This window comes from Corylus avellana, chromosome 10, assembly GCF_965113065.1.
Source record: "Corylus avellana chromosome 10, dhCorAvel1.hap1.2, whole genome shotgun sequence".
NCBI classification, from domain to species: domain Eukaryota; kingdom Viridiplantae; phylum Streptophyta; class Magnoliopsida; order Fagales; family Betulaceae; genus Corylus; species Corylus avellana.
Window position 1 is genome coordinate 8,445,242 of NC_142499.1, and position 72,089 is coordinate 8,517,330.

General features: G+C 37.0%; 3 protein-coding genes and 1 pseudogene across 4 annotated transcripts; all 4 read right to left on the bottom strand.

Annotated features, from left to right (window-relative positions):
- Window positions 1-19,696: 19,696 nt before the first annotated feature.
- On the bottom strand, window positions 19,697-22,646 carry LOC132191812 (serine carboxypeptidase-like 45). The gene is given in 10 exon segments (XM_059606916.2): window positions 19,697-20,011; window positions 20,165-20,282; window positions 20,387-20,479; window positions 20,789-20,913; window positions 21,042-21,311; window positions 21,532-21,602; window positions 21,688-21,780; window positions 21,866-21,961; window positions 22,063-22,164; window positions 22,255-22,646. Coding segments are annotated over 10 exon segments (1,389 nt in total). The 5' UTR covers window positions 22,505-22,646; the 3' UTR covers window positions 19,697-19,840.
- Window positions 22,647-24,643: 1,997 nt separating this feature from the next.
- Window positions 24,644-28,063, bottom strand: LOC132192017 (serine carboxypeptidase-like 45). Its single transcript, XM_059607194.2, has 10 exons — window positions 27,734-28,063; window positions 27,542-27,643; window positions 27,357-27,452; window positions 27,161-27,253; window positions 27,010-27,080; window positions 26,489-26,773; window positions 26,233-26,357; window positions 25,473-25,565; window positions 25,138-25,255; window positions 24,644-25,043 (listed from the first exon to the last, which is right to left on the bottom strand). Exons 1-10 carry the CDS (start codon window positions 27,981-27,983, stop codon window positions 24,891-24,893), a joined length of 1,386 nt encoding a protein of 461 aa, XP_059463177.2. The 5' UTR covers window positions 27,984-28,063; the 3' UTR covers window positions 24,644-24,890.
- Window positions 28,064-40,708: 12,645 nt separating this feature from the next.
- LOC132192018 (serine carboxypeptidase-like 45) lies at window positions 40,709-45,249 on the bottom strand. Of its 2 annotated transcripts, XM_059607195.2 has the most exons (10): window positions 44,957-45,247; window positions 44,733-44,837; window positions 44,500-44,595; window positions 44,318-44,410; window positions 43,956-44,026; window positions 43,491-43,838; window positions 43,078-43,202; window positions 42,753-42,845; window positions 42,226-42,343; window positions 40,709-41,163 (listed from the first exon to the last, which is right to left on the bottom strand). In XM_059607195.2, exons 1-10 carry the CDS (start codon window positions 45,204-45,206, stop codon window positions 41,011-41,013), a joined length of 1,452 nt encoding a protein of 483 aa, XP_059463178.2. In that variant the 5' UTR covers window positions 45,207-45,247; the 3' UTR covers window positions 40,709-41,010. The 2 variants fall into 2 exon arrangements, with proteins under 2 accessions (XP_059463178.2, XP_088367071.1); XM_088510945.1 differs by lacking the exon at window positions 42,226-42,343 and having other exon boundaries at window positions 41,033-41,163; window positions 44,957-45,249.
- A 13,811-nt stretch (window positions 45,250-59,060) lies between these two features.
- The window catches only part of LOC132162264 (serine carboxypeptidase-like 45), a 14,443-nt pseudogene continuing 1,414 nt past the window's right edge, over window positions 59,061-72,089 (bottom strand).

Genomic DNA, 72,089 nt, shown 5'->3' on the forward strand with positions numbered 1-72,089 from the left:
TATTCATATTTTCAGCGCTAATCTTGCATGTTTTAATCCTTTGGTTTCGGTTAATTAGGCCATTTCACTTCCTTTTTGTGTTTTTCATGATTTTACAGGCTTTTGGAAGAAAATGAAGAAAAACTAGGAGATTTGGGTTCAAAAAGGAGAAGATGGAAATTTGGAACTCCCTGGTACTGCGATCAATCGCAGAGTACCTGCGATCAAGCGCAACATCAGAGAAGACACTGCACGAGCCGGGCCAGGAGCTATCGAGCGCAGGCCAAAAGAGGCATCACTCGCAGACGTGCGATCAAGCGCACCCATGCGCAGGAGACATCCCAAGTGGCGGCTACAATGTCCCTATTTCCATATTAGGGTTTTTCCAACTCCAAATTGTAATAGGAAAGAAATCCTACGAAATCCCTAGGGTTTACTACTTTTCCAAGGACTTCTAAAGCCTATAAATAGACTCTTAAGCCTTTAGAATAAGGAGTCTTGGAGGAAGAGAAGGATATGAGTTCTCAAGTTCAAGTCTCGGGTTTGTTCTTTTCCTTGTTTTTATTTTATGAAGATGTTTAACATCAATTATATGTGTAGCTAATTTACTTAGTAGGGCTAGATTGAAGCCCTAGTTATGTTAAATTAATATTTCAATATTGGCGCCTTGTGATGATCATGTTGTTCTATTTAACTTGATTAATACCTGTTTACATGAATTCCTCATATGTGTATGCCTGATCAACATGTGTATGTGGTATGAACTTATTAGTTAGATCAATTTAGATGACCGAGTCCTAGGTTTAACATAAGTAACAAGAGATATCCACACCGGATTCTTGGGTTAATCAACATAGGGAACCGGGAGTATGTATCCATGCCCTAGGCCTTGTGTGTTTGTCGATTTCCATAGAACATATGCTTTTCTAAAGAACAACTTAGTATAGACCATGCTAAATCCTTTAGGAAAGAAAAGAGTTAGAGTATGGACCAAGTGCCTAATTTGTTGTTTAGCGAAATCAATAGCTTAAGGAGTTAGGGTTTAACCCTTAGGTTGGCAAACATTAAATATGCATAACTTGATCAAAGCATTAGCATATTGATATACTAGTTTAACATAACTAGTGGTGGATATCAAAGCCCTACCCTTTATTATCATCTCATCAACAATCAATTTTAGTTTGCTCTTGCTTAAGGAATTTATTTTTAAACATAAATTCAGCAATCCTCATGGGAATGATCCTGTACCTGCACCTTATACTACCATGTTGACCTTGTGCACTTGCAGGTAAAACGTACAATTATTTACCTATTAATTTAGGTATATTATTACCATTGTAACTTAGTGACTATACGATTTTCCTTCATATGAATGAGTCTACTCAATATGTTAACGAAAATTTCAGCTGTTTCGGAGACAAACTTCAATTATCAAGACAAAATTGGTGCTTTGGATTATGTGCACAATCTTGCGTCAAATACTAACGTAATTTAGGCATCTTTTATTTATTTATCTACTTTTTTATTTTTCCTTCATACATGTAGTTATCTTTTATGGTTTATTGTCTCTAGCGATCTTGTAAACATTGTCTATTGAGCTATTATAACTATTTTGACATTGGAATGATAAAAAAGGCAATGTTTTGAGTATTTTGCAGATATTCTTTTGAAATGGATGATTTACATTTAACATACATTGTTTGAACGATATTATTGCTGTTATCTATGTTTAAAGTTAGAATTTATAGGAGCAGTGATATCCCTGATTACCATTGTATGCCTTACGTATTAGAAAAGCGCAACAGATTCAGTTGCACCTCACCCGAAAGCCCAAAAAAAAGAAAAAAAAAAATCTCAAAATTTTAGGATGGGCCACATCTTTATTGGTAGATCAATCGGAATGGAGTTTGTAGATTTCCTTTTGCCAAGTAGTAATTGGTCCTACTAATGCTCGTCATGGTTAGTAGTTTTAAAATATTTTTAACCCGACAAACACTCCTTCCCTTCATCTTTTATCTTATTTTGTAATAGGCATTTGACTTAATTTATATTGGTAGCAGTTTCATAATTTTATTAGTATTGATCGAAATGAAGCGAACATGCAAGATATTATTGGATTGCTATTCAAATATATTAACCTTTTACAGCAGTCTCACATTAGCAAATGGATATTTGATGAGTAATATATCCGCGCGTGCACACGATTTTGTCGCTTAGTGACTATACGATTTTCCTTCATATGAATGAGTCTACTCAATATGTTAACGAAAATTTCAGCTATTTCGGAGACAAACTTCCATTATTAAGACAAAATAGGTGCTATGGATTATGTGCACAATCTTGCATCAAATGCTAACGTAATTTAGGCATCTTTTATTTATTTTTCTTTCATACATGTAGTTATCTTTTATGGTTTACGGTCTCTAGAGATCTTGTAAACATTGTCTATTGAGCTATTATAATTATTTTGACATCGGAATGATAAATCGGCAATATTTTGAGTATTTTGCATATATTCTTTTGAAATGGATGATTTACATTTAACATACATTCTTTGGACGATATTATTGATGTTATCTATGTTTAAAGTTAAAATTTATGGGAGCAGTGATATCCTTGATTACCATTGTATGTCTTACGTATTAGAAAAGCCCAACGGATTTAGTTGCTCCCCACCCCAAAGCCCAAAAAAAAAAAAGAAAAAAAAAAAAAAAAAAAAAAAAAAAACATCACAAAATTATAGGATGAGCCATATCTTTATTGGTAGATCAATCGGAATGGAGTTTGTTGATTCCCTTTTTCCAAGTAGTAATTGGTCTTACTAATGCTGATCACAGTTAGTAGACTTAAAATTTTATTAACCCGACAAACACTCCTTCCCTTTATCTTTTATCTTATTTTGCAAGAGGTATTTGACGTAATTTATATTGGCAGCAATTTCATAATTTTATTAGTATTGATCGAACAACAGCGAACATGCAAGATATTATTGGATTGCTATTCAAATATATTAACCTTTTACAGCAGTCTCACATTAGCAAATAGATATTTGATGAGTTATATATGCGCGTGTGCACATGATTTTGTCGCTTAGTGACCATAGGATTTTCCTTAATAGGAATGAGTCTACTTAATATGTTAATTAAAATTTCAGTTGTTTCTGAGACAAACTTCCATTATCAAGACAAAATTGGTGCTATGGAATATGTGCACAATCTTGCATCAAATACTAACGTAATTTAGGCATCTTTTCTTTATGTATCTACTTTTTTTTTTTCCATCATACATGTAGTTATCTTTTATGGTTCATTGTCTCTAGAGATCTTGTAAACATTGTCTATTGAGCTATTATAACTATTTTGACATTGGAATGATAAATCGGCAATATTTTGAGTATTTTGCAGATATTCATTTGAAATGGATGATTTGCATTTAACATACTTTCTTTGGAGGATATTATTGTTGTTATCCATGTTTAAAGTTAGAATTTATTGGAGCAGTGATATCCTTGATTACCATTGTAAGTCTTATGTATTAGAAAAGCCAAACGGATTTAGTTGCTCCCCACCCCAAAGCCCAAAAAAAAAGAAAAAGAAATCACAAAATTACAGGATGGGCCACATCTTTATTGGTAGATCAATCGGAATGGAGTTTGTAGATTTCCTTTTTCGAAGTAGTAATTGGTCTTACTAATGCTCGTCATGGTTAGTAGTTTTAAAATTTTATTAACCAGACAAACACTCCTTCCCTTTATCTTTTATCTTATTTGGTAATAGGCATTTGACTAAATTTATATTGGCAGAAGTTTCATAATTTTATTGGTATTGATCGAACTGCAGTGAACATGCAAGATATTAATGGATTGCTATTCAAATATATTAACCTTTTACAACAATCTCACATTAACAAATGGATATTTGATGAGTTATATATGCGCGCGTGCACACGATTTTGTCGCTTAGTGACTATACGATTTTCCGTCATATGAATGAGTGTACTCAATATGTTAACGAAAATTTCAGCTGTTTCGGAGACAAACTTCCATTATCAACACAAAATTTGTGCAATGGATTATGTGCACAATCTTCCATCAAATACTAACGTAATTTTGGCATCTTTTATTTATTTATCTACTTTTTTATTTTTCCTTCATACATTTAGTTATCTTTTATGGTTTATTGTCTCTAGAGATCTTGTAAACATTGTCTATTGAGGTATTATAACTATTTTGATATTGGAATGATAAATCGGCAATATTTTGAGTATTTTGCAGATATTCTTTTGAAAGGGATGATTTACATTTAACATACTTTCTTTGGACGATATTATTTCCGTTATCTACGTTTAAAGTTAGAATTTATAGGAGCAGTGATATCCTTGATTACCATTGTATGTCTTACGTATTAGAAAAGCCCAACGGAATCAGTTGCTCCCCACGCCACAGCCCCAAAAAAAGAAAAAAAAAAAACATCACAAAATTACAGGGCGGGCCACATCTTTATTGGTAGATCATTCGGAACGGAGTTTGTAGATGTCCTTTTTCCAAGTAGTAATTGGTCTTACTAATGCTCGCCAAGGTTAGTAGTTTTTAAATTTTTTTAGCCCGACAAACACTCCATCCCTTTATCTTTTATCTTATTTGGTAATAGGCATTTGACTTAATTTATATTGGTAGCAGTTTCAAAATTTTATTAGTACTGATCGAAATGAGGCGAACATGCAAGATATTATTGGATTGCTATTCAAATATATTAACCTTTTACAGCAGTCTCACATTAGCAAATGGATATTTGATGAGTTATATATGCGTGCGCACACCCGATTTTGTCGCTTAGTGACTATATGATTTTCTTTCATTGGAATGAGTCTACTCAATATGTTAACGAAAATTTCAGCTGTTTCGGAGACAAACTTCCATTATCAAGACAAAATTGGTGCTATGGATTATGTGCACAATCTTGCATCAAATACTAACGTAATTTAGGCATCTTTTATTTATTTATCTACTTTTTTATTTTTCCTTTATACATGTAGTTATCTTTTAGGGTTTATTGTCTCTAGAGATCTTGTAAACATTGTCTATTGAGCTATTATAACTATTTTGACATTGGAATGATAAATCGGCAATGTTTTGAGTATTTTGCAGATATTCTTTTGAAATGGATGATTTACATTTAACATACTTTCTTTGGAAGATATTATTGCTGTTATCTATGTTTAAAGTTAGAATTTATAGGAGCAGTGATAACCTTGATTACCATTGTATGTCTTACGTATTAGAAAAGCCCAACGGATTCAGTTGCTCCCCGCCCCAAAGCCCCAAAAAAAGAAAAAAAGAAAAAGAAAAACATCACAAAATTATAGGATGGGCCACATCTTTATTGGTAGATCAATCGGAATGGAGTTTGTAGATTTCATTTTTCCAAGTAGTAATTGGTCTTACTAATGCTCGTCATGGTAAGTAGTTTTAAAATTTTATTAACCCGACAAACACTCCTTCCCTTTATCTTTTATCTTATTTGGTAAGAGGCATTTGACTTAATTTATATTGGCAGTAGTTTCATAATTTTATCGGTATTGATCGAACTGCAACGAACATGCAAGATATTATTGCATTGCTATTCAAATATATTAACCTTTTACAGCAGTCTCACATTAGCAAATGGATATTTGATGAGTTATATATGCGCGCGTGCACACGATTTTGTCGCTTAGTGACTATATGATTTTCCTTCGTAGGAATGAGTCTACTTAATATGTTAACGAAAATTTCAGCAGTTTTGGAGACAAAGTTCCATTATCAAGACAAAATTGGTGCTATGGATTATGTGCATCAAATATGAATGTAATTTAGGCATCTTTTATTTATTTATCTACTTTTTCTATTTCCTTCATAAATGTAGTTATCTTCTACAGTTTATTGTCTATTGAGATCTTATAACCATTGTCTATTGAACTATTATAACTATTTTGATAGTGGAATGATAAATCGGTAATATTTTGAGTATTTTGCAGATATTCTTTTGGAAGGGATAATGTCCATTTAACGTACCTGGTTTGGAGTATATTATTGCTGTTATCTATGTTGAAAGTTAAAATTTATACAAGCAGTGATATCCGTGTTTATCATTGTATGGCTTACTTATTTGAAAAGCCCAACGGATTCAGTTGTTCCCCCACCCTAAACGCCCCCACCCCCCCCCCCCCCCCCCCCTCCCCCAAAAAAAAAAAAAAAAAAAAATTAGAGGGTGGTCCACATCTTTATTGTCCGATCAATCAGAATGCAATTTGGAGATTTCCTTTTTCCAAGTAGTAATTGGTCTTACTTATGTTGGTCATGGTTAGGAGTTTTAAAATTTTACTAGCCCGACAAACAATCCTTCCCTTTATCTTTTATCTTATTCGGTAATTGGCAAATTGACTTAATTTATACTGACTGCAGTTTCATAATTTTTTTTGTATTGATCGAACTGCAGCGAACATGCAAGATATTATTGGATTGCTATTCAAATATATATTGACCTTTTACAGCTATCTTGAATTAGCAAATGGATATTTGATGAGTTATACTTGCGCGCGTGCACACGATTTTGTTGCTTGGTGTCTATTTGATTTTCCTTCATAGGAATGAGTCTACTTAACATGTTAATGAAGATTTCAGTTGTTTCGGAGACAAACTTCCATTATCAACACAAAATTCGTGCTATGGATTATGTGCACAATCTTGCATCAATTACTAACGTAATTTAGGCATCTTTTATTTATTTATCTACTTTTTTATTTTTCCTTCATACATGTAGTTATCTTTTATGGTTTATTGTCTCTAGAGATTTTGTAAACATTGTCTTTTGAGCTATTATAACTATTTTGACACTCGAATGATAAATCGGCAATATTTTGAGTATTTTGCAGATATTCTTTTGAAATGGATGATTTACATTTAACATACCTGCTTTGGAGGATATTATTGCTGTTATCTATGTTTAAAGTTAGAATTTATAGGAGCAGTGATATCCTTGATTATCAATGTATGTCTTACGTATTAGAAAAGCCCAACGAATTCAGTTGCTCCCCACCCGAAAGCCAAAAAAAAAAAAAAAAAAAATAACAAAATAACAAAATTACAGGATGGGCCACATCGTTATTGGCAGATCAATCAGAATGGAGTTTGAAAATTCTAAATATGACTCCGAACGACAGCTATTCAATAGTCTAGGTGATTCCCAAATATTATGCGGAATAAGATCTAACCTAACAGTTAATAATCAACCAAATACAGATATGTAATGAAAATCAAGAACACAGATATTTGGTTACGAAGAGGAAACCATTTAGAGAACTCTCTAAATGTAAAACTTCTCCGGGGCAGCCAAACCCAGGAAATCAATCCACTAAAAGAAGAATAAGGAATACAAGAAGAATTACAAAACCTTTGCAATTGACTCTTCCTTGTACACGACAAGCTACCCACTTGACTTCTACCGCAGTAGCCTTTTCCAAAACATCTGGCACAATTCTTCTAAAAGATTTCCTTTCACCGGAACTCCAATTGGTTTCACGTATTTAATCTTTACTCAAATAAACTAGAACAATATCTCTCTCTCTAAGCTCTCTAATTTTGCTCTCCAAAATACGTACATATCATAAGCAAAATAGTTTGTTTAAATAGAGAATAAAATAACAATTCAGTAGCCATGTCCGAACAGGGATAATTAGGTGTCCGGACATGGTTAGGGTTACATAAGCGTAACCATGTGGGGTCCGGACACCCAAGTCATGTGTCTGGACATGCCATGCAAAACGGGCTTGCTAGAAATTGGGTCCGGACCCAGCTTCTGAAGGTCCGAACCTGACTCACAATTGCAGCTTTCTGGAACTTGGGTCCGAACCCAGCTTCTGGTGGTCCGAACCTATCTCTCAAAAGACAGCTTGCTGGTTTTTGTGTCCGAACCCGGTTTCTGACGGCCCGGACAAGCCCTTCAGATTGAGTTTTCTGGATCATAGGTCCGGACCTGGCTTCTGGCGGTCCGGACAGGGCCTTCTAGAATCAATTTTCTGGAAGTGCTGGAATGCTTCATTTTCAACAACTTACATGTAAATCGAATGTGCCAAAACACAACCTAACAGAGTTTGTAGATTTCCCTTTTCAATTAGTAATTAGTCCTACTAATGCTCGTCATGGTTAGTAGTTTTAAAATTTTATTAACCCGACAAACACTCCTTCGCTTTATCTTTTTATCTTATTTGGTAATAGGCATTTGATTTAATTTATATTGGCAGCAGTTTCATAATTTTATTAGTATTGATCGAAATGAAGCGAACATGCAAGATATTATTGGATTGCTATTCAAATATATTAACCTTTTGCAGTAGTCTCACATTCGCAAATGGATATTTGATGAGTTATATATGCACGCGTGCACACGATTTTGTCGCTTAGTGACTATATGATTTTCCTTCATAGGAATGAGTCTACTGAATATGTTAACAAAAATTTCAGCTGTTTCAGAGACAAACTTCCATTATCAACACAAAATTGATGCAATGGATTATGTGCACAATCTTGCATCAAATACTAACGTAATTTGGGCATCCTTTATTTGTTTATCTACTTTTTTATTTTTCCTTCATACATGTAGTTATCTTTTAAGGTTTATTGTCTCTAGAGATCTTGTAAACATTGTTTATTGAGCTATTATAACTATTTTGACACTGGAATGATAAATCGGCAATATTTTGAGTATTTTGCTGATATTCTTTTGAAATGGATGATTTACCTTTAACATACCTGCTTTGGAGGATATTATTGCTATTATCTATGTTTAAAGTTAGAATTTATAGGAGCAGTGATATCCTTGATTATCATTGTATGTCTTACGTATTAGAAAAGCCCAACGAATTCAGTTGCTCCCCACCCGAACACCAAAAAAAATTTTTTTAAAAAAAAACATCACAAAATTACAGGATGGGCCACATCTTTATTGGCAGATCAATCGGAATGGAGTTTGTAGAACTCCGTTTTCAAGTAGTAATTGGTCTTACTAATGCTCGTCATGGTTAGTAGTTTTAAAAATTTTATTAACCCGACAAACACTCCTTCCCTTTATCTTTTATCTTATTTGGTAATAGGCATTTGACTTAATTTATATTTGCAGCAATTTCATAATTTTATTAGTATTGATCGAAATGAAGCAAACATGCAAGATATTATTGGATTGATGTTCAAATATATTAACCTTTTACTGCAGTCTCACATTAGCAAATGGGTATTTGATGAGTTATATATGCGCGCGTGCACACGATTTTGTCGCTTAGTGACTATATGATTTTCCTTCATCGGAATGAGTCTACTTAATATGTTAACGAAAATTTCAGCTGTTTCGGAGACAAAGTTCCATTAGCAAGACAAAATTGGTGCTATGGATTATGTCCATCAAATATGAACGTAATTTAGGCATCTTTTATTTATTTATCTACTTTTTCTATTTCTTTCATAAATGTAGTTATTTTCTACAGTTTATTGTCTATTGAGATCTTGTAACCATTGTCTATTGAACTATTATAACAATTTTGATAGTGGAATGATAAATCGGTAATATTTTGAGTATTTTGTAGATATTCTTTTGGAAGGGATAATGTACATTTAACGTACTTGCTTTGGAGTATATTATTGCTGTTATCTATGTTGAAAGTTAGAATTGATACAAGCAGCGATATCCTTGTTTATCATTGTATGGCTTACTTATTTGAAAAGCCCAACGGATTCAGTTGTTCCCCCACCCTAAACCCAAAAAAATATTAAAAAAATAAAAAAATTAGAGGATGGTCCACATCTTTATTGTCCGATCAATCGGAATGCAGTTTGGAGATTTCCTTTTTCCAAGTAGTAATTGGTCATACTAATGTTGGTCACGGTTAGGAGTTTTAAAATTTTACTAGCCCGACAAACAATCCTTCCCTTTATCTTTTATCTTATTTGGTAATTGGCAAATTGACTTAATTTATATTGACTGCAGTTTCATAATTTTATTTGTATTGATCGAACTGCAGCGAACATGCAAGATATTATTAGATTGCTATTCAAATATATATTGACCTTTTACAGCTGTCTCGAATTAGCAAATGGATATTTGATGAGTTATATTTGCGCGCGTGCACACGATTTTGTCACTTGGTGTCTATTTGATTTTCCTTCATAGGAATGAGTCTACTTAACATGTTAACGAAGATTTCAGCTGTTTTGGAGACAAACTTCCATTATAAAGACAAAATTGGAAATACGAATTATGTGCACAATGCTGCATCAAATATGAAGGTAATTTACGCATCTTTTATTTATTTTTGTAGTTTTTCTTTTTCTTTCATATATGTAGTTATCTCTTACTGTTTTAATTATAGGGTAGTCAATGTTCTTGTAATTCGACAAATATTAATTCAGGAGGATTGTAGGGAAAAGGAAACAACTTCAATCTCCCAAACATTTGTTTCTTGGTTAGAAATAACATGAAAATTATGGGTAACAGGAATACAAGTGGATGAGAATGGAGAGAATTGTTAGTTGTCATTCATAATGGATAATCTTTACAATGAGCACATCTCTGAATTGACTAAGATAACTGTAAAACTAAATAACAGATTTAGTTTAATAAGGGGTTTGTGAATTACATTTTTATGATATGCTTGATGACATGAGAAGTTGGGGTGCATTCAGGTCATGTTTTCGTCGGGTTACAAGGAAATAGTCAACTGACCCAATTCACGTTGGGTTGAGAAAATCTGAAATTGAGGCCAAGTGAGAGCCTGTTAAAGCCAACCATTAAGCTTGATCTATTGGGTTGTCGCCTTGCCTGATTGGGCCAGTTAGATTGGACAGGTTGATGATGCAAATCAGCAAGCTTGTCTGCAACCCGTCTGGACGGTTGCAAACCCGAGAGCCTCATCTGTAGTCCTCATCCGAAGACCTTCTAGATAGGATGTTTATTTACAGTTTTTATGCATTATGTCATATCCAGATTTTTAGACCTCTGATTGGCGCAAGCTTTGCGGCATTGGAAAGCTAACTCAAAGATCTACAAAGTCTTGTTTCACGAGATTTAGCTAATTCAGATATTTAGGTCAAAACGGGCTGCAAAGAGAAGACTAGTAAGTTAGGCAGAAATGTTCGTGTGCAATCTCATCCCGACAAGATTGCAGCCGGGGAGCAACCAGAGAGGCTCGTCCAGAACAACCCCTTTGAAGGAGGGATTGAGATCCCCTCATACTTTCTAAAATATGAGATTCTCATATTCTAAAATTTGAGCCATCCATTTCATCTAATAGTCTAAATAAATGCAGAAGTTTATGTGTTATCGAGGTAATTAATTTTAGTTTTTAATATGTCAAATCCACTTGCCTTAGTAACACAAATTTATGCATTTTTTTAAACTGTTAGATGAAATGGATGGCTCAAATTTTAGAATATGAGAATCTCATATTTTATAAAATATTAGGGGATCCAAATCCTCAAAGGAGATGTATTTACGACGTTACCATTAATCATTCAATGGGGTGCGGAGGGTATTGTAGTCGTTGGCATAGTAATTAGTAATTACAAGTATTTTGATAGTTGTTATTCTCTCAGAGCATCTCCAACAATGGCTGTTAGTTTAGCTATTGAAAAAGTACAACTCACTACTTTAGCTACTGCTTTTTCACTACACTGTCTAACAGTTCTATTTTTTAGTTTACTTCCTTTTAAATATTATTTCTCATTTTTTTTATTATATTTTTTTACTAACACTCAGTCAAATGAAAAATAAAGATATATATGAAATCATTCATGTTAGAACAGTTTTCAACACGGTGGATGCGCTTTCTTTGGGGTCTTCAATACGTCGTCGTCGTGCATTCCAAATCACTACAAAAAAGCAATATTGTCAAAGGGGGTCCCTAGGGAACCGGGGACATTCCGATGCCAAAGTCAGACAGTTTCTAAGAGAAATATTATGCTTCGGCGCACAATAATTCAATACGCTTAAAGTGACTAATTGAGCTCTAAGAGAGAATATGAGAAGATAGTAGATTATTCAAGATATTAGATGATCTTTCATCCTGTCTTAGTACCTTATGTAGGGGCCTATTTATAGGCTTAGGCCGTAGAAGTAGGCTTGAACTAGCTCTTCTTATTTGAGTTGTATTGGGAGTCCATAGTTGAGATAGAACTCAACAGCTATCATGTAGAGATAAACCTTCAACAGATATCATGTAGAGATAATCTTGAGTAGTCATCTTGTAGAGATAAGTAGGACGTCTTTTTTCCAATATTATCCTCATTGGAATATAAGACTATTAATTAATTAAATAGCCCTTTCTATTTAATTAATATCTTCATGGGCCTATCCTTGGCCATTGGACCCAGAATTTGGTGGGTTGTAACTTGAATTTATTCTCCTTGTCCTGTCTACCAAAGAGTAATTGTCAAAGGGGGGTTCAAAGAAGAACCAGGTATATCACCCCCCGGATATTTCAAAAAAGAACTAGGTATATCATCTCTGGATATTTCAAAGAAGAACCGGGCATGTCACCCCTGGATATTTCAAAGAAGAATCGGGTATGTCACCCCCAGATATTTCAAAGAAGAACAGGGTATGTCACCCCCGGATATGTCACCACCTGAGACAAGGAGAAAACCTTGGATAAAAACAATGGATAGGAAGACAACCCTCTAAAACAAGGACAAGGAGAAAACCTGATGTGAACCTCAATCGACTCGCTTTTGAGACCCAACAACAATATTGGAATACTGACCCAAGAAAGCTAAAATTCAGATTTTTTTTTATAGAAAACCCCGACCCAACGTTTATAAATGAAATGCGAACCAAAGGTATAAAGTAACAACCATCGACCCTATGATTATAATTGAATCACGAACTGAAGGCATAAAGTTTGAACGCCACAAGGAAGAATCCTTGATAAGTTCACAAGTTCTTTGAAGAACCAAAAGAAGACGCAAACCTCACATTTTTTTTTTAATTTTCATTTATGATATCCATTACAATGACTGCATGCTATTTATAAAGCATGGCTTAAAATATGACTACCTGCTTGCTATGGAAATGAAATTAAATTGGTTCTAACATTGGAAAGTAGATAAAGTAAAAAAAGACTAAATAATTAAAGCCTAAAATTAAGTTTGATTTGGTCTGAAATTAGCAGCTCCTCCATGCCAAAAATAGACTGAAATTGGCAAGTAAATCACGCCTAAGGAAGGTCTTGAAATAGGTAAGTCAATCAACCAATTAATTGGCATGTAATTTGGAAAGTCAATCATCCAATTAATTGGTATGTAATTGGAAAGTCAATCAGCCATAATCAACCATTAATCCATGCCATTGCTAAGGAAATTATGCGCAATTAAGCAAGATCAGCCCCATCAATAGCTTTGACCAAATTTATTACGCCTTCATCTTCCTTTGGGCCAAGCTTGGAATGCCCCATTTTAGAATCAGCCCAAATCTCTTGAATCAGCCCATTAAGTGATTCCTTGATCTTCTTGGATCTTGCTCTAGTAATAGGCCTAACTGGAACATGCAATGGATCCTTTAATGGTGCTTGTTGATTCTCATCCAAACCTTGGGTAAAAACAATTAATGGGAGACAACCCAGTAAAAAACAAGAAGATTTACCCCTGAGACAAGGTGAAAACCTTGGGCAAAAACAAGAATAGGGAGACAACCCTCTAAAACAAGGACATGGAGAAAACCTTGGGCAAAAACAAGAATAGGGAGACAACACTCTAAAACAAGGACAAGGAGACAACCTTGGGCAACAAACAATTAATAGGAGACAACCCGGGCAACAAACAAGAAGACTCATCCCCGGCAACAAGGAGACAGCCTTGGGAAAAAACAAGTAACGGGAAACAACCCGGTAAAAAATAAGACGACAAGAAGACAACCTTGGGCAAAAACAATTAACGAGAGACAACCCGATAAAAAACAAGAAACATCCCCGGAGACAGGGAGAAAACCCTAGGCAAAAACAATGAGCTACCCTAAGACGAACGGGGAGCAAAAGGTTAGTCTGTTGAAATACTTATAAATCATTATTAGCAGATTATTGTACAGGTTTATTCCTGGAGACAAGGAGAAAACCTTGGACAAAAACTAGAAGATTCTCGGAGACAAGAAGAAAACCTTGGACATACACAAGGAATCACCCCAAGGCGAATGGAGAACAAAGGTTAGTTTGTTGAAAGACTTGTGAATTATTGTTTGAAGATTATGTCTCAGGTTCGGAGCCTAGTTTGTCAAAACGGGCATTTGAGAGAGAATTGGGCATGATCCCCGGGTGTCTCAAGGATATGACAGGCTTAATCCCCGGGCAAAGAAAAGAGTTGGGGGGTACTCTCGGCAACCAGGAGACAAGGAGACAGCTCAATCACAAAACAAGGAATCACCCCAAGGCAAACGGGGAACAAAGGTTAGTTTGTTGAAAGACTTATAAATTACTGCTTAAAGGTTATTGTGTAGATTTGGATTATCTTGACGACTTGGAGAGAGACTCAGGCATGATCCCTGTGTATCTCAGAACTAAGACGGGTTTAACCCTCAGGCAAAGGATAGGGCTGGGGGTGCTCCCGGGAACTCAGGGGATTCCAAAAAAAGAGCTGAAGAGCTCCAACTAACGAGCTCAAAGCACACTCACTAGGGAGACACGAGTCTCAGACAAGGTCAAACAACAAGCCACCAGAAGGCTTTGACTAAATTCCCATTACCCAAGTACCTTAGCTAAGGAAATTGGGAGTAACCGTTGGGAATAAATTCACACAACAAGCCCATCAAATTCTGTGCCCAATGGCCAAGGATAGGCCCATGAAGATATTAATTAATTAATAGTCTTATATTCCAATTAGGATAATATTGGAATAAAGACGTCATACTTATCTCTACAAGATGACTACTCAAGATTATCTTTACATGATATCTGTTGAAGGTTTTATCTTTACATGATAGCTTTTGAGTTCTATCTCAACTATGGACTCCCAATACAACTCAAATATGAAAGCTAGTTCAAGCTTACTTCTACAGCCCAAGCCTATAAATAGGCACCTACACAAGGTACTAAGACAAGATGAAAGATCATCTAACATCTTAAATAATCTACTATCTTCTCATATTCTCTCTCAGAGCTCAATTAGTCCCTTTGAGAGCACAATATTTCTCTTAGAAACTGTCTGACTTTGGCATCGGAGTGTTCCCGTTTCCCCGGGGACCCCCTTGACGATATTGCTTTTTTGCAGTGATTTGGAATGCATGAGGAAAACGTATTGAAAACCTCGAAGAAAGCGCATCCACCGTGTTGAAAACTGTTATAACAATTCATAAAAACAAAAAAGTTCACCAAAGCAATAAAAAGGTCAAACGAAATAAAAATTTCCAAATTTCCAAATAAATAAATAAAACATACAATTAGACTAGTTAATTTCGAAGAGAGTGCTTCCTAGAGTTTCAGAGACAAAGGTTTCGAGAAAAAAAAGAAAAAAAAAGGGTGCTGAGAATGAAAGAGAAGAGAGAAGAAGAGAAAGTGGGAGAGAAAGAGAAGAAGAGAAAAGAATATTTTGGATGCTTGAGAATGGTGTTTTGGTGGAGTCTTGGAGTCTTTGAGATGAACCAGAGAGAAAGAAGAATAAAATAAGAAAATAAAACCCTTGGAAATGATATTATATTATTTAGAGTTGCTATAGTAAACTTTCATATTTAAAAATTTACTCTAACAATTGTAGGAAAAAATGTTATTTTACAATGATAGGTGGAGCAAGAAAATATGACATAATAGCTAAATTTAACTAAAAAGCTAACTTAATAATGACTACTGGAGATGCTCTAAGTACACCAACAGCTACTTTGAAGGGCATTTGAATTTACACCAGATTTTTCTTTTTGTTGAGCGATAAATGGAGAAGTTTTGAACGCACTTTCTTCTTTTTATTTGGTTCAAATATGAATTTATCGTCTTGACCCCTCTAAAGGCATTAAAAAGGTGTTATATCACTAAAATGTGTCATTTGTAAATATTTACATATTATATTACAAAAAGAGTAAGATACCAAATTTGCAACAAAACAAATGTATTCCAAGCGACTCTAAGGAGTAATACTAAAAGTTTATTTTTTGTTTTTTAAGAATCATGTGACATTTAAAAATATTATTGAGCTTGTAATTGATTACTATTGAATTACTTAGCTCGAATCTAGTACTTGTTAGTTTGATCTATTTAATGGTGCAAATGTTGATGATTTGTGCTTTTGACTTGTATTATTACAATATATATACTCTTCAAAAGCAAGTTAGAGCATTCTTAGCCGCCTCATCAAATTTTACTCACCAAAATAACTAAAAGTACACCTTTTTTTTTTTTTTTTTTTTAACAACTCACTTTTTTAGAGCACCATAACAGCCTCACTTTTAATAATCTACTTTCACTATTCCATTTAAATATTATTTTTCAAAGATTTGTTTATTTTTTTTTTTAACTATTAAAGGAGGAGAGAGAAACATAAAAGAGAAAGAGAGAGAGATAAACTATTTTTTATTCAATTGTTGAGTGAATAGTACTCACTATTAATAGTGAGCACTGTTCACTCACAATTTTATTTTGTTAAAATTGTGAGTCTGAAAAGTGAAGATTTAAACTACTTTTATTAAATTGCCTCACCAATATATATATATATATATATATATATATATATATATATATATATATATATATAATTTTGGTGAGGCTGCTAGGAGTGCTTATGAATTATCCAATGAAATCAAGAAAAGAAGATTTTTTTTTTTTTTTTTTTTCTTGAGTCTAAAACGCCTAGCATAAATAGTAGGGTGTACATTTAAGTGGATATTAACCTCCCACATTCCCTCTTCACAATTTTAGATGTGGATATCTAAAAGTGATATTGGCATATACAAGACTGGAGTAGAGGCTTCGTAGTTGTAGGCTTTGCAGCGGCCACGCTCATAAATTTATAAGAAGCCTGGGCCAGTGCAGTGACAAACTATTAAATTTTGATTAAATATTAATTTTCAAAAAAAAAAAAAAAAAAAAGCCCAAAATAGAGGTCCAATTAAGGTCCACCACCCAAAATAGACTCAAAATGCTCAATTTAGAAGCAGTTATGCGGTGCTATTGTAGCTTTAAATAAACTATTAAGAACATTCTCAATGGATAAGCCATATTTTTATATAAAATGGCTTTTCAAAATTTACTTTTATTTAGTTTAACTAAGCCATTTTTAAATGTCTCTACATCTGATTAGCTATATTTCTATCTATTCTATTAAAATATTATTAAAAGCAATAAAAGTTTTGGAAAAAAAAAGAACATATGAGAGGAAAAATGGGAAAAGTTTTGGGAAAAAGAGAACATGCAGAGAAAAAATTGAAAAGGATTTTGGAAAAAGAGAAAATTGGTGAGAGAAACAATGAAAAGTAAAATAGCTCCCTTGAAAAGTGCTACTACATTTAGCTTTTTTTTTAGCTCTTCCAATCAAATATCTATTTTACATTTTCTTTTGGTTAATCCAATGTAGGTGGTTTTTTAAATATTTGAAAAGTCATTTTAGATAAAAATAACATTTAGCTCTTCCATTAGGAATGCTCTAACCCGTTATTATTTTATAACGCCTAACTAACTTGGGTGGAGCCGATTATAAAAATAGAATATCTGCCTAAGGTGGTTACAATTACGCAATAATCGTAAAAGCCTTTCCAGCATCCTCATGCCTTAGGGCATTCTCATCTACCTCCTAAATATACTTTTTATTTAAGCTAAAAACTTCCATTTTCTTATTCTTTCTCCAACATTTATATATTGGAAAATTTATATTTTTTTAATTGGTATATTTTTTTGAAAGTCTTCTTTTCCTAACGATTATACTTTTGAAAATTTATCTTTTCTTAAATGACAAGGAATTCGAAGACCCAACTTAGTTGCTCAAAATCAACTATACAATTACGATCACCACACAAAGACAACGATTATGTTTATAATTGATTATCAAAATGGGTGATGTTAGGAAGACAAAGCATCATAACTGGGTCCAATATTAGTTGGACCAATTATGTCCGAAATGCCCAATAGCAACATTAGCACCCCAGATTTTTTTATTCCGGATTAAAAGTCTTTATTTTGACATTAAGACTAAATAATAATGGTTTATGAGAGAACTACAGATCGGGTTCCAGTGTCAAATCAACCACACAATAGCAATAATTATTATAAGATAAACTAATTGAAACGTAAAACACATAAACATCACAACTATAAAATCAACACAAATATTTTCGTTTTGAAGTGGAAACTCTTTGAGCACTTCAAAGGAAAATCACTTGAGGGCAGCCAAACCCAGAAGATCAACATATTGAAGTAAATTAAAATATCGGCAAAATAAACTTACAACCCATGTAAAATACTTAGGACCACTGTATGAATAACGAGCTCCCCGCTCGCTTCTTCTCCAGCTTCTTGCTGGCCAATTTTCTCCAAGCGCCTCTCCTTACTAACCTATCGGTAGACTTTTTGGCGGTTAAAGGATGTGTAAAGTGTAATTTGAAAGAACAAACTCCGAGAGAGAAACCTACAAGCTTTATACAAATACTCTCTTGGCACTAGGGTGAATGAAGCAAGATCACCTCTAGAGGAGTTGTTTAGGATATTATTAACCATTTATGGTGAGGTAAAAAAGAACACGAAAAATGCCTTTAGCATTGTGCAATTCAGGATATGGCGTCATGGCGACAACTAGGGTTTCATCGCTAACTTTTTTTACCTTCACCGGCAACGTCATGACTTCTATCTGGGGCTATTTGGTGTTGTCAAACAGAAGCTCTTAAATCTCTTAAGACAAGTAGTTTCTTATCAGATTCCTACTTTGATGGAAAGTGGAGTCATAGTTGAAGAAGGAAAACTGATGTAGCCTAACTTAGTGGGATGCAAAGAAAGCATTAACAAGAAGAATGGATAACTAATTCTAGACTTTGAGTCTATCAAAGATCTAAGAATTCTTCTTAAAACACTAGAGTCTATCTAGTGTTTAAGGGAAAACACAAAGAAACTCAACTCTGAGTATTCTTATTGATAAAAACTCAAATATAATCAAAAGCTCTGTTCTTAGGATTACAAACATGTATTTATAGCCCTAAGACTCCTAACCCTACTTGGAAACATAATTAAAGGCGGTTTTAAAAAGTTACAGAGGCAACAGACGAGAACTCCCTGCCAGCGCTCCGTTCGGACGTGCGTCAGACGAGCAGCGAACGAGAACTCCCTGCCAGTGCTCCATTCGGACGAGCATCAGACAGACAACAGACAAGGGCTCTCATGGTCACCCTCGTCCCGACGAATGCCCTCCCCGTCCAGGCGGGCTTCAGCTTCCGCGTGCGTTTGTGATCTTGTCTTGACTCTTCGGGGTGCTTCCACGCTTCTATCTCCTTGGGTCTTCCTCATGTAATTCCAAGCATTTCGATCTACATCAAAACCGGTCTTCTCCCAAGTAAGAGAGATCGATTTCTGATGTCTACACACAAATTCTTTCTGATAGAGATTCGTAAATAAGGTTTGGCTATTATGGATTCTGGTATGTTCTTTTACTCATGAATTATTAATTTATTGTAAAAATCATGAGATATAATAAATTGTATGTAGATGTAATTTATAGTGATTGCTTGTTTTGGGAATTTTGGTTTCGGATAATTATTGGGTAAAGACATAATCCATTGAATAACTTGGTATTCAATGAGAAGTTAATGAAAGAAGGTTCAAAACTGAGAGAATAGTCCCTTAAGTAGTCAACTGTAATAATAGGATTACTTTTTAACATTTATTAATGAACTTGCTCTATCTATGAGAGTGCTTCTGGCAGTGGCTTTCCTGCCAAAAATGAAGTCAATAGCAGGAGTGATCTCTTTGGCTGTGAAAATGGAGCTTTATGAGATGCTCCTCTAATGGTGGCGAAAGATAACATATCACCATATACTTGAGTCCATCCAGCAACCTGGAAAGGCAAAAGTAAGAAAGACAAAGTAAACTCAATCCAGGCTCATTACATAATGAAGTTATTCTATAAATGAAATAGAGTGAGGGAAACAATTCTACAAACACTTGAAGTGCATTACTCTATAAAACTCATTCTCAGAAACTGACTAACCTGCCTTCCTTCAAACCAGGCTCTGTAGGGCACAACTGTATCTAGTCCCAACTCCTTGGCCAATCCATTTACTAGTTTCCGTGTCCCAGTTAGTGGGATAACCGCATCTTGGTCTCCGCTACAGAAAATCGGATCATTATTTCTAATCCATATCTTGATGATGATGAGTTCATGGATGATAAACTAAAGCAAGTATATGCGTATAAGGTTTGCTTAATCTACCTGTATACCAACACCCGGATGCCAGACTTGACAAGTGCACCAAGAACATGGATGGTGGGGACTTCTAGATTTTGCATTTCATATTTGACGATGCTGTTATTAAGGCGAAAATGAGAAAAAGCAAAGAAGAGGAAGAAACCAATTAGAATGTCTCTTACTATATGCTGCCATGCATTTATGTATTGGGGAAAACATTCAGGAAAGCTCATTTCCACAAGGGATAATCCACGATTTAACGAGCAATAATTCTTATACATGTGGGGGCTTGTAAGGGAGGCATAGTAGATGAAATATTTAATCGAAATGGGAGGTGAATGACGGAGACAAAATTTGAACTCATGATATTTGCTCTGATACCATATTAAACCATAACTTATTTATCAATTAGAGTTAGATCCTTACTCGCTGCAAGCTGTCCATCGGGTGAGTCCAACAAGCCGAGCATGAAGATCCTGCTGCACATCTTTACGGTTCAAGTACTTCATTGTTTCATCTTCCACGCAAACATCTATTTTCTGTGTGTCTTGCTACAAGTGGGAGATCAAATAAGCCCAGGGGAGAACATAAGTACGTAAAAGAAACAGAGGAAACCAGAGTTTCCATACAAGTTTTGAGGCAAGAAAGAAAAATTGTACGAGAAAAAGCCACTACTCACCAGTAGATTCACCACTTGTGATGGTAAACACACATCAAGAGTGACATCGTATAAGTTGATAAAGCTACCAAATTCTTTTGAAACTTGGCTTATTACTTTGGAGCAAACAGGGGTGAGAGAGCCACTATTTGCAATCTGTCTTCTGAGTTGGGAGAAAGTACAGATTGAAGTGAGACCTTCATAAGCTGAGTCAGATATTACTCCATGAGACCATAAGAACTCAGCCCCGGAGTTGAAATCAGTGTTGAACTCCAGTAGAGGATTACCTATCTGCACCCATGGGAATTTCTGTCATCTAAACCAAATTAAATTTACGGTCAAAAAAATTGGAATGAGGATGCCCAGATTGCTAGCAATAAGGGCAGCTAATTGTTAGCAATTCAAGTTGGTAATTGCTGTGAATCCCAATCCAAAAAATTGAAGCATTGAATTCATCTTTCTTTCTAAATGGTCCTTTTTTTTTTTTTTTTTTGTTTTTTTTTCTACTTACAGCTATGCCCTTGAGATTGAACTTCAGGTTAGATTGAAGAATGAGATGTGCAAGTTGTGGAACATAGTGTCCTGGTAAGGAGCAGCAAATTCATCATTATCTCTCCTCTCTCAATCTGTACAAGTTGTTTCTATTTACTTGGAAATTGGAACATACCTGCATAGCTCTCCCCTGTGATGAAAAAATCTCTGCTTTTGTACTCTGGGAATTTTGTGAACCAGCGCTGAAGGAACACAAGGTTGTCTTGCGCTGTAATCAGAATCTCTATAAGATAAAATGTCTTTTGCCCAGATTTTTTTAAAGTGTAAATGATGATGCTATAAAGTTTCAAGACCTGTGAGTTCATCGTTCACCGAATTATAGAAAGATTTGTTAGCAGAGTATGAGAAACCAACTCCTGCTGGTGATTCCAGGTATAACACATTTGCTTCTGTAACAGAGAAAACTTTGAAGTAAATCTGAAAATTACTTCAATATAATCTTATGAGCACAGAAAAAAATAATAATAATAATAAAATTTAAAGGGGTCACCTTTATTCCAGCTATAATAATTTCTGACCAGAATGTCTCCGCTTGGTCTTAAAGGCCCATGCTCTGAAAATGCTCCAGTTCCAACCGATGAACAGCCAGGACCTAAAAACCCATTAAGGATATCAACTCAATTCATTCAAAGCAGTTAGGATTTTAGGGCAGTTTAATGGTATAAATTTATATAAATTTTACCCCCATTCAACCAAAGAACTAGAGGCTTTGAAGCTGGTTCTGTTTCTGCTTCAACGAAGTAGTAAAACAGAGCTCTCTGTTGCTTTTCATCAATGGTTACGTATCCTGCATATTGCTGGAAACTGACGTGTGGCTGCCCTGGCAAGCTGACGATTTTGTCATCTCCTGAAGGAGAGTCCAGTGTTAAGCATACTTGCGCTAGAGTTGCACAGATTGTTCCGATGATGACAATCCATGATTTATGTTGCATTATGAATCTAAGAGAAAGATAGAGAGGGAGGGAGAGGGAGGAGGAAGACGTAGCTTGATGAGTATGTTTCTTGGGAAGAAAATTGATGGCTTCCTAGCATTGGGGAACCGACATTCCTGTACTAAGATAATGGTTCAGTCTTGTCCATGAAAATATCTACAATCATCTGCAGCATCTTTCGTAAAGAACAGCATACAATCTGTTAACTAATTCCGTCTGAGAAGACGGAAAGTTAACCAGTGTCACGTGATAATTTTTCTCCTAATTTAAAAATAAAAAAATAAAAAAAAAGAAAAAAAAAAGGGCCAAATGGCCAAAGCCAAATTATTATTATTTAAAAAAAAAAAAAAAAAATTAGGGGTAATATGGAAAGATTGGGAGAAAAATTATCACGTGCATGGTACATGTTCGATTTTCCGTTTGAGAAGATAGAATTGGGTAACGGAGTGGTTAAATTGCAAATTTTTAAACATTAAGGCTCAAATTGAAAATTGAATCAAACTTCAGAGAGTAAAATGCATTTTCTCCTAATTGCCTAGGCGGATATATGTGCTTTGAAATAGTAGGTAACTAAAATAGAACACATGAAAATTTTTACGTAAATTTAGGCACTTCAAAAAAAAAAAGGTAAATTTAAGGAGCCGGATGAAAATGCTCTAAAACATGAGGATGCTCGCATCTTCCTTTTAATTCGGCTCCTAATTTTTATTTCACCCTTAAAAAAAAATGGAAATGTGATCGGATGGCTTGGAAGTACATGATAGACCTACGAGTCTCATAATCGTTTATTTGAAAATCTGAGTAAATAACACAAACTAGGGGTGAAAAGGCAGTTATTCCATTTTTATAACCTCAACCACTCCACCTAAGGAGGTTAGCAGTTATAAAACAACTGCCGGTTAACGGTTATTTAAAGCTATAACTGCACCACATAACCGCTTCTAATTGGGCCTTTGAGGGCCTATTTTTGGTTGTTGGGCCTTAATTATGCATCTTTTTTGGGCTTATTTTATTATTATTATTATTATTTTTTTTGTCTTATTTTTTTTTTAGCCTTTTACAGGGCCATTTTTAACTTGATTGATTGCCTTAGGCCCTTTGTCAAAAATCCAAATCTATTCCCCCCAATTCGATTAAAATCAATAAAACAAAATGAGTTGCAATTTGATTAAATACAACTGAACATCAATTTGCAATTTGCAATTGATTAAATACGAAAATCAAATAAAATTAAAGAAAAGAGTTTAAGGTTCATACTTGGGATTTCAACTATGCAAAACTTAATCCCAACTTCAGTGCTTAGCCCACCCCTCTCATAGTTCTACTAGGATTAGTTTCTCCTACAACTTGTCCCACGGGTTTATATCTCTCACCTCTCTTAGCATGTAAGCCTATAAATAGAGAAGAGCCTAACACTCTCAAAAATCTATCACAATTGTTGTTGAGAACTTTTTTTATTGAGAACAAATATTTTTGAGATTATTTCTCAAGAATAAGTTTAAGTTTAAGTTTAAGTTTTGAGGAGCTAGGGAAGAGCTCACATTCTCTTGGTTTTTTGGCCAAAAGCCAAGGAGTGGCCGTACACAACAAGTATTCTATGTTTTTTGCAGTTTAATTTTTAATAGCATAGTTTTTCACTTGTTTTTCTTAAAGTCAATATTGGCACGGGAATTTTTAAATTTACTATTCCGCTGTGCAAAGCTTTGATTTTGCAAATATATTCCCAACAGGCGGAGCGGTTGCAATTATAAAATTCAATAACCGCCTAAGACCGCTGCGGTTAGCAGTTAGAGGCAATAACCGTTAACCGCTTGTACTCTTCTAAATTCTAGAGGTTGTTGTTGTGTGGTCCTGTGGGTTACCTAATGTGGTGAGGGAAATGTTGAAGGGGGTAGCTAAGCGTGGTTTTGGGCCATTATATGATGTGTCGCGAGAGTGATTCAATGCACTACGTGGCCAGCTAACCGCATATAGGGGGGCGGTAACCGCAACCGCCTATCTATATATATTATATATTTTATATATTAAAATATATACAAACCGATGTCGTTGCACTTTCTCCGATTCAATATTTTGATTTTGGTCTGTATTTTCTAGGGTGCTAAAAGGAGACCATCAATGACATCAAGAGATTCGAAGACTTAACTTGGACGTCCGAAATCAGCTATAGAATTACGATCATCATACAAAGACAACGATCATTGCTTGTTTTGAGAATTTTTGTGCTGGACAATTAATGGCTAAAGACATAATCCATTCAAATAACTTGGTATTCAATGAGAAATTGGTGAAAAAAGGTTGGGAAATGAGAGAATAGCCTCTTCTGTAGTCTAGAAATGCGAAAGGAATAGGATTACTTTGACATTTATTAATGAACTTGCTCTATCTATGAGAGTGCTTCTGGCAGTGGCTTTCCTGCCAAAAATGAAGTCAATAGCACAAGTGATCTCTTTGGCTGTGAAAATGGAGCTTCATGAGATGCTCCTCTAATGGTGGCAAAAGATAAAGCTTCACCATATACTTGTGTCCATCCAGCAACCTGCAAAGCAAATTAAAGTATTGGTTAGAAATCAAACAATTACATAAAGAACTTTAGTTATTTTGTTCAAACTCATTCTCAGAAACTGACTAACCTGTCTTCCTTCAAACCAGGCACTGTAAGGCACAACTGTATTTAGTCCCAACTCCTTGGCCAATCCATTTACAAGTGTCCGTGTCCCAATAAGCGGGATAACCGAATCTTGATCTCCACTACAGAAATTTAAGATGGATCATTATTACGAGAATAACGCTATTTAATAGATTGATATACGATTGTCATACAACTTGATAATATAATAGTGAGAATCAGCCTTTGAATCACCACTTGTAAAGCAAAAAAATAAAAGTAAAAATTAATAACTGATTTTTACTGCCACGTGATGTTAAACAAAAGCAAATATATATGTATAAAGTATGCTTAATCTACCTGTATACCAACACCCGGATGCCAGACTTGAGAAGTACACCCAGCACATGGATGGTAGGGATTTCTAGATTTTGCATGTCATATTTGACGACCCTGTTATTAAGAAAGAAAACCACCATATCAAAAATGTCACAAGAAGGGTAAAATGCAGAGAACAGGAAGAAACCAAGTAGAATTGGGAAATGTATTGGGGGAAAAATGGGGACGAAAACATTCAAGAAAGCTCATTTCCACAAGAATGTCTATGCTGATGGAATCATTTCAAGTAGAATGTCTCTTATGCCATGAACAATACTGGGATTGGGAAATGTATTGGGGAAAAACATGGTGATGAAAACATTCAAGAAAGCTGTAGTTACTGTACACAACAATGATAAATAATATGGAATCGAAGAGAGAGATATCAAGAGAGGGTCGAGACACAGGTTTACGTAGTTTGGCAAGGTGCTTACGTCTACAAGAGAGTGCGACTATATTTACTATTAATGATTCAGGATTACAACATAATATACTTATAGGAAAACCCTAATTGTATGGACGTATAGGTCCACTCCGTGAACGGCTCCGTGAATGGAGCTTCGCTTCGTTCACTCCGCTCTGACTACTCGGCCAACTACTAGTATTCTAGTATTACTCTCTATGCCTAAGAGAATATGAGTCACTAATTCCAACAAAAACTCATTTCCACAACCGATAATCCACAAAAATGTCTCTGCTGATGGAATCATTTCATGTTTATCAATTAGAGTTAGGTCCTTACTCGCTGCAAATACCCCATGTGGTGACACCAATAAGCCGAGCATGGAAAGCCTGCTGCACATCTTTCCTGTTCAAGTACTTGATTGTTTCATCTTCTACACAAACATCTATTTTGTCTGTGTCTTGCTACAAGTGGGAGATCAGATTAGCCTGGAGGAAAACATAAGCAGGAACAAGAAACAGAGGAAACCAGAGTTTCCATACATGTCTTAGGCAATCAACCAATAAACATTGTATGAGAAAAAGCCAATTCTCACCAGTTGATTCAGCACTTCGGATTGTGAAAGAAGCGATGATAAACACACATCAAGAGTGACATCATATGTGTCCACAAAGCGACTAATCTCTCTTGAAACTTGGCTCATTACTTTGGAGCAAACAGGGGTGAGAGAGCCAGTATCTGCATATTGTCTTCTGATTTGGGAGTAATTACAGACTGAAGTGAAACTTTCATAAGCTGAGTCAGATATTAATCCATGAGACCATAAGAACTCAGCCCGGGAGTTGAAATCAGTATTGAACTCCAGCAGAGGATTCCCTATCTGCAGCCATGGGAGTTTCAGCATGTTTTGGGGTAGAAAATTGGGAAAAGAATCAACCGAAATTAATTACCTACCCGAATTGCTAGCAATATGAGCAATAATGGTGGGTCTTGGACCTCTCACATTATCTACCCAAATTGTTAGCAATTGAAGAGGTAATCGCTGTGAATTCAATCCCAAAAATTGAAGCATTGACTTCATCTTTCTTTCTAAATGGTTGGAGTTTTTGTACTTACAGCTATACCCTTTAGATTGAATTTGGCTTTAGATTGAATAATGAGATTTGCAAGTTGTGGAACATAGTGTCCTGGAAAAAGAAGCAGAAATTTCATCATTCTCTCTCCTCTCTCAATCTCTACAAGTTGTTTCTATTTACTTGGAACATACCTGCATAGCTCTCCCCTGTGATGAAAAACTCTCTGCCATTGTACTCCGGGAATTTTGTGAACCAGCGCTCAAGGAAAACTAGGTTGTCTTGTGCTGTAAATGAACAAAACCAGTATTTCTATTAGATAAAATGTCTTGTGCCCAGATTTTTTTTTTTAAAAAAAAAAATGAAAATGATGCTATAAAGTTTCGAAACCTGTGAGTTCATCGTTCACCGAATCATAGAAGGATTTGTTAGCAGAGTACGAGAATCCAACTCCTGCTGGCGATTCCAGGTATAACACATTTGCTTCTGTAACAGAGAGAAACTTTGAAGTAAATCTGACAATTACTTTTGAATATAATGTTATGAACACAGAACAAAAACTTTAATGTGGTTACCTTTATTCCAGCTATAAGAATTTCTGACCAGAATGTCTCCGCTTGGTCTAAAAGGCCCATGCTCGGAAAATGCTCCAGCTCCGATCGATGAACAGCCAGGACCTTCAAAACCCATTAAGGATTTCAGCTCAATTCATTGAAACCAGTGACGATTTTAGAGCAGTTTAATGTAAAAATAAACATTAATTTTACCCCCATTCAACCAAAGAACAAGAGGCTTTGAAGCCGGTTCTGTTTCTGCTTCAACGAAGTAGTAAAACAGAGCTCTCTGTTGCTTTTCATCAATGGTTACGTATCCTGCATATTGCTGGAAACTGACCACTGGCTGCCCTGGCAGGCTGACAATTTTGTCATCTCCTGAAGGAGACTCCAGTGTTAAGCATACTTGCGCTAGAGTTGCACAGATCGTTGCGATGATGATAATCCATGATTTTTGTTGCATTGTGAGACTCTCAGAGAGAGGGAGAGAGAGAGAGGAGGCAATGTAACTTGATTATGTTTCTTGTGGAGAAATTTGATCCGTTTTAAACACGGGTAATGCTATTTACTAGAATTTTTATAACACCATTATATATATATATATATATATATATATATATGATTTTTGTGGATAAGATTTAGTTTATGTGCTGTAAAAAAATATAACACGTGTGTGGTACTTTTTTTTTTTTGATGGTCCACATTTAATTTTATTATATCTTTCTCATAAAAGAACTAGGAAAAAACTAGAGCACATAAACTGTACTTTTTTACCCTACCTAAGCTAAATCTTTATCCATATAGTTTGGAATGAATTTTTTTTTTTTTTTTTTTTTTTTTTTTTATAAACCAGGTTATAGGGCTGGGTGTTGGTCGGTGTCGGTAGAAAAATTTTTTGTTTCGTCAAAATGTCGGTAAAGTAGGAAATTTTACTGACTTATTCCGCCAAATTTTTTCTTGACATTGAACCGCGTTTCGTAAGGTCGTCGGTATGTAAAAAAATTGAAAATTATTGGCAAAGTTGGTCAGTAGGCGGTTGGTAAAGTCGGTTCGGTTAACAAATTTTATTTTGCCTACCGAACCAAATTTGTCAAAATAAAAAAATTCGTTCTGCCTACCGCCCATTGGTTAAGCGGTGTCGGTAGAAGTCAATCGGCTATTGATTGGTAAGCGGTGAATTTGTCCCGCCCTACTGAATTACAGGAAATTTGTTTAATACCGTATTTAAAAAGTGTCATTTGTTCCTTAGCATATAAAAAACACATATTTTTTCTTAGTAGCATTTGCTTTTCCAATTTTTACAACTCAGTATACAACAAATGTACATCCTAGTTGGAAAATCCAAAATTTAAAATTATATAGTAATTGTTATGGAAATGCAAACAATGCCATGTTTTCATTCGTCCTTTTAACTTGTTGCTTTATGCTTGTCTTTTGCTTCTGTTTCTAAAATATTAAAATCAAAAGACATCTGAAGTGGAGGTTACCTTGGGGATGCAACTTTATTTATTTATATTTTTGCCAATAATATTTGTTTTTTTATTCAAAATTGTCATCATATCTTTGGCACACTTTTCTTGGCTCTTGTTTGCACCGTCGATTACGACTAAAAATATTCAAGGCATAATCAATGGGATTACGATTCTCTCAATCTTCTTTTCACGGGTTTTTTATTTTATTTTATTTATTTTTATATTGTATTTACTGATATGCCAGCTTGACGTCAAGTCATTGGAAGTAATGTGACGACATTTACTATTTTAGATGACATCATTATATACATATACTATTAAATTTATAAAATTAATTTAAACTAAAAAATACGTTTAACAATAAAAAAAACATTCTTTTTTAAATATATAAATAAAGCTATATACTATACTTTTATTTTATTGAGCTAATGTGAGGAAAGAGACCGATCCACTTTACAGCCGTCTTTTGCCCCACATGTGCACTACACCTGAGTTGAGGCACTTGTGGGCTACATGCGGCAACGACTACTTTGTTCTTCCGTCGCAAATCTCCTCCATCCTAACTCCTTTATCTTTCCTTTGTAGAGCTTTGTTGTCGTGCAGAAACTCCATATCGATGTCAGATCACAACAATCTTTATGCCTAATGTTTTTGCCATACCATCTTTGAAGGGGATTTCCCATGTTCAACTCTCTCTCAAAAGTTAGTTAGAAACTAAGATTTATATGAGTGATTCTAGTTACTTCCACAACATCTACCATTGAGAGGCTGGTATAACCAATTTTGCTGACAATTTTTTTACTCGCTAGTCGCTATTAATGGCGGAGATAATAATATATTTTTAAGGGGCCAAACTAAAATTAATGCAATAATAACACGAAGTTTCTGGTCATTTGATTTGATTCATCTATTAAAGAAAATGAAAACAAAAATGTTAAAACCCATTAATTTTTTTTTTCATCTATTTATACAAGAGTCCTTAGGCCAATGCTTCTTTATTATAATTCTCCCCATCTCTTCTTTGGCTTCTGTGTTTGTTGTAGGTCTTGCTTCTCATTAAAAGAGGAAAAAAACAAAAAAGAGAAAACATTCGATAGAAAGCTTATCAAATTTGGGTTGTATTTGAGTTTAAAATTTCAACTAAAATGGGTTGGAAGACATCATGGTCGTGGTCGGATTCGCACATTGGAAAGCACACTTTATCTTTTTTTAGTTCTTTTCTCCATTTCTTTCCTTTATCATCTTGTGATTGCTGTCTAAGATTTCAAACTAGCTGGATATTTTAACTTTACATACATCACCTCCACCTTTACGCACCTTTTCACAAGAGTTCGTTGCTATTCATCCAAAAAAAATTAAATCTTAATATTTTTATTTTTTTTATTATATTAATTATTTTTTTTATTATTATTTAAATTAAAAAAATCATTACAAATTTTTTTCTTTCACTTTTTATACAAAATATTTTTATTATTATTATTATTATTATTATTATTATTACATCAATCAATTTTTACTACAATTTTTGTAAACTATGCAGTAACTGTTAAACGTGGAATGGAGCCTTGAATTTTTATGGCAAAGTCCATGAATTTCTAAACCAAATGCAACCTATCAAAAGCTGCTTTTGAAGAGAGAGAGAGAGAAAGAGAGAAGACAAAAAGGCACCAAATAGTAGAAAAATTCATGGAAAAATCCAACCCTACTTTTATTCTGTTCACATGAGGCCAGAGGACAAGTTTGGAGTCTTCTACCTACTCATATATTTTTCTTTGTGGACTCACGATTACATGTTTCACTGTCTTATATGTTTTCCGCAATCAATGAAAATGGGCTTTATCTATAAGTTTAGTGCCTTTTAGCGTGCACCTTCCCATAAGTGTCTGGTCTTGAAAATGACGTTAACCAGTCGGTGCATGTTGGAAAGATTTAAGGCCATTCGTTGATGGGATAGCCTACACACTTTGTCCATTTGTTAGAGCCGAGCTTTGGAAAAAAAAGAAAGAGTTAGTAGCAAGTTTATTGGTGTGAAAATAATCGTGATTAAATTTATCTCTTCTTATTAATTTAAGTTTTTAAGATAAGTAATAATTTAACATGGTATCAAAATCAATGTTTTTAAATTTGAACCTTGACTTTGTCAATTCACCTCATATTTCAATTAAACATTTCATGAGTTGGGTCTCACGTATTAAAAGGTAGTTTAAGTACACACATAAGAGAAAGTGTCAAAGTAATAATTAAATGATTAAATTTATCTCTTTCGATCAGGTTAAACTTTTGTGATAAATGGTAATTTAACAATCAGTAAACTCAGAGCTCCAAGTTAGGAAGAGAGTAGTAAAAAAGTATTTCAATAGAGTTTTGCTAAGGGTTAGATTGCATGCATGCAAAGTTCACATTGACTCCTTAGAGCATGAGCAGCAGCTTTCTTTTGATTTTCCTTAAATTTAGGATACAAAACTACCTTTTTTTTTCATTATGAAAATATATTTCACAATAACTTTTCTTACATTTCCTTATACCATTAAAATATTATTTCTTTACAAAATACAAATTCGGAAAAATGATCCTCTCCATTTCAAATGAAATGGAGAGTATCCATTTAGTGCATTTACGAGGACAAATTTGTCCAAAAAATTTATTCCAAAAAAAAGACAATATTACCCTCCTAAATGCACTAAATGTATACTCTTAATTTCATTTGAAATTGAGAGGATCTATTTGCACAAATTCCCTACCTAACCTCGTTTTTTTTTTTTTTTTTTTTTCCACAAAATTTCAATAAAATACCCAATTAAAGACAAAATAATGAAAGATGAGAGATGAAAGAGAAATGTTTATATTAAAGTAATGTATAGAGAATCATTTTTGATTCGCTACACAATGAAAAACACTATAAAAATCTTTAAAGGTTGATTAAATATAAAAAATCTGATGTAAGTATATATCTGTGGGTTTTTAAATTTTTTCTAAACATAATAAAGTGAATTGCATATAAGATATATACGGCTAATACTCTTATATAGGCCGACATCTGCTTAGGATTCGAAGGACTTCCATCAAGTAGTTGTTACCTGACATGGAGATTCACTCCTTTAATTTGTTAGAGGAGGTAGCATTGTGTGAGAATTTCGTTAGCCGAGCTGGCAGGAGGAAGAATCGGTTGTTTGGTGAAATCTTGGTGAAGGTGTTGGCAACTAGCTAGGCTTGTGGCTGTCAAACTTTTGTGGCTCTGAAAGTCGGCTAGACTTTCTAGTAAAATGAGCCATCTAAGGACTTGTCAAAATCTAAGCCCTCGAAATAAAAGTATGGATGAGCGTTCAGGATTAGATCATTTTAACCACATCAAATGCAACTACATCACTTCATATTCTCAAACCTTTGCGTATTGCATGGTTGGGAACCTTTTAATTAAGAGAATACCTTATATTCGGACTAGGTGTAAAACCCATGTTTTACAGCATTCAATAAGATGGTGATACCTCACATAAAAACACAACATACTATATGCATGAAAACTCTAGATCTCAGCCAACAAAAATTAATTTCCTTTCCAGTTTTTCCTATTTCCCTCTCCGATGTCACCCCACCACCAACCCCGCTGATGATGGCACCGGCACCGGCATCGACACCCTTCATATATCCACCTTCTATCGGCTCTGGCCAGACCCGCGTGGGTCACAGCTGAAACCCACCAACTGGGTCACAATGGCCCAGGTGGGTCTCGACCGTGACCCACGCGGGTCACTACGACACATAAGTTTGTGTTTGGATTCTTTTCTTGGGTCACTAGAAAATGATAGAACAAGAGAAAATTATGTCTCTTTATTATCTATTCCTTTCTTGGGTCTCGGTCGTGACCCACGTGGGTCTTGCCAGACCTAGCCATGGGTCATCGACCGAGACCCACCTGGGTCACCGACGTGGCTATTGTACTGACTCAAATAATTAACTAAGTTTAGGTAGCTTAGTTAGAGGGTTAATTTGGACACTAGGTCACTAGGAACAACTGGATGGACATTTTGGAAATTTTAGACTTTCTGACCGAATATACGCCTGAGGACCAGCGTACATACGCTCTTGTCTTTAAGTGAGAATGTACATTGGGGGACCGCCAGATGCACTCTGCCAATAGTACGTCGTACTCTACAAATAGTACACGGATGTACACCCCTATAGTATTGGACGTACGCTACTTTTGGAATAACCCCTGGATAATACTTGGAAGTACGCTACAACCTTTGGGCTGCTGGGTAAACAGTACCGGACGTACGTTCCAATAGTATCGGACATTCGCCACTTTTCAGAATAGTTGGTAGCGCCCTCTACTTTTTCTCACCTATAAATACTCCTTACCCCTCACCCTTTCACGCTCATTTTCGCCCCTAGGCTCCCAAAAACCCTGTGTGAGTGTTTTTTGAGGATTTTGTGAGTTCTTGGAGAATGAGAGATTTCTTGGAGGTTTTTGGTTTGAAGAAGGTAATCTTCTAAGCTTGGTTTGTTCCTTAGTCGTTATGTTGTTTAAGTGCTTTTCATAGTTAGCTTAGTTGGTAGTTTGGAGCGTCTAGTTATGTTGTTGCCCTTAATCTTGGTTTAAGCATGAGTTAGCGTTTAATTCTTGTTGCTTATATTTCTTTTTGCATGGAAGTGTTGTTTTGGGATAAGAGGTCCTAGGAATCATTTTGGTAGCCTTAGAACCAGTTTGAGAGGATAGGAGGACGGTTGAACCAAATGAAGTTCTACCTGAACCTTCTGGGCGGACGTACAGCCACGAGACCAGACGTACAAGCCTTCTAGGTGGACGTATGGCCACGAACCCGAACATACGATCAGAAGTATTCTAGGGAACGCCACTTTGGCTAGTCATCTGATAGCCTCTACTTTCATATTTTAGGTTTGTTTTAGTTGGATTTAGAACTAATGATAGGTCTTTTTTTTTTTTTTTTTTTTTTTTTTCAGTATTCGAGGTTATGGAGGAGCCTTACGACCCGGGTGAGTAAAAACTCACATTGATGCTTGTTGTTAATTTTCCCGCATTGCATGTCTATTTTATATATATCAAACATGCATATTTTGCAACTCTCATTAAATATATTTTGGAACTACTGTGAACTCTCTTTTGTGAAAACGTGTGTTGGTTAATAAGATAACAATAAGACTTGTAAAACTATGCATTTAAAAGACTGATAAGATTAATTGCATCGTATGACATGGTACACCAGTACGTGCGGGATAACGGTCATGGACTTACTATACAGGTTAGCTTTATAGCCAAATGTGTGTGTGTGTAGGCTTTGGATTCAATGGTTTCATGACTAGGTGCAACCATCCCCTAATGGATGGTCATTACAATACGGATATCATTAATGGTGTGGGCCACCCGAGGTCGGACTCAGTAGTGCCACTAATGTTATGTACGGTAGAGTACAATATCCGAGGCATCAATGTCGTATGACAGGTCCCTCAGGACAGTGCTAACCCTATTGAGAATGGGTAATATCTCAGGTAGACCATACGGTTGAACTATTATTGTTACTCATGATTATAAGCATATATATTATATCTATATCACATCTATGATAAACTGTCATCTCATAATATTACATGTGCTTTATAAATAACTAAGTTCACTATTTAATGATTGGTACGTCATATGCATTTATACTCATTAAGTCGTCAGACTTATCCTTGGATTATTTCCCTTTTTCTCCATAGGTACAACTATGCCGTTATAGATAGTTTAGCAGAGATGGATACCGCGAAACATCCGGTTATTGTGAAGAATTCGATCTAGAGAAGCTTGAGGACGCTTAACCGGGTACTCTGGTAACTAGTACTTTTGAGTTATGTTGTAGACTTAAAAGCTTTTATGCATGTTTGCATATTGAGGTATAGCATAAATCCCTTGTAAAGATGATGACTTGTATAGTGTGATTTTAGCTACTTGATGATCTTCGGTAGATGCTTTGGCTGTAATGATTATTTTTATAAAATCTTTTTGTTTCTGCTGTTTAGTATCCTCTCTTTTGAGGAGTAGAGGTCTCTGAGTCTTGTTCCGTGAGGAATAAGGTTGGAAAACGAACCGTTGAGTTAATTACTAGTTAATTCATTTTTGGGACGTTACAGCTATGGAGAAAAAATGGATGATGAGTGAAAAATTCTGTGTTTTCAATCTTATTTCATTTCATGGTGTTAGCTTATGTGTCAAATTTTGATTGGAGGTTGTAAAATAGGTGTTTTAAGGATGGACCAGATAATAGGGACTCTCTTTTAATTAATCATGTGCGACCATGTTCTTTACTCCCCCATTTTGACGAACTTGCATATAGATTGAATGGGATGAAAGTGGAGCCTTCGTAATAATTTGGAAAAAGTCTACTTATTTCCCTCAAATTATTATCTAATTGATAATGTTTCTCTAAACTTTTAATTGGAACAATGTTCCTTCTAAACTTTTAATTGGGACAATGTCCCTCCAAACTACTATTTAATAAAATTTTTATTTCTTTTTTCTTTTAACAAAAATGATAATTGTTTTTTTTTTAAAATAAATTTCCACTCCCTCTTTAATTTTTTTTTTAAATATATATTTTTTAATTTTATTGAGGGTATTTTCGTCATTAGGAGGAACATTGATAATTTTTGGTAGTTTGGAAGGACATTACCAATTGGGTGGTAGTTTGAGGAGGGTATATGGACTTTCTCCTATTAATTTCCATTGCTAGATTTGTTTTCCTCTCTCATTAGGGGTGACAAATGGTTACTAACAGAATAATAACCGTTAACTGCTAATAACCGTATAATCACTTTTGTAGACAGTTGGAAAAAAACTGTTAACTACCTATAGTGGTGCGGTTAGTGGTTTTAGAGGTAGGCGGAGATGGTTAATGACCACTAAACGCCTTTAAAATAGGCTCTAAAAAAAGGCACAAGATAGTCCCAAAACACCAAAATAGGCCTAAAAGGCTGATATCTAAAAAACAGCTATATAGTGTTGTTTGGGTTTCAATAACCGCTAACCACTTAAGGCAATGCGGTTGCAATTACTAAAATTTGATAACCGTATAAGGCAGTTTCGATTACTAAAAATTGATAACCACCTAAGGTACTTGCAATTGTGATTAGAGGCAATAATTATTAACCGTAATTGGCTGCTGTAACGCCCAGAAAAATCAATTAATTGGTACTTGACTCTATAGTTTGCCTCATACCCTTATTCCTCTATGAACAAGACTTAGGGATCTCATCCTTTTCGAAAAGAGACTGTTGTGGAAGACTTTACCTAAGGGATAAAGATACTAATAATGTAAAACCACAATCATAATAATCAAAGCAAAACTGAAAGCATCATAACATAAATAGATCTCTAAATGTATCAGTCAAAGACCGGTTATCAAAAATAATACATATCACCAACAACTGTTCCAGATAAAGTAGTGCATAAGTTTAACTAAATAAAGCATAAAGATGATCTTGAGCAACTCTAGATGAACCGACCAATTGGTATCCCACATTGACTTGAGCCATACAGGGTCTAAGTCTAAAAAATAATCATGAGCAAATCTGTCATGATTAGGTGTCTCCCTGGATCCATTCTCATCTAAGCTAGATAAATAGCGTAATTATACATAATGGAGGGGAAAGAATACTAAGGTAAGTCCGACGACTTAGTGTGTAAAAATGCATACAATGTACATGTCATGTGAATGATAAACTCAGTTGTTGATAAACCTTATGCAGCATTGTGATGTGACAGTTTGTCATGAATGCAATATAGATATAGTATATGATGTATTTATGAATCTAGTCATAGTTCAAGTGTATGGTCTACCTGAGATATTACTCATTCTCAGCAGGATTGACACTGTCCTGAGAAACCTGTAATATAATGTCAGTGCCCTAACCATTGTATGCTACCGCTCAGAATTAGCAGCCCGATCGAGTCCTAACTCGTGTAGCCCATGCTACTAATAATGTATGTCCTGTAGGGACCCGCTAATTAAATATAACTACGCTGATCACGACACAACCATTGGATTCAAGGCCTATATAACACTCACACATTTGACAATAGAGTTAACATGTATAGTAAACCCATGGTCGTTATCCTGCACATATTGGTATACCATGTCATATGATGCAATTAGTCTTATCTGTCTTTTATATGCATGCTCTTACAAATCTCATCATGTTTATTAACTTGTTTAAGCAACACACATTTCACAAAATAGAGTTCATAGTAGATCAAAATATATTTCATGAGAGTTGTAAAGATGCATGTTTGGTACACATAAAATAGTCCTGCAATGCAGAAAAAATAACAACAAGCATTCATGTGAGTTTGTACTCACTCGAGTCATAAAGTTTCTCTACAATATCCCCCAAATGTTCCACACCCTCGAAATATGTGAAAAGACTTAACATCAATTCTAAATTGAAGCTAAAATGAGTCTTAGTGCTAAAATACCCAAAACAAAAGTTCTGCCTAGCTAGTGAACATTCTGTCAAACTGAGCGAATCGACCAGAAAGGTGCGAACACTCTCTACTAGGTAGAAAACTCATTTCGAGCTAAACAACTTTATAATAATTTCCAAACAAGTTTTCAGGCTACAAAAAGGTTTCTAATATATTCCTAGCCTAAAATAACATCTCCATGCAAAATAAAACACGTAATAAGTATCGAAACGCTAATTCATGTTTAAATCAAGATTAAAACTTAAAGCAATATAAGCCCAAAACTAGCAACCAAGCTATGGAAAGAATGCTTAACCAGAGTAACAACTAAGTAAATCACAAATTAACTCAAGAAGGTCACCTTTCTAGAGCAAGAACCTCTAAGAAAGCTTTCCTTCTTCTCTCACAACTCACCAAACACTGCAGCATAGTTTTTCTAGGGCTGAGAAGGCAGAATGAGACTTAAAAAGGCATGAGATGGGGTATTTATAGGTTTAGAAAAGCTTAGGGCACTGCTGTGATAGTTTTGTAAAGCATTGAACGTTCGGTGGTTCATGGCCGAATGTTCGATGTGCTGTTCGCATAGTGGTTCAGGGTTTGCAAGCGTACGTTTTATCATTACCACTAGGTCAAAATTTGGTCAACGAATGTTCGGTGGTACCCCGTGAACGTTCGGTGTATTGTTTTACCTAATGCTTTCTTGGTTTTAGGCAGAACATTCGGTGGTCTTTCTATCGAATGTTCGGTCAAAACTAAAACGTCCCAAAATCTTCTCCTAGCGACTCCTAATGAACCGAGAAATCTTGCTAACCTTCTGACTAAACTGACAACAGCCTAGTAATTACCCGGGGCACTATAATTGTACACCCCTATCTCCATGCTTTTACCATAACACCTTATCGTAGAGTGTTTGGGCTTCGTACGAGTATTGGTCCAATGCATTGAATTTAATTTTGCAGGCCACTCATATTGGGTGTAGTTGCATAGTAAAATTAGATCAAAATCCTTCTAAAGGATGCGATAATTTTTTTATTATTACTTTAAAAATGATATATTTCAATTCCACCTCTAATGATGTGCATAGTTTAATGGTTTAATTCATGGCACATGATATATTGGGCAATGGAATTAAAATCTTACAATTTCAAGATAACATAATGATTTTTTAATTAATAAGGTGATTAACATACCATTAACCATAGTTTATTAAATTAACCAATGCATGATTTTAACTTTAGGTTCATGAAACGTTCCATGCAATTGACCACCTAGGTTTTGACAAAAAAAAAAAAAAAAACTTTTCATGGTTCTAATCCTTAATTCATGAAGCTTTACAAGAAAAAATAAAACACTAATAAATTGGAGAGGGCCCTTGACTCGGAACAGGATTCTCTCCAGTCCATTATGGACTGGAGAATATCCAGTTCATGGTGAGGATTTCTCCTCATAAATCTTATGGCTAAAAATGAGACACATATCTTACTAAAAAAAAAAAAAATAAAATATTATTTTAAATTAAAAAAAAATTTAAAAAAAAATTAATAAAAAAAGAAGAAAAAAGAAGGGGGTGGCCAGCCACCCCCTATGGTGGCCGGCCACCCCCATTTTAGGGTAGGGGTGGCTCAAGCCACCCCCAATGGCCGGCCAGGGGGTGGCCGAACCACCCCCATGGCCCATGGGGGTGGTTCGGCCACCCCCATCTTGCAAAAAGGGGGTGGCCGAAGCCACCCCCATGGCCCTTGGAGGTGGTTCAACCACCCCCAAGGGCCAATCCATTTTTTTTTTTTTTAACTTGGCCGTTGGGGGTGGCCGAAGCCACCCCTTAGCCCAGAGGGGGTGGCCGAGCCACCCCCAAGGCTCTTGGGGGTGGTTCGGCCACCCCCTTTTGCAAGATGGGGGTGGCCGAACCACCCCCATTGGCCATGGGGGTGGTTCGGCCACCCCCTGGCCGGCCATTGGGGGTGGCTTGAGCCACCCCTACCCCAAAATGGGGGTGGCCGGCCACCCCCTTCTTTTTTCTTCTTTTTTTATTAATTTTTTTTTTAATTTTTTTTAATTTAAAATAATATTTTATTATTATTTTTTTTAGTGAGATATGTGTCTCATTTTAGCCATAGGATTTATGAGGAGAAATCCTCACCATGAACTGAATATTCTCCAGTCCATAATGGACTGGAGAGGATCCTGTTCCCCTTGACTCTCGGAGAAAGTACCTCAAGGTCCTTAATCAATTCTAGCTGGCTCCTCCATAAAACACAAGCAGATAAAAATAGTAAGCATAAGTCTACAACTTAGTGCGTTGGTACTAGTGTATGACTGAACTTCTAATTATGTAAAGAAACGTATCTTTAATTGTAACATCTTTAAAATTAAATAATTAGATTTACTTAATTAGTGTGTTTTCTCGTAGTGTTTTTAAACTAATTAACTGATAATTAGTTGAATTCACTACTTCTTTGTGTTTATGAACAACAACAAAGCTTGCATATCTATTTTGTCTACCGTGTCCTCTTCGTACCCTAATAGAAAAATAACCTAACTCTGATACCAATTGGTATAACATGTCAAAGGGGGCTGTAAAGACAAACAATCACATGACTCACGGCTTTTCCCAAAACAAAGAATGAATCAAGGATTGAAGGTACGATACATAGAAAACCACTTGATGAGTATTTCTTATTGAAAACCAATGAATAATAAACAAGATTTACGTTCTCAATCGGCTGTGAACCACGTTTCGTGAAGTGGTGGTCACTAGTTAAAATCCCCTTTCCCTTTCTTGTGCAGACATGTCAAAAAAAAAAAAAAAACACTTACAAATATTTATAGTATATAAAGTACTAACCCTACTAAAACACTATAATTAAGTCAGTTTTGTTGAACTGATGTAATCTCGTCCGAACAGGGACACTTACTCATCCTCATGATATGATCTTAGGATGGGGACATTTATTCGTCCCGACAGATGTGATCTCGTTGTGACGCCTTCCTAAAGAGCTTATTGATGATCATTTCGGATCTCCCACGCATTCCTCCTCGTCTTGACAAGCTTCCTAACTAGGCTTTTGGGTATTGTTTTGTCTTTCTTCTGACAGCTTGTTTTGACTCAATAAAAGTTGGAATTGGAAACTTTTCATGAAGGATGAATTTGTAGTCCTTTGAATAATATTTTAAACGCCACCAAATTTATATCCTTTCTCCTGTCAGAATCACAAGATATAACATTTTTATTGAGACTGATTTGATGGAAAATTGCTCTACAACAACAACAATATACTGGTCTATTATTATACTTTCTTTTTTTCATTATTATTATTACGAGTCTTTACTACTCTTTACAAAGAAATTTATTCAAAACACTTTTCATATTGAATTAACTTATCATAACACAAGTTACGTACATAGACCATTAAACCATAGAAAGGCGATCTACCTTTTACATACAGCCAAAGGAAACTTGACGGTGATTACAATCCTCGAAGATTTAATGGAACAGAAATGACACGACACAACTTATTTGAAGTAAATTATAATTACTGATTTTGATGATGAGTTCATGATCATGATGTCGGCAGTGGTTTCCCGGCAAGAAATGCCTTGAACAGCGCGAATGATCTCTGAGGTTGCGTCTCCGGAGCAGTGTGAGAAGCTCCTCTTACGGTGGCGAAAGAGAGGTTCATGTTCCCATACACCTGTGTCCATCCACCCACAACCTACAAAAAAATAAAATATAAATCAGGAAATTATAAGATTACCAATTGATTAATATAGCATGTTAATATGAATGCGACAGTGTAGGAAATTTTGTATGCACCAGACTTTAAAAGTGATGTGTCCGTTAAATTATTAAAAAAACATGTAAGAAACTAGGGGTGAAAATGTGAGCACTAACCGCACTAACCGTTAATTGCTAACCACACTAACCGCTAACCATTTTTGAAAGCGGTTAGGAAAAACTGCTAACTGCCTAGGTGGTTACAATTAGTGGTTTTAGGTTTTGAAAAAACTGCTAACCACTAATCGCCTTTATGTATATTATATAATATATATTATATTTGTATATATATAAATACTTAAAAATACATGAAACCGCGTCGCTTTTATGTTTATATATATATATATATATATAGAAATGATGTTGTATATAGTAAAGTATTATCATATTACCATATAAACGATGTAGTTTTTTTTTTTTTTTTTTTTCCAAAAAAATTGAACTTTTTAATTTTTTTTTTTTTTTAATTATTTTTAAAAAGCGGCTAGCGGTTATTAAGGTTATTAACCGCTAACCGCGAGTTAACCGCCTAAGCGCTCAGCGGAGGTGGTTAGTGAATAAATGCATTTTTGATTGGTGCAGGTAGTTTGAAAAAAGGTGACTAAGCAAAATAGAACAAAAAAAAAACATTGAGAGGGTGGCACACATAAGCACCTCCAATGGCCACGAGGTGGTTTGCTCACCTCGTTTAACTGGTATAATTAGTTTTGATGTGGCACATTAATAGATTTTGTGAATTTTTTTAACCGCAAACACTAATTTGTTCATTTTTACTTACCATAAATAGTGATTATTCACTTTTTAAAAATAAGAGAGCAAAACCCTAGACCATAGGGATGAAAATGCATTTACAGTAAAATATGTTCTTTTCAAATGTTAAGAACACATGAAACATGTCACTTTTAAAACTGGCTCGTAATTAAATTTCTTTTTTTTTTATTTTATTTTATTTTATAAACGAATTTATAAGAAATTTATGTTGATGCGAAAACATATTCACCTGCTTTCCTTCAAACCAAGGTCGGTAAGGCACAGTTGTTTTCAATCCCAACAACTTTGCTAATTGATTTACCAGTTTCCGAGTCCCAATAAATGGGATAACTGAATCTTGATCTCCACTGTCACATTTCATCAAAATCATATACATCATATATAGCCAAGACCTTTCTCTATGCTACAAATGGAGTTTGCAATTTAAAAATAGTAATTTTAAAACGTGCGATTTAAAATTAGAAGTTTTTAAAAAAAGACAGTTAAAGGTTTGATAAAATCGCAAATTGATCTTTACAATTATAATTTAGCATTTAAAATCGGGTTTTTTTTTTTTTTTTTTTTTTGAAGTTTTTTCTTACATGTGATTAAAAAAAGCAGATTTTTTTTACAATTTTTAAATCATAATTTTTTAAAAACGCACTCTCACATGATACATTTGTTGCGATTTAATTTGAAATCGAACTTTTTGTCTACAAAATTAATCTCAATGCCAAACACACTTGAAGATTATAAAGAGCTTATTCTATATGATACCTGTATACCAAGGCCCTGATGCCGGACTTGACAAGTGTGCCCACCACATAAATTGTAGGTATCTCTCGATCTCGATTATCATATTTTAGAACCCTGAAATAAAAAATGGTTAAACAAAGTGCCAAAAGATTTCTAATGTCACCTTTACCAAAGTGTCGAGCTAAGATCTCTAACAAAGATGACGTGGAGCTTATTCATTGGTATCCGTAACATTTTTTGTTATTAACTGTTTTTATCATTTCCAATGAATAAGCTTCACATCATCTTAGTATTCATATCTTAGTAGAAAATTTAATACTCCTAACATTTCTCTTAGTATTATTACAAGTTGCATAAAGTCCATTGCTTGACTCCAACAAGCCGAGAATGGAGAGCCTGCTGAACATCTTTCCTGTTCAAATACGTGGCTGTAGTTACTTCTGGACATACATCTTCCTTTTCTTTAGCTTGCTGTAAGCATAGAGAAAAATAAAAGGAAAAAGTATAAATGGCTTTCTTTAAGGTAAAAAATGCAACACATTATTACATTGATTTGCAATAAGCTCTGTGTGGTATGCAAAAATAGCAAATAGGTTCATGCGCATAGCTCCAGTGTATGTAGTGACCTATTTGTTATTCTTACATATCACAAAGAACTTTCAAAACATTTATACGGCAAAACGCTTATCGCAAATTAACATAATTACCGAGGCTGATTTTAGATTTTTTTCTTACTCGTTGACAGAGGGTAAACTTTACCTGCTCACCAAGAGCATTTGGTTGTGAATGAGGAGATAACAAAGCTTGAATTCTTGAGCTCAGAGGTTCATAAAGGGCCGCCATTTGTGACTGCTTTTCTAAACAATGGTCATTACCAATGACATTGTACACATTGACGGTGTTATTAAGTTCTTTTTGACGTTGTAAAAGTACAAAAGTACAAGCAGGAGAAAGAAATTCTCTTGTGATGGCCTCTCTTAAGATCTCAGAACCATTACAAACTTTAGTGAGAAGTTCATAAACACCATCAGATATCAAGCCATGAGACCAGTAATACTCGTCCACTGAATTAAAATCTGTGTTGAATTCCAGAAGAGGATTCCCAATCTGCAATAGTACCATTTAAGAACATTTATATATCTCAAAATAAATTTAGAAAAAAGAAAAAAGAAAAAAAAAAAGTGTGAATTTTTTATGGAAGTCGTATTTCCAGGCTCTACTCACAAATATCCCCTTCAAGTTGATCTTGACCTTGGACTGAACAATGAGTTGTGCAAGTTGTGGCACATAGTGACCTATACAAAAAATAGGTCCATGAGTTTTGTTATATAATACTCGAGCCTTGTGAAATACAACTACATTTTTATTTACATCTCAAAACTTTGAAAAGTGATATCAGGACCTCCATACTACTATCCCGTATCAGACTAGATACTTTTGCACTTTACTCCCCAAAAAACCCTTAAAGTTATTAAGAAATTACCATTAAAAAAATTAAATGCTAATCATCAGTTAAATAATCACTAGATACTTTTGCATCATAGTAGAATTAGATGGTCTTCATTGAGAGGAAACAGGAAATTTACCTCCATAGCTTTCTCCTCCAATAAAAAAGTCTCTCTTTTGGTATTCTGGAAATTTAGCAAACCAGCCTTGCAGGAATATGAGACTGTCTCGTGCTTCAGAAAAGTAGGCCCATTGTCAGTTTCAAAATAATTGTGTGCATTTAAAAAAAAAAGAAAAAAATTGAAGGTGAAACAGCATAAACCTGTAATCTCATCATTCACATAGTTGTAAAATGATTTATTAGCAGAGTAAGAAAAACCAACTCCTGCTGGTGACTCCAGGTACAACATATTTGCTTCTGTAACAAACAGGGATTAACAAGTAAGTAAATATATAATTATGTTCACTTCTCATTCATCTACATATATAATTAATTTTCATGGCAGAGGTGGTGTGGTTCTCACACAAAAAGGCAAAATTAGACATTGGAAAGACCTTTATTCCAACTATACTCATTCCTGATCAGTAGCTTGTCTCCACTTGGTTTAAAGGGGCCATGCTCAAGGAAGGCTCCACCTCCAACAGATGAACAACCAGGCCCTACAAAATGAGAAAATGGAAGACCAAAAAGAAGTAAAAATGTTCAGGAAATGTAAAAGTAAGTTTAGAGTTCATTGAGTGAGCCAGGAGATGCAAGTTAAAGGAACAAATTAAATTACCTCCAGTTAGCCAAAGAACAAGAGGCTTTGAAGCAGGCTGTGCTTCAGCTTCAACAAAGTAGTAGAAAAGAGCTCTCTGCTGCTTTTCATCTACAGTAATGTAGCCTGCGAATTGTTGGAATGCAACTTTTGGCTGCCCTGGCAGACTTGTGATCTTATCAGCTATAGGAAAACACTCCACTGGCATGAAAATTTGTAAGAGAGATACACATATGATGCCAACGACAGACCACTGTTGAGGCTGCAGCATGATTGAGGGAAATGAAGAGAATATGGAGATGAAGATGTGGAAAGACTTTTGTGTTGGAAAATGTAGAGTAGGTGACTTGATTTTCTCACCGTGGGCCCCAGCTTTTGTTCTTTCGATTGGCAGCTATGTGGTGCCTTTTGTCTCTTCTTAGAATACTTCATGGTGAAGTTCTTCAACCGGGTAGCATTTATATAAAATATATTATATATTCATTTGACCATTCACCAAGTGAAAGGGCAGCAGCTTTCTTCTCGGTGAAGCATTCGTTACCTTCACAATGAAGCTTATTGACCGACTCACTCTTCCACCAATATAATATATATTCGAGGGGTGAAGTAAAACAGCACACGGCATGCCTCACAGTCCTTGGAGACTTGGCTATTCGGTTAATTGGGCTGAGGGGCAGTAGCTCCAAAGAGAGCTCTGTGGGTTATTGAGAAATAGAGAGAAGAGAAAGGACAACAAGCTCTTAGAGAATTAAGAAATTAATTTCTCTTTTGTATTTTTGTAAGCTTGGGTGTATTGGGGTTTTGGGTTTGAGTGGTTTTGTTTATACTACTCTTTTGTACTCCATCATTTTGTTAGTGAATTTCTCCTGGATCGTCTCCGCCAGTAAATATAGATTTGTTAAGCCGAACCACTTAAATCTTGGTGTCTTGTGTGACTATTTGTTATTGTTAATGCACAGTTTTCCAAAAGATGACGTGGCACGCTTGCCGAGCTTGAATTGGACCAACACCCGAACAATTTGACTGCACAACAAAGAAGAAGAGAAGGATCGAAGTGACCGGGGGTGAGCCGGCGTGAGCACTCCGATGCCTAAGTCAGAATGGAAAAGGATAATAGTAACAACTACAGAGCTCAAGTTATGAGAGTTGTGATTACCTTTGCTTTGATCATATGACTTGTATTTATAGGCATTGGAGAAAATCTGATTTCCCATTTATTAAGGAATCTTATCCCTTGATATCGACTAAACAAACATTTGAATGAAAAGATTATGTTTGTTAGTTCTTCTACGATTTAAGCGACTTGAGATCAGAAGATCAATTATAATATCTTTTGAGATATCAGAGTTATTCCCTTTACTGAAACTTACATGTCCTGAGTTATTCTCGGACTTTTTAGTTTCGGCTAGAGGTTGCCTCGGATTTGTTGTCTCGGATAACATGAGTAGGTCTCGTCTCGGATCACTTGATTAGGTCTCGGATAACATGAATAAGTCTCGTCTCGGATCACTTGATTAGGTCTTGGACTTGGGCCTTTAGAGTAGGTCTCGGACTTGGGCCTCCTCTGGCTGGGCCCAAGGACTGTTCAATAAATGGTAAGCTAGTTCATGACCCAACAGTTACCCCCCAATTTCGAAGTTTGTAGAACTAAAGAAATTTCATGTCTTGATGGAATGAACCGAGGCCAGCTTTTCTTGAAAGAAATTCCGAGACAGTCAATGTTTTTCGAACTCCGTCTCGGATTAATAAGGCGGCAAAATTTTGAAATTTAAATTTCGGAGGGAAAATTTAAATTTCAAATTTCGGAGGGAATATTTAAATTTCAAAATTTTCAGGCGGCGTCGGTTGGTATTCCGAGGCCTTATCGGTATATTGAACTTAGTCATAAAGTATGTCCACGTGTCGCTTGCCGAGGCCTGCTCCATACGGCGCATTTAATACGCACGTTACCGAGGCAGTCTTATTAAACCACAATGGTCCTCTTTTCCTTCTTCCATTCTCTCCGTCTCTCGCTCGAGTTCTAGCTTTCTGCTTTCTCTTCGTTCTTCGAGAGCACTTTTTTTTTTATATATATACCATGTCTGGAGATGAGGGATCAGGATCCGACGGCCTCGGCGGCAACACCTACCCAGCCTGCTGGCGGCCATTGTTAACCAAGGCTGATGAAGCCAAAATTCGGGAGGAGTGCTTTATCCCCAAATCCGTAAAGCTGCGATTCGATGATGAACGGATAGGTGCCATAGTGCGTTCTGATGTGCACGAAGTTTGTCTGTACGAGACGATGTTCCGTGCTGGTTTCCGCTTACCCTTTCCGCCGATCGTTCGAGAGTTGCTGAGCTATCTGAATCTGGCTCCCCACCAGATTGTGCCCAACGCCTGGAGACTTATCTACGCCTGCGTGTTGCTGTGGCCTTTGGCACTCGGACTAGGACATCATCTCACAGCTCGAGTATTTTTATGGGTATATCGGCTTCAAAAGAACCCAAAGTGCGATGGTTTATACAATTTCCAGTTATGAAGGGGGAAATTCGTTCACGTAGATGGCAAATATTCTAGCAACCATGCGTGGAAGGGAAAGTACTTTTTTGCAACAGGCAGGTGGGAATTTCACCCTATTGAAGTTGCCCAGGGTCCGAGAGTGCCTCGGGAAACCAGCGTTCCTGCAGCGAACGCCTCTAAAGAGCCAGCCCTTACTGATGACGAACAACAGCGCGTAAATGATGTCTTAAGGTGGACTCAGAAACACGAGAGTCTACTGAGCTATTCATTGCTAATGAATACAGCCTCGCAAGGAGCAGGCCTCGTCACATTGGAAAGAGGCGATGGCGGAGGTAAGAAGGGACCTGTTTCCGCGGTCGTCCGAGACCCAAAGGTTCCTTTCTTAGACCCTCCAGCGGCCAACACTTGGGGAGCTACCCCTCGGAAGACCAGACTTGACAAAGGTAAAGGCAAACTGGTCGAGTCACCCAAGCAGAAGAATCCTCCACTTCGAACAGGTGGAGCTCTAAAGATTGGTGGGAGAGCGGACCCTCCTGCCGCTCCACAATTTCGAACTACAGGGCCGTTGAAAGTGGCTACAAAACCTAACCCTCCACCTCGGGCAGCTAGGGCTCTGCGCTTGGTTGACGAGCCTAAGGGATTAGGAGAACCCGAGGCTCCTCACCCTAAAAAGAGGAAACTGGTAAAAGCGGCAGAGGTGAAGGCGCAGGACCAATTTGCCAGCTTGCTGGCTGCCAGGCGAAAGGCTGCCCCTGGACCTGTGGTAAAACCAGTAGCGGAGGTTGAGGCCTTTCTTGCGAACGAGCCTGTTTAGGCACGGCCATTGAATGCCACTCCCTTGGTCTCGGCTGGAGCCGAGGCAGGGACTGCAATCCCTGTTGGATCTTTATCACTCCAACCCTTGGGCTCTAATATTCAGCACATCTTGGATGATATAGAGTTGGTGGAACATTCAGACAGCTCAGTAGCTATGGTGTGTGAGAGAATCGAGGAGCCTACTGTAGCTGTCGAAGGAACTCGACCTCTTTCCCCTGTTGCCGAGGCAGTGCCGGAAATCCATGCTCCTAAAGCTGCCAGGGCTTGGACGTCGACACCCACAGCAGCTAGGAAGGCCAATGTTGCTGGGAAGGCCTCAAAAGGTGAGAAAGGGTCTATTGCCGAGACCTCCTCCTCTTCCGTTTCGCCAATCAGACCTTAGGGAGTGGATTGGACTGTCGGAGGACGTCTTGCAGAATTTAGTGGCGACCTGAAGGGCAATCCTTTCTCGGCACTGGTGGATTTAATTCCGCACGAGAGCCTTACCATGGAACGCGATATCTCTGCTCAAGGCATGACAGAGCAGATGATTTTTTTTCAACTTACTGTAAGTATACTACCTCTTTTTCTTTTTTTTTCTTTTTTTTTTTTTTTTTTTTACTTTATGCATAAACATAGTGACAAAATCCTTGTCACAGGGTATTATGAGGTCGTTGGTTTTGTACTGCTACTTCCGGAAGGTAGCCAAGGAATCGACCAATAAGACCGACACCCTCCAAGGCTTAGTCACTGACCTGGAAGCCGAAAATATCAGGCTAAAGGAGGTAGTGGCTAAGCAAGACGAGGAACTATTGCTCTCGGGCCAACAGCAGTCAATAATGCAGGCCGAAACTTCCGAGATGGCTGCGGCTCGGACAAAGGCTGAGTCTGAAGCTGCGGAGTTGGCGGCCGAGATTAAGGGTCTTCGAGATGAAATAAGCCGACTCCAGGAGGACAACTCCATTATAAGAGAAGATCTGAACCAGTTGGAAGAAAGGCACTCGGGCGTCTCGGATCAATTGGAATTGGCTCAGGCTGAAATCCTGGAGCAGAAAGCCTTGGTGGCGAAGACAAATGACGCCAAAGTGGTTGCCGAGGAGAAACTGAAGTTCTTCAAGGGCAAATACGCTCAGGTGAGAGCTCAGTTGAAGGAGGCTAAGAGTCAAGTTGCCAGTTATTTGCGCCAGCTATCCTTTGCTTCATGGGTTCGAAACTCCGCCTGGGCTGACGGACTCATTCTCGGCTTTGAAACCTTTCGAGCATGGGCTAAGGACTCGACCCGAAAGATAGATCTTGACAGGGTAAAGATCGAGGACATCCCTTGCTCGGACACAGCTATGGCTCAACTGGTAAACCTAGGCCAAGAACAAATGCTTGACGCAGCAGGGATAAAAGAATTTTTCTTCGATCCCTTCTCAGATCAACATTGCCAAGGTGCCGAGTCTGATCCAGATGACACCCGATCCGAGGCCGTTTCTGCCGAGTCCGCCTCTGCCGAGGCCTCCGATGTTAATCTTGCTTCTGCCCCTAAGGTAAAATAGTGTAATACCATATGATAGCTCTTTGTATATACCTCAAGTTTCTTAATGAAACGAGTTTTTTATGAATCTTGAAGTAACAACTTTCTGATTTTTGTTTGTTGCCTAAGGTAGTTAAAGAAGCTTATAACTATATTTCTCCGGATCATGTCTTGGAGACTTTATTTTAGCCGTAGTTACACTATAACGAGTTTCTGTCTCGTAGAGTCGGATTCCTACTCCGAGTCAGGTCTCGGAGAGTTTTTTTTATGCTACTCCAAGTTAGGTCTTGGAGAGTTCTTTTATGCTACTCCGAGTTAGGTCTCGGAGAGTTCTTTTATGCTACTCCGAGTTAGGTCTCGGAGAGTTCTTTCATGTTACTTCGAGTTAGGTCTCGGAGAGTTCTTTTATGTTACTCCGAGTTAGGTCTCGGAGAGTTCTTTTAAGAGAATGCTTCTTTTGGTTGCATCCTGCTCGGAAGCACCTTTTCAGCCGTCTTCTCCAAGATTAATGAAATCATTTAATTTGTACATATGAACCTTATATGCTGCATAACTCCGAGATACTTTTATTCATTGAAATAAAGTAATGAAATGACGAACAAATTACATATCGCAGCATTTTAGACATAGTACTTTTTAAGGTGCTCAGCATTCCAAGGCCTCGGAAGAGCCTTACCTTTGGAATCTTCCAAGTGGTATGCTCCTGCTCTTTTGCACTCAATCACCCTATAAGGTCCTTCCCAATTAGGAGCCAGCTTTCCCTCAGCCGGGTCCTTGGTCGCCAAAGTAGCTTTACGTAGAACCATATCTCCAACTTTGAAGCTCCGAGGCTTGACCTTTTTGTTGAAATAACGAGTCACTCTTGCCTGATATGCTGCCATAGCCACTTGGGCTTGATCCCGCTTCTCTTGTAGCAAATCCAAGTGCAGCTGTAACCCCTCGTTATTAGTCTCGGATTGGAAGGTCTCTACGCGATAACTGCCTGAGCCTACCTCGGCTGGAATGACTGCCTCAGTTCCGAATGCTAAGGCATATGGTGTCTCTTCGGTTGGAATTCTCTTGGTCGTTCGGTATGCCCACAAAACTTCTGGCAAATCTTCTGCCTAGTTTCCTTTCTGATCATCTAGCTTCTTCTTCAAGATCTTGAAAATTTTTTTGTTGGTGGCCTCTACCTGCCCATTTGCCTGGGGGTGCCCTGGAGACGAGTAATAGTTCCTTATTCGCAGCTGGGCACACCAAGCTCGGAATGAGTTGCAGTCAAATTGCTTGCCATTATCCGTGATAAAAGCATGGAGAATGCCATACCGACATATGATGTTCTTCTATAAAAATCGTTCTATTGTTTTGGCTGTGATATTCACTAAGGCTTCAACCTCTGCCCACTTGGTGAAATAATCTACAGCAACAACCACGAACTGTGCATTTCCCCTGCTCCGAGGCAATGGTCCTACTATATCTACCCCCCATTGGGAGAAGGGCCAAGGTGAAGAGATTGCACTCAGGTCCTCAGGCGGTTGATGAGTGACGTTAGCGAATCGCTGGCACTTGTCACAATTTCTGACTATATCTGCCGAGTCCCGATTCATGTTGGGCCAATAGAAACCTGCTCGAACTGCTTTATGTGCCAATATTCTGGCTCCAGAATGGCTTCCACAGACCCCTTCATGGATCTCTCTAAGGATATAATCTCCTTCATCCTTCGAAACACATTTTAAGAGTGGCAACGTGAAACCCCTTTTGTAAAGGACTCCATTTATCATTGTAAACCTTTCTGCTCTTACCTTCAATCGGATAACCAGTTTTTTATCTGAAGGAAGTATTCCTCTTTCCAGGTATTCCACGATTTCTAGCTGCCAATTAGGTATGGTCTCGGCTGTCGAGACTGACACCGTCTCGGTAACTGATGACTGTGGAAGAATTTGGATAGGAGTCTCGGCTTCAATCTCTTTACTAGCCGTTGAGGCCATTCGGGCCAACTGGTCTGCTCTTTCATTCTCTGGTCTCGGAATTTTCACAATGCTAAATTTCTCAAATAAAGCTTGCAAATCCTGCACCTTAGATAAGTATAACTTCATCTTGTCTCCCTTGGCTTCGAATTCCCCTCGGATGTGCCATACAATGACCTGGGAGTCACTCCGTATTTCGACAAGTTTGGCTTCCATTTCAAGAGCTAAACCGAGTCCTGCCAAGACTGCCTCGTACTCGGCCTCGTTATTCGTTGTTCTGAACTTCAACTTTAATGCACTGCATAACTCTTCCCCATCGGGAGTAATCATTACTATCCCTACTCCACCATGCTTTTTCGTAGATGATCCATCCACATAAATTACCCAGGTTTCATCACTTGGCCAGATAGTGATGTCTGGCAAATTAGTGAATTCTGCCAGAAAATCAGCCAGTGTCGCCCTTGAGAGAATTCCGAGGGAGAAACTCGATATCAAATTCTCCCAGCTCAATAGCCCAGTTAGCTAATCTTCCCGACAGATCTAGCTTTCTCAATACTTTCTTCAAAGGGTATTCAGTCAACACCCTGATAGTATGAGCTTGGAAGTAGGGTCGGAGCTTCCTGGAGGCTATAACCAAGGCAAAAGCCAGTTTTTCCATCTGGGGATATCTTTCTTCAGCGCCCCTCAAAGCTCTACTTGTGAAGTATACAGGCTTTTGAATTCCTTCTTCTTCTCGAATTAACGCAGCACTGACAGCCGTTTGGGACACGGCTAAATACAAATATAGTACCTCCCCAGGAATTGTCTGGCTCAGCAAAGGTGGGCTCATCAGGTATTCTTTCAACTGTCTGAAGGCTTCTTCGCATTCGTCTGTCCATTCAAAGGCCTTTCGCAAGACTTTGAAAAACGGAAGACACTTATCGGTCGATCGTGAAATGAACCGATTTAGTGCCGCCACCCTTCCTGTCAATTGCTGAAGCTGTTTCAAGTTTCTCGGAGATTGCATATCCAAGACAGCTTGTATTTTTTTCAGGATTGGCTTCTATTCCTCGGCTGGATACCATGTAACCGAGGAACTTTCCTGATGAAACTCCGAATGCACATTTTGAGGGATTCAACTTCATCCCGTACTTCTTCAAGGTTGTGAACGCCTCTTGTAAGTCGAGTATGTGGTCCTATGGCAGCACACTCTTGACTAGCATGTCATCGACGTATACTTCCATATTGCGTCCGATCTGGTCTCGGAACATGTTGTTTACCAGCCTCTGGTATCTTGCTCCTGCATTCTTCAAACCGAAGGGCATGACTTTATAACAGTACAAGCCATGGTCAGTTATGAACGCAGTTTTCTCATGGTCTTCGGGATGCATGTATATCTGGTTATAACCAGAGAAGGCGCCCATGAAGCTGAGTAATCCATATCCAGCCGTTGAATCCACCAATGCATCAATGCGAGGTAACGGGAAACTGTCTTTTGGGCAAACTTTATTGAGGTCAGTGAAATTCACGCAGATCCTCCATTTCCCATTGGACTTCTTGACCAATACTACGTTAGCCAACCAATCGGGATAATATACTTCTTCAATGAAACGAGCCTTGAGAAGCTTCTCTACTTCTTCTGCTATGGCCTCATTCCGTTCAGGGGCGAACTTTCTTCTTTTTTGCTTTACTGGTTTCACACTTGGATCCACATTTAGCTGGTGGAGGATGTCTTCAGGATCAATTCCTGGCATGTCTTCGTGAGTCCACGCAAAAACTTCTAAATTCCTTCTTAGGAAGATGATGAGGCCGTCTCGGATTCAGGGACTGAGTTGCGTCCCAATCTTCAAAGTCTTGTCTCCACTTATTACCACATCCTTCAGAGGTTCAGCTGGTTCCCCCTTTGGGTCATTCCTGTTATTCCCACCTACTGTACCAATTACAATAGGAGTCGGATCCGAGACCCTCCTGAGAGACGTATTGTAACATCTTCTCGCCTGGGTCTGATCTCCCTTCACTTCTCCGACTCCTTCTGTCGGGAACTTCATCATCAAGTGGTATGTCGAAGTTACGGCCTTTAACTTATTCAAAGCAGGTCTACCGACAATGGCATTGTAGGCACCTGGTCGGTCAATAACCAAAAAATCTACCATCACAGTTTTCTGCTTAGGTGTTGTTCCTGCCGTTACGGGGAGTGAAATAAGACCAATCGGCTGGACCTGCTCTCCTGCAAATCCAACCAGGGGAGAGCTAAATGGTGTGACCCTATCACGATCGATACCCATTTGCTTAAAAACTGGCCAGTACAGTATATCAGCCGAGCTTCCATTGTCCACCAGAATTCTGTGGATCATATGGTTGGCCACTATTACAGTTACAACTAGCGGATCATCATGGGGTTGCATTACCCCCCTAGCGTCCTCTTCAGAGAAAGAAAGGATCACTGAATCCTTTTTTGCAACTTTGGACGGTCTCTGCACTGTAAAGACTTCCACGGTCTGTGTCTTCCTAACATGGGCTTTCCTGGCCGAATTAGACTGTCCTCCACCAGCTATTCCTCCGGCAATAGTATGGATTTCTCCTACTACTCCTTGATCCCGAGGGGGTCTCGGATCTTCTCTAGGACCATCATCCAGATCACGTCTCGGCTCTCGTGCCCCTCCAGCTCGGTTTCCATCTAATAGGAGAAGCTGTTGGTGCTCCGCGCCTTGGTTCCTTTCCCCTGCTAGGAATCTTACCAGCCTTCCATTTCTAATGAAAGTTTCGATTTCCTGCCGCAAGGTTATGCAGTCTTCCGTCAAATGTCCGTGATCATTGTGGTACTCGCAGAACTTCGTCCGATCTCGCTTCCTCGGATCACCCCGCAACTTACTTGGCCACCTGAAAGCTTGGTCTCTTCTGATTTCCATAAACACTTCGTTGACCCTGGCATTCAAAAGTGTGAACCTTCGATCTTCACGTCGCCGGGGTTCTGTCTTTGGGACTGATGGTACAGTCTTCTTTATTACTCTCTTTTGAAACCTTTCTTCCTTCGGAGTGGATGCTATAGGTGGCTCCTTTTTGGCGTCCTCTTCCTTTTTAGTGTCCTCCTTCTCCCGGTCTTCTTCCTCCTGACCTTTCGTGAGAGCCTTAATCATTTCCTCCTGATTAATATACTCTTATGTTTTGGCGATAAACTCGGGAAGAGTTATTTTTGTGGAACTTTTCGATACTTCGGCCATTAGAGGCCCGTTTGGCCTGACTCCATGCCATAATGCGGATAATACCGTTTGATCCCCCGGGTTATCTACTAACAATTTTTCTTTATTGAACCTATGCATGAAATCCTTCAGGCTTTCTTCCTTCCCTTGACGTAATGATAGTAAGCAAGCCGAGTGCTTCCTTCTCTTCTTGGTAGCCAGGAATTGGCTTAAAAAGAGACTTCCAAGTTCTTTGAAACTATCTATCGACTTGGCAGGCAATCTGGCAAACCAGTCCTGAGCATCTCCTTCCAGCGTAAGAGGAAAGGTTCTGCATGCTATTTCATCTGGAAACCTATGAAGGGAAAAGTGAACACGGACGCTTTCCATATGTTCAGAAGGGTCGCCACTACCGTTAAACTCCTTGACGCGAGGCATCTTGAAGTTTTCAGGCAAAGGGAAACTTAACACTCGATCAGTGAAAGGCAGGTCGGTGTTATCCATAAGCCCCGAAGCAGGGGTTCTTCCATCCTTTTCTGCCAGCTTGCGAGTTAGTTCTTCGTACTTCTTCTTTAAATCTTCCATGTCAGCACTCATCTGGGCCTCATTTCGCCCTTGAAATTGCTCCCTTCGAGGCCTAGTATGCTGAGACCTCTCTGGGTTCTGCTGCTCACGATGCTCCTCATTCTGGACAGTAGTATGATGGCTAGCTTGGACTGAACTTGCTTCCTCATCGCGATGGGAACCTGCAGTTCGCTTCCCATCACGAATCTCCCTTCGCCTTTCCCTCTCACTCCGTTCTTCACGCCTTCGTGCTCGCTCTTGATCCCTCTGGCTATTCCGGCCCTCAGCAGCTGTGAGCCTTACAGCCAGGTCTTCATTCTGCTTTTTCAGAACCTTCATAGATTCAGACATCTGCTTCATGAATTTGGCTAGATCGAATGGTGGTGGTACGTTGGAGGCTGCAGCAGTGGAACGGGTAGTCACCATTTTAGATTAGTAGAGAACTGATGAAAACGAAGTTCCCACAGACGGCGCCAAACTGTTAATGCACAGTTTTCCAAAAGATGACGTGGCACGCTTGCCGAGCTTGAATTGGACCAACACCCGAACAATTTGACTGCACAACAAAGAAGAAGAGAAGGATCGAAGTGACCGGGGGTGAGCCGGCGTGAGCACTCCGATGCCTAAGTCAGAATGGGAAAGGATAATAGTAACAACTACAGAGCTCAAGTTATGAGAGTTGTGATTACCTTTGCTTTGATCATATGACTTGTATTTATAGGCATTGGAGAAAATCTGATTTCCCATTTATTAAGGAATCTTATCCCTTGATATCGGCTAAACAAACATTTGAATGAAAAGATTATGTTTGTTAGTTCTTCCACGATTTAAGCGACTTGAGATCAGAGGATCAATTATAATATCTTTTGAGATATCAGAGTTATTCCCTTTACTGAAACTTACATGTCCTGAGTTATTCTCGGACTTTTTAGTTTCGGCTAGAGGTTGCCTCGGATTTGTGGTCTCGGATAACATGAGTAGGTCTCGTCTCGGATCACTTGATTAGGTCTCGGACTTGGGCCTTTAGAGTAGGTCTCGGACTTGGGCCTCCTCTGGCTGGGCCCAAGGACTGCTCAATAAATGGTAAGCTAGTTCATGACCCAACAGTTATTTTATTATTATGTTATTTTTCTACTTCATTTGTGATCCTATAATTATTTTATCTCAACAACTTTGATGGTGCTTCTACTTTATTATAGACAACGAAAAAGTTGTTGTGTGTGCGTGGCTTATCAATATCAAGTCTTGTCTCTCGGTGGCCCCCTTCTTTTACCTTTCTACTTCTAATTTCTATATGAAGTGAATTTTGAACATGCCTGGAGGCATCTCATTACATACCAAGATGGATCTCAACTAAGCCACATGCAATCGTGCAAGACTTATCATGTCCATGGAATCTACTTGGTGCATAAAGCATATGCTACGATGTGTACGTTGTTAGGGGTTTAACCATGGCAGAGGTAAGAGAGATAGACTAAACCCTATAACTCATATAACCTCAAACTTAAAGCCTAAACCCCCAATAGGTTCAACTTCTACCCTCCCAAGCCAAGAAAAATGCATGAGGTACCGACACCACTCCACAATGCTCACAAAAGTCAAGCGATCATGTCTTCTGGTTACAAAGCAAACCCCATTTGCTCAAGATTGTCATACCACTCTCACTCAAGAGTCAATGCGTATGTCGTAATTGGGTAGTATCTAAATCTGGATCATTTGAAGAAGACACAACAACTGAACCTATCACCGTACTACCTTGAAGAAAGTAGATGTCATAAATTAAACTTTATTACCTGTCATCACAACCAATGAATCTTTACTAACTTTAATGACTCCATCTCTACCGGAATACTTGTATCCAATGGAGTTTAGAGTGTTCAAAGAAGTAAGATTTTTCTTCTAATCTGGTATATGTCGGACATTCGTCAAAGTCCTAACAATCCTGCCATGCATCCTTATTTTGATTACACCAATACAAACAATCTTCCAAGCAACATTGTTTCCAATCAAAACTAAACCAACATTAACTAACTTATAGGCAGTAAGCCAGATTAGAAGAAGTAAGATTTTTCTTCTAATCTGGTATATGTTGGACATTCGTCAAAGTCCTAACAATCCTGCCATGCATCCTTATTTTGATTACACCAATACAAACAATCTTCCAAACAACATTGTTTCCAATCAAAACTAAACCAACATTGACTAACTTATAGGCAGTAAGCCAATCCCTCTTATAGGATATATGAAATGTAGATGTAGTATCAAGGACCTGCAGGTCATTAAAACAACTAATACAAATAGTTGGTATCTGAATCCGCATATTTTTCTCCAATAACACTAGGAAAAGAAGAGAAAAATTGCTTATCACCTTCCACTTTATTCTTTAGCTTCGAATACTTAGATTTGTAATGCTCATATTTTTTGCAGTAGTAACACTTAACTTTCTTTTTTGACTTGGATTGCAATCGCCCCCTTGATTTTCCTCTACCTGGGTCTCTCTCATTGGATTGACCTCTAAAATTAGAGGAACCTTCCAAACTACCATTAACAAATAAATCCTCTACCTGATTTTGATGTTGCGTGACTTCATGAGATGCAAGAATAACAGCAAGAAGAAGGGATAAATACTTCTAAGATCTTGATACGATCAAAGAATCTAAGAAATCTTATCTAAATGCTAGATACTCCTTAGGGTTTGAAGGAAAAAAATGAAGAAACTCAACTATGAGTAATCTTATTGATAAAAACTGAATAATAATCTAAAGCTACGTTCTAGAGTCTATAAAACTTGTAAATATAGGCCCCCAAACCCTAAACCTAATAATAATACAAAATTAAGTCGAACTGCAATTTTACGATGGCCGTCTGGATGGAACATAACACCGTCTGGACGGTCACTGAAATAAAACATGAAAACTGTAAATAAACATAGGCGTCCAGACGGTCTCCGAAAGAGAACTTCAGACGAGGCTCTCGGGTTTAGTTGCGTCCGGACGGTCTTCGGACGAGACTCTATACGAGTCTCTCGGGAAGAAACTTCACTCTTCCTGTCAGGACAGGCTTCAAAAGAAGTTGCAGGCGAAACCCTTTTTATAAAATCCTTAACTTTCCGGTATACATTATCCTCCCTAGGTTGGAGAGAATTCGTCCTTGAATTCACATCCTCATTATTGAAGTCCATAGGGGTAAGTTTCACTTGTTTCCCCTACATCCTTTTCCCTCTGCTGGAGAGAATTCGTCCTCGAATTTGGATGGTTCTTTCCACGGTCCTTTGGGTGTCCTGTTAATTCGTTCCATTCTCCCTTCCTCAAAATCATAACAAGGCGACACTCCACATTACTTGTGATGCCCCTAATCATCGGGAGGCTGTGATGATTATCTTGAATGCCTCGCACATCACCTTGCTAAGCGCCAGGTTCGTCGTGCTCTTCTCGTACCTTGTATTTCCCATATGCCATGAAAATCTTCAAAGAATTAGCAACGCCACCATCAACTTTTGATAGAACATTCTCCTCCGCCACACAAATCTCATCACAAATTTAGTTAGAAGAATTCGACAAAATAGCATCTACCCCAATGAAATCAATATAGTGAATTGGCGCAACACTCATATCGAAGGCTTTATCCTCGAGGCTCTTATCAAGCTACTGGTGTGTAAAACTCTCATTAGCAAAATTGTCAATAGTATCCGAGAGATTTAACTTTTCTAATGACTCCTCTTTGTCGGGATAGGTGTCCCAATCTACGACAAAACCATTTTCACGGTCACAAGACAAAGAACCTTTCACCCGATCTTCGTAGTTGATATCGCCATCATAGGTTGGTGAAGAATCCTAATCCACGAATCCTTGTGAAGGATCTTCAACATCATCATGCTCAACATTCATGAACATCTCCATGCTTGAACTCCTCATTAATGAACTCAGATTCCTAGAACTCCTCATCAATTGATTCACCCTCCTCCTCCACATAATATGGATTCGGTTGATGGATTTGAGGATCGCGAATAACGTTCAAGTTGGCTTATCGCGGACTCCCCACATCAAAACATGCCTTCCTCTGTTGAGATCGTGCCCTACTACAGGTAACCACGTCATCCTCATCCACAAAACGTGGAGTTGGTTGATGGTGACGAACGTTAAGACCCCCCATGTTGTCCAATTGGTTAGTGAGGGTCTCTATTTGTCCACTCATAGCCTCCAATTGCTCCTCTATGCGTTGCCAATTGTTAGTTCTTGTGTTGGCTTAATTCGGTTCCCAAATACAGAGGCTATTGTCCACAGGCTCAAACACTGATATAGAATGCTCAGCATCCAATCTCCACCGTTCATAATGTGGATTCATGAGTCATGAATGTCCTTGCAAAGTTTCAGCTCAATCGGAACACAAACACTCATCGATCGAAGCTGTTGATTAAGGATTGACTAAATATCTTGCTAGGTTGTCCGGACATCAATTCTAACAAGCATGTTTTTGCTTGCTCGCAAGGACCTCTCCAGAAATGCACTTACCTTGTTCGGACACCCCGTACCTGTAACAGTTTTAAATGATTTCAAACTATGTTCTAGGTCTAGGGATACACCTCTATAGAAAGAGAGGTACGGATTTTCATCCCCAGCGAGTTCGTCAGAGGATGTACTAAGAGATATCCTATGTGGTGAGCATTAAATTGAATCTCTTAGAGTTTCAGTTATTCCTTTGATAAATCTACCGTTGAGAAGTTTATCGGAAGGGTCTAGTAAAGGAGAATCATGCTGAAAAAGATTGTGAGTAAGGAGACGAGTTGTAGGCTTGTCGATCTTACAGAGCCAAGGTCTTACAAAGGGCTGTAAGTGTTCCTAGTGTCTGTAATCTATGGATAATCTTTTGATAGTGATTTTCTGGGTTTGGCTGCCCCATAGAGGTTTTACTTTTAGATCGGTTTCTAAAAGGTTTCCTCTTTGTAACCAAAATATCTGTGTCTGCCTCTTTATGCTTTATATATTTTAGTGATTGAATTGTTTATTGCTTCATAGTATTAATTCCGCATAAATTGTGATAAACAAGTTTTTGGAGTCGTTAAGCGTTTTTTCACCAATGAGTCGCCGATTGATTCTTCATCTCAGCCGCCTCTCTAGGCACTTTCTTTTTGTCGGACCTTTCTATCTTTTCTTTAATAAGGAGCTCTTCGGGTTGCAAGCAAACTTGGAAGTCCGGGGTTTTGAGCTTGACGTCTACTTCCCGTGGAATAATATGAGCTTGTGTCGTAGGAAACTTCCTCTAAACTTCGTTAATGTCTGCACAACGGTTGCCCCTCCTCATTCATGAAAAGTAACTTGGGGTCTGATACCAACTGATACAGCGTGACTTCGTGAGATGCAAGAATAATAGCAAGAAGAAGAGATAAATACTCCTAAGATCTTGACACGATCGAAGAATCTAAGAAATATTTTCTAAACGCTAGATACTCTCTAGGGTTTGAAGGAAAATATTGAAGAAACTCAGGTCTGAATAATCTTATTGATAAAAATTAAATAATAATTAGTTCACTTTTTCCGTTCGGATGAGTCTCAGATGAAGTTGCAGACAAAACCCTTTTTATGAAATCATTAGCTTTCTAGTCTACATCATCCTTCCTAGGTTGGAGATAATTTGTCCTTGAATTCACATCCTCATTATTGAAGTCTGCAGGGGTAAGTTCCACCCGTTTCACCCTACATCATATTTTCAATACATTTTCATTCAATCTTGTCCTTAACTCCATAGAATTCAACGTAGACTTAATGTCTGCTAAGGAGATGGTATCTCTTTTGCTGTACAACATTGAATTGATGAAATTATCAAAGAAATCACTTAGCGAACATGGCAAAATCAGGGGTTGATCCTCATCATCACTTTAATATCAATATTTTCATATCTAAAATAATTCTATTGAAAAGATCAAGATGATCACAAATAGGCATATATTTCTTCATCTTAAAGAGTGTATGATCATTGCTTCAAATACAACCCGTTAGTGAGGAACTCATTCATGTACAAGCTCTTCAGCTTATTCCATAGTCTAGCCAAGGCTGGCTTGATACATTTTGAGGTGTAAGATGACAAGTTTAAGATAGACATTTTCCTTAATTGAAATATTAATTAAACAATATTTATTTTAATATTAATATTATATTTTTATTTAAAAATCATTCTTCTCACTTTTTTGGATGCAAAATTACTGATTACGTTTTTTATTCAAGTTTTTCTAATATTCCTCTTTTCAATTGATAATATAACTAATCCATTTAATCTTTCTTGCAGCATTGTTAATCTCAGGTATGATTTTGTCAATTTTAATTTTTAACACTTTCAAAATTGTTATGTTACATATTTGAACATGATTATCATTATTTTCAATGTCATATTTTTGTTGTATTATTTCATAGTTTTCTAACTATTTTTGATGAATTTCTTGTTGATTTATGAGTTTTTCACCTAAATTATCCTTTATTATGTTTTGTTCATTGCTTTTAACAAATTTATTTATCGCTCCTTTTTGAGATTCAATTAATTTTTCTAATTCTATTTTTTTTCACATTTAAATGCATATTTTATAGTATGCATTTATAATTTAAAATATTTACAAATTAAAGATAAAAAATTTGCTATAAAATAATATATTATGACTAGATTAAAATAAATTTAAAAATAGACAATAAAGACCTGATTTGTCGAAGGCATAATTTCGAATTCACTTTAATCTTTAGGGAAATTATATCTAAAATCCTTAGGTAAACGCGCTTTTTTAAAAAACTCCATGGGTATTTTTTTTTGAAAATTTAGTCCCTGGGTAACTCGAAACTACTAAAAAACTCCCTACCGTCAATTTTTGTTAACTTTCGTTAGTGTACTCAAAACTCACCGTTTTATCTGATTAAAATATTATTTTTTTATTAATTTAATTTAAAAAATTCAATCTTAAAAAAAAAAAAAAAAAAAAAAAAAAAAAAAAAAAATTTGAAGGGTGGCCAGGGGTGGCACCGCCACCCCTGGCCACCCCCCCCCCCCCAACCCCTATGGGTTGGCCGCAAGCCACCCCAGGGGTGGGCGAACCACCCCTGGGGTGGCTTGCGGCCACCCCCAGGTGAGGAACAGCTCGATATGTCGAGGGTTTCTAAAGTAGAGGGAAGGCCATCCTTAAAAAGGGAATTAAATGAACAAGCACGGATTTCTAACACTTGAAGACAGCAATTGGAGTCTATTATTCCCTCTCGTTGGGAAAATCCATCAATAACGAGCATTTGCATTCCGGTTGGCAATTCCTTAAACTGTATCTCATTACAATTGCTTAGTTGCATTTCACAAATAGCAGGAGTCTTTGGGAGTGGAGCCACCAGCCCCTGACAATTATAAATCTGAAGTTTGGTTAAAGAAGGAAGATGGACGGGCAATCCTCCTTTTAACTTTGGGCAATCCTCGATATAAAGCTCTTCTAGTTGAGAAAAAGCTACACCTCCATTTTCAGCACCAAAAAAAACCCATTCCTCCCACTTTGCCATACGCTCGAATTTTAGAACTTTCAAGGCACCAAATGAGTTAACTGAAGAAGAACCGCCGCTGCCACAAAACTCAGAACCCACTTTCCACCCATGGGGTGGCTCGAGCCACCCCATGGGTGGTTTGGGGTGGCCCGCAGGCCACCCCAAACCACCTGGGGGTGGCCGCAAGCCACCCAGGGGTGGTTCGCCCACCCCTGGGGTGGCTTGCGGCCACCCCATAGGGGTTGGAGGGGTGGTGGTTCAATTTTTATTTATTTATTTTTTTTAAAATTGAATTTTTTAAATTAAATTAATAAAAAAATAATATTTTAATCAGATAAAACGGTGAGTTTTGAATAGACTAACGGAAGTTAACAAAAATTGACGGTAGGGAGTTTTCTAGTAGTTTCGAGTTACCCAGGGCCTAAATTTCCAAAAAAAAATACCCAGAGAGTTTTTTAAAAAAGCGCGTTTACCTAAGGATTTTAGATATAATTTCCCTAATCTTTATGATAGGATTATCTAACACTTTCAACTTGTACCAGGAAAGGCAAATTAGTTATAAATTTATTGACCTTAATTGTAAAAATATTTCATGAAATCAAATAAAAAATCAGAATAAATAAAATAAAGCGATTCACATGCCCTAAATAATTTCTTTTTTAATAGTATTTTACGAGAGTACTTTCATGGAACAACTCGTCAAGTAGTTGTGACATTGACATTTTCGCGTTCCTCATGGTTAATTAAATTAATCAACTCTTGTTAGAGAATATTAAATAATAGGGGTCTCAATCCGGTCCCTTTTTTCGGTTTTCGGCCAAAACCGGAGATTGAAACCAGGGTACTCCGGTTCTTGATTTTGAGAAACCGGAACCGGGAACCGGGTCCCAGTTACCGGCCGGTTCCGATTTGTACCCGGTCCGGTAACCAATTTTTTAAGAAAATTGATTGATGATGAGAAAAATTCAAGATTCAATTGCAAAACAAAAATTAAACTACTTTCTACCCATTAATTTTTATTTCCACCACAAACACAAACAATATAACATGATAAAACTAAAACTTAAGGGAATTTAGAGCTAAAATTTATCAATAAGCTATCTGTTTGTTATAGCTTCAATCAAACACGGACATCAAAGAAGCCAATTTTTGGCCAAGCCCACAGCTCAACTTAACAAAATAAGCAACAATCGGCAAACCCACAACTTAATTTAGCAAAATAAGCAACAATCGGCCAAACCCACAACTCAACTTAGCAAAATAAGCAACAATCGGCCAAACCCACAACTTAATTTAGCAAAATAAGCAACAATCGACCAAACCCACAACTCAACTTAGCAAAATAAGCAACAATTGGCCAAACCCACAAATTAATTTAGCAAAATAAGCAACAATTGGCCAGAAAGAATAAATTTTCACACTGTTTCTCAGCAACCAAATAAATCTCTAATTGGCGAGATGCACTGATGGTGGCAAAATCTCCAAGTCTCTCGCACTGGCTCACTGGAATTTGCAAAAGGCTTCATGTGTGATGCACTGATTGTGTCGGAAGTGAAAGAGAGAGTGGCATTGAGTCATTGATTGGCGAAAGAGAGAGAGGCGTGAAGGGGGGAGAGAAAGAGAAAGAGAGAGGCGGAAGAGTGACTTTAGAGAAAGAGAGGCGTGAAGTAATTAACCTAAACCTAAAATAAAAAACAAAAGTTAAATATATATATATTAATATATATATATAAAATATATTAAAATATATTATTTTATATATATATGCACCCGGTTCCGGTTTCCCGGTTTTTACCGGGTGCCAAAAACCGGGACCGGAACCGGGGTCCCCAGTTTTTGGTTTTTTTGCAACCAAAACCGAAACCGGGTTCTCGGTTTCCCGGTTTCCCGATTCGGGTTTTGATTTTCCAGTCATTTTTGACACCTCTATTAAATAAGACTATAAAGGAATATTAACTACTTGATGTTACCCAATCACATACAAACACGTGCGACTGTGCTTGCCCGAGTGATCAAGGAAAGTATTATTACTTTATATTGTTTGGGAAAACCTAAACCACGGAGAAAGTCAACACACATGTATGGTAGCATATGCTTTATGCACCAAGCAGATGCCATGGACATAAGTCATGCAGATTGCATGCATGTGGCTTTCAGATCCATCTTGCATGCGGGTTTGGTACATGAATGTCTTAAATATGTATCCATGCATGTTCAAAATTCACTTCTATAATAACATACGACAAATGCTCTGATTCTCAATCACTCTCTTCATTTTTCTATTTTATAACATTCAAAATCGCACTACGCAAAGCATGTTTTAAAAGTCGTTTAAGTGAGTAGAGCAGTATTATTAAACCTCAACAATCCCTCCTTCAACATGACGTTTCTGTGACTCAAACCCATGACCCTGGCTCTGATACCATTTATTGGATCGGGCCTTTGACCATCTCATCTAAAACTCAATTGATGTCCAGTGAAGAAAGTCAAAGCCTTTTATGGCATTCGAAATCACACATAGCAAGCTTAAAGGCATGTTCTAAGAATTGTACAAGTGAGAAGAGCGGCATTATTGAATCTAAACACCCTCAATCATGCTGCAGTCTCAACAGTGGTCTGTCATTGGCATCATATGTTTATCTCTCGCAAATTTTCATGCCAGTGGAGTGTTTTCCCTTAGCTGATAAAATCACAAGTCTGCTAGGGCAGCCAAAAGTTGCTTTCCAAAACATACTTTTGAAGAGAGAGAGAGAAAGAGGGAAGCCAAAAAGGCCCCAAATAGTTGAAAGTTCATTGAAAAATCCATCCCTACTTTTATTCTGTTCACATGAGGCCAGAGGCCAAGTTTGGAGTTTCTACCTACTCATACCCTACCAATAAATTAATTTTTCTTTGTGGACTCACAATTACATGTTTCACTGTCTTATATGTTTTCTGCAATCTATAAGTTTATTGCCTATTAGTGTGCACCTTCCCAGAAGTGTCTGGTCTTGAAAATGACATTAACGAGTGGGTGCATATTGGAAAGATTTAAGGCCATTCGTTGATTACAAGGTTTATGTGGAACTGAATTTTGGGATAGCCTACACATGCACTTTGTCCATGTGTTCACCGTTAAATATATAATAACGACATTTAAGATACTTACATAGTGCATTGACCTACAATCACCTCAAGACTATCTTTATCTCATGGCTCATTTCATTCACTGAAATGCGTATTTCATTAAAAAAAATGAAATAGTTATTATTGAGAATAGAGGAGTGTAATGAAATAATTATTCATATATCCTTAGTTCTGTAATAACAAACATACTTTAACTAGAATTGAATCAAAATTACTAAAAATTTCATATATATATATACCAAAATGTTAATATCATTAAAATAGACCCTAAATAGTTCAAAACCATTCAAAATAGGCCATAAAAAAAGGCAAAAGATAGTCCCAAAAGGCTCATGCCTAAAAAGTACTTATACGGTGCAGTTTGGGTTTCAATAATCGCTAACCGCCTAGGGCAGTTGCGATTGTGGCTAGGGGCAATAACCGCTAACCGTAACCGGTTGTACACTACCCCTAGCTTCATGTGCTAAGAGAGAAAACTCATGTTTTTGTGCTTTCCATTGCTTCTCTCTTAGAGTCTTTGTCGTAAACCACAACCTTTCATCAACAAGAATAGAATCCTATCGAAGTTTCTGTAAAAGAGATCAAATCAAAAAAAATTTCAGAGGTTCTAGGAGAACTACTGCGGTAGCGGACAAGCGAGTCATTTGTCTAGTACAAGGGTATGTCAACTACAAAAGTTTTGTAAGTGTAAACAACAAAAATATATTGTTGTACACTTGGTGCAACATAGCGCAATAGGTGGCAAAGACAAAGTATTACAAGACTCACAACTCTTCCAAAACCAAGAATAAATCAAGTATTTGAGGTAAAATAGATAGAAAACCACCCCTTTAAGTGTTTCTTATTGAAAACCAATGAATAATAAACAAAAGATACGGCCAAGGCTAGTTATAACAAGTATTGTGATGCCCTGAAATTTCAAAACCGACAAGAAATAGAACCATTTGAAAAATAACTGTTTTTATAATGCTACTATCACTTGCAATTGTTTTAAAACCCTATTTATTTGAGAGACAACAAAAAATACAACCTTTAGCTTTTGGCCGAAAGTTTGATGGGAGACCTCCGAACGTTCGACCTTAACCTCTAACACGAACGATCAAGGTTGGACCATACCAAAAGTTCGACCTGCAAACCTAGAACTGTTGGGTAATAATACACCGAACGTTCGATGGCAATCTGAAAAGCAATTTTAACCAATTATCCACTTTCTCGGCCTTTGGCATGCCTCACCCCTACTCCATACTTCATATCTCACCCCTACACCACATCAACCCTAATCATTGAGTGAGAAAGAGATTTTAGAGAGAGAATGAGGAGATTTTGAAGTTGTTTGCTATCATTAAGGTAAACCCCTCTTACCTAAGTTGGCTTTCATATTATTCTTGTGATTTTCATGTTTCTTACAAAGTTTTAGAGTGTCATGATGAGTTTGTGCTATTATTCTCCTTAAAAAGCAAAAAGGCTTTCAAATGTTTTGAAACACCTATTGTTTTCTTAGTCTTGCAAGTTATTATAGTTTGCTATGTTTTTATGAAACTAAAAGAGCCTAGGATGAGATTTATTGCATAATGATTTGAATATAGAAGCCTTGCATGCATTTTGGCACTATGATGGAACGTTTTCTACACTCTAACCGAATGTTTAACCTCAAGTGTGAACGTTCAACCAAAAGCTAGAACGTTCGAACATTGTCCATAATTTGTAGTCCTTTGAATATTCCTTTAAATGCCACCAAATTTATTTCCTTATGATGTCGACATCACAAGATATAACATTTTTATTGAGACTGATTTGATCGAAAATTGCTCTACAACAACAATATACTGGTCTACTTTAGTACACATGTCTTTCCTGTTAGTTCTTGTGTTGGCTTAATTTAGTTCTAAAATGCAGAAGCTACTGTTCATCAGCTCAAACATTGATATAGAATGCTCTGAATCCAATCTCCACCGTTCATAATGTAGATTCATGTGTTATGAACATCCTTGCAAAATTTTAGCTCAATCGGACCACAAACGCCCATCGATCGGAGCTATTAATCAAGGCTGGACAGCATTTCCAAAATGTTGTTTCACCCATTGCATGCCCTGTCCGGACAGGCCTACCCCAGGTCCGGACTGCATTTCCAGAAATTCTATTTTTGCACCTCAAGGCCCTGTCCGGACAGCCTATTAACCTGTCCGGACACCCCGTAAGTTTTAGGCCCAAAAACGTGATTTTAAGCGGGTTCGGTCTAGGGTTTTGTCGGGTGTATATATACATCATTATAGAAGAGAAAGACACGGATTTTCACCCCTAGAGAGTTCGTCGAAGGTTGTGCTAAGAGAGATCATATGTGGTGAGCGTTAAATTGAATCTCTTAGAGTTTTAGTTATTCCTTTGATAAATCTACGGTTGAGAAGTCTATCGGAAGAGTCCGGTAAAGGAGAATCACGTTGAAGAAGATTGTGAGCAAGGAGACGAGTTATAGGCTTGTCGATCTTACAGAGCCAAGGTCTTACAAAGGATTGTAGGTGTTCCTAGTGTCTGTAATCTCTGGATAATCTTTTGATAGTGATTTCCTGGGTTTGGCTACCCGGAGAGGTTTTACTTTTAGATCGGTTTCTAAAAGGTTTCCTCTTCATAACCAAAATATCTGTGTCTGCCTCTTTATTGCTTTATATATTTTGGGTGATTGAATTGTTTATTGCTTCATAGTATTAATTCCGCATAAATTGTGATAAAGAAGTTTTTGAAGTCGGCATAGCGTTTTTCATTTCCTTTCTTATCTTTTCTTTTTCATTATTATTATTACGATTCTTTACTACTCTTTACCAAGAAAATTATTCAAAACACTTATCATATTGAATTAACTTAATATAAGACAAGTTACAGAGACCTTTAATACACCATAGAATTAGTGGCGGTCTGCCTTTTACATACAACCAAAGGAAACCTTTTTTTTTTTTTTTTTTTGGTTGACATGTTTGCGAGAATTCGAATTAGTGACATTCGCTTTATGAGGCGTGATTTTCAGTCGATTAAGCTACTTCTTATGGACAGCCAAAGAAAACTTGACGATGATTACAATCCTCGAAGATTTAATGAAACAGACATGAGACAACAATAGAATACGATAGAGCAGTCCAACAAGCACGACACGACAAGACCGACGTATTACTGATGATTTTGATGATGAGTTCATGATCATGATGTCCGCAGTGGTTTCCCGGCAAGAAATGCCTTAAACAGCGCGAATGATCTCTGAGGATAAATGCATTTTTGTTCGGTGTTGTTTTAAAAAAAGTAATTAATCACTCTTTGGAGTGCACAAAAGAACCAATTAATCCATGCCATTAGAAAAATTGACAGAATTCATTAATAAAATATATAGGGGTGGCCAACTACCCAAATGGTGAAAATTTTATTTTTATGAGGGGGTGGCGTAAGCACCCCCAATGGCCATGAGGTGGTTTGTTCACCTCTTTTTTTATTTTATTTTTATTTTTTTGACATGTCCACACAAGGAAAAAGGGATGGGGATTCGAAGTAGTGACCTCCGCTTTATGAAGCGCGGTTCATAGCCGATTGAGCTATCCATTGGGGACTTCTTTTGACCGGTATGATTAGTGTTGATGTCACACATTAATTGATTCCGCCAATTTTTCTAACGGCAAGCACTAATTTGTTCCTTTTTACTTACCGTAAATAGTGGTTAATCACTTGTTTTTAAAAAAATCATAAAGCAATTTGTCAAAACCCTAGACTATAAGGACCAGAAAAGCATTTATTTTAATAAAATATGTTCTTTTCAAATGCTAAGAACACATGAAACACGTCACTTTTAAAACTGACTTGTAATTAAATTTCTTCCTTTATATTTTATTTTATTTTACAAACAAATTTATAAGAAATTTATGTCCATGTGAAAACATATTCACCTGCTTTCCTTCAAACCAAGGCCTATAAGGCACAGTTGCATTCAGTCCCAACAACTTTGCTAATTGATTTACCAGTTTCCGAGTCTTAGTAAATGGGAGAACTGCATCTTGATCTCCACCGTCACATTTCATCAAAATCACATACATCAAAAATCACAAATTGATCTTTACAATTACAACTTAACCTTTAAAATCGTGTGTTTTTTTAACGCTTTTTCCTACCCGTGATTAAAACACGCAAATTTTCTTACTTTTTCAAATCATAATTTTTTTTTTAAATACACTCTCACACGATACATTTTTTGCAATTTAATTTGAAAATCAAACTTTTGGTCTACAAAATTAATCTCAAAGCCAAACACACTTGAAGATCATAAAGAGCTTATTCTATATGATACCTGTACACCAACGCCCTAATGCCTGACTTGACAAGTGTGCCCACCACATAAATTGTAGGTATCTCTCTATCTCGATCATCATACTTTAGAACCCTGAAATGAAAATGGTGAAACAAAGTGCCTAAAGATTTCTGATGTCACCTTTACCAAAGTGTCGATCTAAGATCTTTAACAAAGATAACGCAGAGCTTATTTATTGGTACCCGTAACATTTTTTGTTATTAACTGTTTTGATCATCTTCAATGAATAAGCTTCACATCATCTTAGTACTCATCTCTTCGTAAAAAATTTAGTACTCCTAGCATTTCTTTTATTATTATTACTTGGTGCATAAAGTCCATTGCTTGACTCCAACAAGCCGGGCATGGAGAGCCTGCTGAACATCTTTCCTGTTCAAATACTTGGCTAGAGTTACTTCTGGACATACATCTTCATTTTCTTAAGCTTGCTGTAAGCATAGAGAAAAAGAAAAGGAAAAAAGTCATATGAAATATACTGGTATAAATGCAAAATCATTTAATGTAATTACATCGATTTACAATAAGCTCTGTGTGGTATGTAAAAACAACAAATGCAAACAACTTTAGTCTAATTTTTTAACAAAAACCGTCAAATACCACATTAGCGCAAATTAGATTATGACACATATTACCTATAACTATGTAAGACATGTTTGTTATTTGACGGTTACTATCAAAGATTTAGATGGAAGTGTATGCAGTGACCTATTTTACATACCACGAGGAGCTTTCAGAACATTTATACGGCAGAAACTTATCGCAAATTGATATAACTACGGAGACTGATTTTACATTTTTTTTCGTACTCATTGAGAGAGGGTAAACTTTTACCTGTTCACCAAGAGCATTTTGTTGTGAATGAAGAGATAACAAAGCTTGAATTCTTGAGCTTATGGGTTCATAAAGGGTCGCCATTTGTGACTGGTTTTCTAAACCATGGTCATTACTAAGGACATTGTACCTATCGACTGTGTTATTAAGTTCTTTTGAAAGTTGGATTACTACAGAATACAAGCAGGAGAAAGAGATTTTGTTATGATGGCCTCTCTAAAGATCTCAGAACCATTACAAACTTTAGTGAGAAGTTCATAAAGACCATCAGATATCAAGCCATGAGACCAGTAATACTCGTCCACTGAATTCAAATCTGTGTTTAATTCCAGAAGAGGATTCCCAATCTGCAATTGTACCATTTAAGAAAATAAATTTAGAAAAAAAAAAAAGAAGTTTGAAGTTTTGATGGAAGTCGTATTTCCAGGCTCTACTCACAGATATCCCCTTCAAGTTGATCTTGACCTTGGACTGAACAATGAGTTGTGCAAGTTGTGGCACATGGTGACCTATACACAAAATAAGACCATGAGTTTTGTTATATAATACATCTCAAGTCTTATGAAATACAACTACATTTTTATTTACGCCTCAAAACTTTAAAAAGTCACATCAAGGCCTCCATACTACCACCCTGCATAAGATTAGATACTTTTGCATTTTCCTCCCCAAAAAAACCGTTAAAGTTATTAAGAAATTACCATTAAAAAAATTAAATGCTAATCATCAATTAAATAATCACTAGATACTTTTGCATCATAGTAGAATTATTTATATGGTCTTCATTGAGAGGAAACGGGAAATTTACCTCCATAGCTTTCTCCTCCAATAAAAAAGTCTCTCTTTTGGTATTCAGGAAATTTAGCAAACCA

Excerpts from the sequence above, each read along its gene's own strand:
- LOC132192018 (XM_059607195.2), bottom strand. The coding sequence starts at position 45,206 with ATGCTGCAGCCTCAACAGTGGTCTGTCGTTGGCATCATATGTGTATCT. Across the intron at positions 44,411-44,499 it reads TGTGAATGATGAGATTACAG|CACGAGACAGTCTCATATTC; the intron begins GTTTATGCTGTT and ends ACTTTTCTGAAG. Across the intron at positions 43,839-43,955 it reads TCAACTTGAAGGGGATATTT|ATTGGGAATCCTCTTCTGGA; the intron begins GTGAGTAGAGCC and ends GTACTATTGCAG.
- LOC132192017 (XM_059607194.2), bottom strand. The coding sequence starts at position 27,983 with ATGCAACAAAAATCATGGATTATCATCATCGCAACGATCTGTGCAACT. Across the intron at positions 25,566-26,232 it reads ACATGGGGTATTTGCAGCGA|GGTCGTCAAATATGACATGC; the intron begins GTAAGGACCTAA and ends TCTTAATAACAG. Across the intron at positions 25,044-25,137 it reads CCTGGTTTGAAGGAAGACAG|GTTGCTGGATGGACACAAGT; the intron begins GTTAGTCAGTTT and ends TTTGCTTTGCAG.